The sequence below is a fragment of the Malaclemys terrapin genome, chromosome 1 (assembly GCF_027887155.1).
Source record: "Malaclemys terrapin pileata isolate rMalTer1 chromosome 1, rMalTer1.hap1, whole genome shotgun sequence".
Lineage (NCBI taxonomy): Eukaryota > Metazoa > Chordata > Testudines > Emydidae > Malaclemys > Malaclemys terrapin.
Genome location: NC_071505.1, coordinates 332,903,459 through 332,966,770, shown reverse-complemented (window position 1 = coordinate 332,966,770; position 63,312 = coordinate 332,903,459). Strand labels below are relative to the sequence as shown.

The 63,312-nt window shown below is 44.8% G+C and overlaps 2 protein-coding genes across 5 annotated transcripts; one reads left to right on the top strand and one right to left on the bottom strand.

Annotated features, from left to right (window-relative positions):
• The first annotated feature begins 7,736 nt into the window (after positions 1-7,736).
• On the top strand, positions 7,737-39,757 carry ANKRD42 (ankyrin repeat domain 42). 2 transcript variants are annotated; one of them, XM_054017267.1, is made up of 12 exons: positions 7,737-7,801; positions 10,485-10,648; positions 12,440-12,547; positions 13,544-13,663; positions 14,385-14,520; positions 18,570-18,770; positions 19,828-19,953; positions 25,606-25,711; positions 28,296-28,465; positions 28,904-29,030; positions 34,655-34,799; positions 39,213-39,757. In XM_054017267.1, exons 1-12 carry the CDS (start codon positions 7,762-7,764, stop codon positions 39,306-39,308), a joined length of 1,539 nt encoding a protein of 512 aa, XP_053873242.1. In that variant the 5' UTR covers positions 7,737-7,761; the 3' UTR covers positions 39,309-39,757. The 2 variants fall into 2 exon arrangements, with proteins under 2 accessions (XP_053873242.1, XP_053873232.1); XM_054017257.1 differs by having other exon boundaries at positions 34,655-34,817.
• A 1,144-nt stretch (positions 39,758-40,901) lies between these two features.
• Positions 40,902-62,263, bottom strand: CCDC90B (coiled-coil domain containing 90B). 3 transcript variants are annotated; one of them, XM_054015754.1, is made up of 9 exons: positions 62,049-62,263; positions 57,298-57,417; positions 55,467-55,570; positions 47,790-47,891; positions 46,998-47,039; positions 46,835-46,906; positions 46,693-46,746; positions 44,862-44,976; positions 40,902-42,927 (listed from the first exon to the last, which is right to left on the bottom strand). In XM_054015754.1, the coding sequence occupies exons 1-9, from the start codon at positions 62,176-62,178 to the stop codon at positions 42,872-42,874; spliced, it is 795 nt and encodes a 264-aa protein (XP_053871729.1). In that variant the 5' UTR covers positions 62,179-62,263; the 3' UTR covers positions 40,902-42,871. The 3 variants fall into 3 exon arrangements, with proteins under 3 accessions (XP_053871729.1, XP_053871730.1, XP_053871731.1); XM_054015755.1 differs by having other exon boundaries at positions 62,082-62,262; XM_054015756.1 differs by lacking the exon at positions 62,049-62,263 and adding an exon at positions 61,724-61,825.
• Positions 62,264-63,312: the final 1,049 nt, after the last annotated feature.

Sequence of the window (63,312 nt, the reverse complement as noted above, 5' to 3'; positions counted from 1 at the left end):
GTACGAAAATCTGTGTGTAGACCAGGCCTCTAAACATTAGGAAACACCAGAATTAAGGCAGCTTGTACAACCTTAGTGCAGTTCCATTGTGCATATTATTATGATACAGACTCACAAGTGTGGCCATGGGGTCAATTCCCTTCCCCTCACTGTATCAATTTCCTCCAACCTATGAAAGGAAGTAATGGCTTCGCCATCTCCTGATGTCTTCCAATGAAGACTAGATGCCTTTCTGGAGTGTGCTTTGGTCAAAAACTAGCTCCTGTGCTATATAGGAGGCCTGAGATATGCAGAGAGTCAGATTAGATCATCTTACGGTCTCCTTTGGCCTTAAAGTCTACAAATCTCTGAAAAACTGTGTGTCACATTGAGCAGCCTCTGATGTTTTCATGTGTAGCCTGCTTGATCCCCAGAAGTAACAATGAATGAGTGGAGTGATACAGGGGGAGCAGCTCAAACATACAAAGGAGCTGGGCAGGGGCAGGACATTAGCCCTCCAGGGCGGGGTGGGTGTGGCAGTGACATCACAAGGGCCTTTTGTAGGATCTCAGCTTATTGGTCAAAGGAGGTTGAGAGGTGGCGACCTCACAGAGAGAGCCTGACAACGGCTAGGCAGGACAGGCTACAGTGTAGGGGCAATCTTAGAGACCCTCATGGCTTTGCTGCGGTACATCTCCTTCTCGAGGTCTCTCTTTGAGGACTGAGAGAATTCAGGTTCACGTACATGGGTGCAAGGAAGAGCATCTTCGGAGTTTTCTCCTTTCACAGTGCATATTTTGCTAGAAAACAGATGTCTCTGTTGAGAAGGTAAGAGCCTCAGGGAAGTTTGGTATCTATTCAGCCTGATCCATCTGGTGCCCCCCAAATTCTAGACATAGAAAACACTAAGTTAAAGTGGGAGAATTTTTTTCCCACCTAGACTTTTGCCCCTTAGAATCAGTTGGGACACTGGAGTTTGTCTTTTTTTGGTTTCCCTTTTCTCTGCTTCCCTCCCTCCACTGGTGAGGAGGGGGTTGTTCTCCAGTCCTTATTGTGGGAGGCCCTCACAAAGAGCCAGGATTGGAAGAGTGCTCTGACTGTGATCCCCACTGGTGACCTTGGCCATCCTTTGGGCCAGCTGGTGAGAACCCTCTGCTTCCTGCCCCTCAGAGTCTCAAGGCTGATTGGCTGAGCTGGGGGCTAAAGCTGTGCCCTTTCTATGCATCATTTTACCTGACAGCTTAGAGAGTTTAACAGGCTGTAGGTCTCCTTCTCCTGCAGCTACAGAGAACTCATGTCCCCAAGAGCACCTCCTTGCAACTGAGTCCTGATGGCCTCTGGTCAGGGCCTGGTGCTTGATAGACAATCAACTGCCTACATAGGCTCTTTTTCCTTTTTAAATTAGCTTCCCACACGTAGCCTGGGCCTTGACTCCCCTTAAAGAGACCAGCAACCCCATGACATCTCTGCACTGACATTCATTATTCTACATGGAGCAATTTATCTAGGTTTTTCAGTTGGTCCCCATCACCATAGTGTCTGAAGGCCAAGTATCTGAGTGTCATTTTTTCCTGGGGGAGGCAATGTCTCCTCTCTCAAGAGCTTGACCTTTATTTGTTTTAATTCAACATAAAAGTGCATGAGTGTTGGTGAGCAGGGCTTGTTCCCATTAAAAGTTGTGCTGCTTGAGCTCTACTAGTATAGTTAAAGCGGCACAATCCCCCTAGTATGGACACAGTCATGTCAGCGTAAAGGTACTTTATACCAGTATAGCTATTTTAGTACAGGGAGGGGAATAAGCTATATATTGGTGTATGGCATTTTTTATAAAGATATATCTCTGTCCACACTAGAGGTTGTGCTGGGACAACTATTTAGGTTAAAAATAAATAAATTAATGCATCCCTACCCAAAATAACTATATATGTACAAAGAACAATGTGTAGACCAGGCCTTTAAATGTTAGGAAACACCAGTATTAAGATTGCTTGTACAACCTTAGTGCAGTTCTATTGTGCATATATGTATTAAGACTCACAAGTGTGGCCTTGAGGTCAATTCTCTTCCCCTCAATGCATCAGTTTCTTAAAAATGACCAAGGGAAGTGGTGGTTTTACATCTCTTGATGTCTTCCTGAGAAGACTAAATGCCTTTCTAGAGTGTGCTTTGGTCAAAAACTAGCTCCTGTGCTATAACAGAGGCCTGTGATATGCAGGGGGTCAGATTAGATGATCTGATAGTCTCTTCTGGTCTTAAAGTGAACAAATATCTGAAAAACTGAGTGGTATATTGAGCAACTTCTGATGTTTTCTTGTATAGCCTGCTTGATCCCCAGAACTAACAGCGAGTGAGTGGGTTGATGCAGGGGGAGCAGTCAAACATCCAAAGGGGCTGGCTAGGGGCAAGATGTGAGCCCTCCAGGGTGGGTGTGGCCAGTGACATCACAAGTGCTTTTTGTAGGACTTCAGCTTATTGGTCAAAATAGTACAGGAGGTCGTTACCTCACAGAGAGACCCTGACAATGGTCAGGCAGGACAGGCTGCAGGGAAGGGGCAATCTCCGAGAGTCCCGTGGCTTTGCTGCAGCATGTCTCCTTCTCAAGGTCTCTCCTTGAGGACTGAGAGAGAATTCAGGTGCACGTACATGAGCACGAGGAGGAGCCCCTTCGGAGTTTTCCCTTTCCCACTACTAATTTTGCTAGAAAGCAGACTTCCCTGTTGAGAAGGTAAGAGCCTCAGAGAAGTCTGGTAGCTATTCAGCCTGAGCCATCTGGTGCTGGCTAGCATGGAAAACACGAGGTGAAGGTGGGAGAATTTCCGCCCCCACCATATGCCATTGTCCTTTAGAAGCACTGGGAACACTGGGGTTTGTCTTTTTTGGTTTCCCTTTTCCTTTCTTCCTTCCCGCCACTGGCAAGAAGGGGGTTGCTCTCCCTCCCTCATTATGGGAGGCCCTCAGAAAGAGCCAGGGCTGGAAGAGTGCTCTGACAGTGATCCCCACTGGTGGCTGTGGCCATCCTTTGGGCCAGCTGGTGAGAACCCTCAGCCTCCTGCCCCTCAGAATCTCAACAGTGATTGGCTGAACTAGGGGTCTAGTGACAGGAGGAGACGCAGGACTTTGTTGTTGTTCTTTTAAGATCAAGCAAATAAGTCATAATCAATCAGATGCTTGATGAATTTTGCTGCTTCTCTCCATTAATTGTCTCTGAGCAGTTCATGATTCTCTTTAATATTCTAGTTCCTCTAAAATACTTGCTGAATAATAACTGTGAACAGTTGTTGATCTGAATCTCATTTGAGATCACTTTATTCTGGTCATTCAGTATATGAAATTCAAGATTGATGGTTAGTTTCAAAGTCAGGACTATTCCCAACTCTGCCACTGGCAGTGTGACATAAGATAAGTCCCTTCACTTTTCTCCACCTTAGTTTCTCCCTCTGTCAATTAGGGATAACAATCCTCTTATACCTACCTCATGGTGAGTGGAGGTTGGGAAGCTGTGAAGATCTATTTGAGAGTGTCACTAGTAGCAGTAATATGATGATGATGATAATATGAGATGTCTTATCATATTGAGTCATGGCAGATTATGACGTAATGCAGTAGAACCCCGTTTATCCAACCCGCCATTATCTGGCTTTCCATATTAACGGAATAACCAGAGCACTCAGGTCCAGGCGATTTCTCCTGTGGCCACAAGATGGTGCTGAAGTCTCACACCTTCCTATTCTCCAGATAAGCTGAATTTTTGATTATCTGATCTGGCTCCAGTTCCAATTAGATTCAATAAACGGGGTTCTGCTGTATAATAGCTGAAATATTCTATTTTATTTGTATTTTATTATTTTTAAATCATTAAGAGGAGCAACTACTTAGCCCAGACTGAATCATCTCATCTAGTTTTTTTAGATCCAAGTGTCTGTTCTTTTTGTGCGATGAGACAATGTAACAGTATGTGACAAATAGGAGATGCTTTTGTTTTGCAAAAAAATATTTTTGCAAAGAATTTTCATCCAAATCGATTTGATTTCAAAAAACATATTTATTTTAATCTTGATGGGATTTTCCAACAGAAAATTGTTTCAATGAAAAATTTCCCACCATCTCAATTCCTCAGCTCTATCCCTGCCTCTGCAGGGTTTGTTGTCTGTTGGTTAGAGCAAGAGTGAGAACTGTTGGCTTTTCTCTCTGGCTCTGCCATCACCTTGCTGTGTGACGTGGGGTAGGTCATCCCCCTTCTCTGTACCTCGGGGTCCCGATCTATCCGATGGGAAGAGGGACACTTCTCTAACTCCTGGCCATAGTGAGTCTGGGTGAGATAATGGGCATAAAGCACTTTGTGGAGGAGAAAGGATTGTTTCACGGTGTTGAGCACCAAGGCATTCTAAAATTTGCTAAAATGTCTTGTCTAGAGAAACAAGAAATGGTTGGGGACAAATTTTAACCATTGGTTCCTGGCTTAGCATTTGTTGCTTTAACAAACCAGGTGCTATACAGCAGTTCTCTTCTGAGATCCTAGAAGAAGAATATCTTCACATCCATTAACAAGATTGATTCTCTTTAAAAAGGGGAACAAAGAGTACCCGGCGACATACAGACTAGTCAGCCTCACTTTGGTACCTGGAAAGATACTGGAACAAATTATTAAACAATCAGTTTGTAAGGACCTAGGGTTATAAGGACTAGTAAGCATGGATTTGTCAAGACACAATCATTCCAAACCAACCCCATTTCCTTCTTTGTCAGGGTAACTGGCCTAGTGGATTCGGGGAAGCAATAGACATGATAAATCTTGGTGTTATTAAGGCTTTTGACACTGTCCTATGTGACAGTCTTATAAGCAAACTGGGGAAATGTGGCCTAGATGAAATGACTATAATATGGGTGCTTTTGAAAGACCATACTCTAAGAGTAATTACTGATGTTTGGCCGTCAAAATGAAAGAGCATATCTAGTGGGATTCTGCAGGGGTCAATCTGGGTCCAGCATTATTTGATATTTTCATAAATGAAGTGGAGAGTATGCTTATAAAATTTGTAGATGACACCAAACACTTTGGAGCACAGGATCTAGAAATATGCTAATTTCTGAAAGCTGATTCGCTGATCCTGAGAGAGCAATCCGTATATAAGGCCAACAGCCAGCAGGCTGAACTTGTAGGGTTTTGGGGTTTTGTAGGGAACAGAAGCCGCAAGATACCTGCAAGAAGAAGCAGCAGTGGCAGAATTATAAGGTTGCCGTAGCAATGAGCAACTGCCTGCCAGGAAGCTACCTTAGCAGCAGCAATGAACAAGCAGCTAACCACCTCAGATCTGGCAGATAATGGCTGCAGAAGCCACAACCCCCTGAGACAACATTGACACCAGCTTTCCTGTGACAGAGCAGAAGTATCCCTTTCTATAGAGCAATCAGAGGGATTGTGAAGAGAGTGTAAGTCTAATTTTCCATCTCTTATTATGAAATACTTGGGTGTGTCTGTCAATAAAGCTGGATGCCTGTGTCTTGAGTGAAATCTCTCCTACCCATCCTGCGACTGGCCGATCATTCACAGGATGTTAAATATTAGTGTTAAGTAAATGTTTTATTTGGTGAACAGGGTGATGATTTCTTATATATAATGGAGATATCCCATCTCCTAGAACTGGAAGGGACCTTGAAAGGTCATCGAGTCCAGCCCCCTGCCTTCACTAGCAGGACCAAGTACTGATTTTGCCCCAGATTCCCAAGTGGCCCCCTCAAGGATTGAACTCACAACCCTGGGTTTAGCAGGCCAATGCTCAAACCACTGAGCTATCCCTCCCCCCAATATGGGGGAGGGATAGCTCCCTCCCAATATGTGGTCTATGGAGGCCACATATTGTACATTGGTCAAACCGGACAGTCTCTACGTAAAAGAATAAATGGACACAAATGAGACATCAGGAATGATAACATACAAAAGCCATTAGGAGAACACCATAATCTCCCCGGATATTCCATAACATTTAAAAGTAGCCATCTTTCAACAAAAAAACTTCAAAAACAGACTTCAAAGAGAAATTGCAGAACTAAAATTCATTTGCAACTTTAACACCATTAAGTGGGGCTTGAATAGGGACTGGATGTGGCTGGCTTGATATTCCATAACAGATTTAAAAGTTTTATAGTTGTTGGAGTGAAATAAACTCTGATCTCATTTACACACCCGTCTCTGAGGAACTCTCCACAGGAACCAATCTGACACTGTCATGCTCCTGTACAAGACGGGGGAGGGTCACAGAGCTTCTTTCTAAGCAAAATACTCACCAGGGCTGCGTTCAGCTGAAATAAGGTTTGTTACACACACCACCACCTAGTGGTTCAACAGTATAATATAGTTTAGCATTCTATTACACAACCCACTCTACTCACAATGGGACACACACACACACTAGCTCTCCGTCTAGGGACTTCCCCACAGAGACCATCAGACAGCCAGGTCACCTTTAAAGAAACCTCCAACCATCTTCTTCCTCACAGACACATCTCATATGTCTCTTTAGAGCAGGGGTGGGTAAACTTTTTGGCCTGAGGGCTGCATTGTGTTTCGTAAACTGTATGAGGGCTGGTTAGGGGAAGGGGTTATGGGCCGGCACCCACCTCCTATCTACCCATCTGGGACTCCTGCCCCATCCAACCCCCCCTGTTCCCTAATGGCCCCTCTGGGACACCTGCCCCCATTCAACCCCCTGTTCCTCCTGACCACCATCCACCCCGAACTCCCCAGCCCTCTATCCAATCCCCCCTGCTCCATGCCCCCTTACTGCACTGCCTGGAGCACCGGTGACTGGCAGCGCTACAGCCGCGCTGCTTGGCTGGAGCCGGGCCACGCTGCTGCCTCCACCACGCAGCGCAGAGACCAGATCAGGCCAGGCTCTACAGTTGTGCTGCCCCAGGAGCTCACAGCCCCTCTGCCCAGAGCATTGCGCTGGCGATGAAGAGAGTGAACTGAGGCTGCAAGGGATGGGGAACAGCGGGGGAGGGGCCGGGGGTGAGCCTCCTGGGCCAGGCAGGGCCGGCTCCAGGCAGCCCACCAAGCTTGTGCTTGGGGCGGCACCTGGAGGGGGGCGGCGCGGTGCTCCGGCTCTGGCCGCTGGGGAAAGCGGGGCCACGGCCGGGGCTCGCCGCCCTCCCCCCGTGCTCTGGCCGCCGGGGACAGCGGAGCCCCGGGTGGGCTTGCCGCCCTCCCCCCGGGGCTCCAGCCGCCCCCCCCGCCGCGCTGGGGGGGCGGCCGGAGGCTTTTTTGCCTGGGGCGGCAAAAAAGCCAGAGCCGGCCCTAGGGCCAGGAGCCGTGCAGGACGGTCCTGCGGGCAGGATGTGGCCCACGGGCCGTAGTTTGCCCACCCCTGCTTTAGAGAGACCCACATCCATCCCCAGCTACCTCCCTACCCCACTCAAAGACACCGTGTTACACACCCAACACACTGCCCTCCTCCCCCACTGCCGGCCAGTTGCAAAACGGGAGGGTTTCTATACGTGTCGTCACACCTGACCTCTAAGACCTACACCTTTCACAGACACCCTGACACTGCCCTACTCTCTCCCTCACAGACTCCAAATACCCCCCCAGAAGACAGTCTTCCTCCCCCACTGACAGACACCCAGCCCCCGTGGTCGCGAGGGGAGGAAGTGATCAGCACAGGAAGTGTACACTGTTTCTATAGCAACCCTTCTGCTGCAGGCACCAAGGCAGGCACAGAGAGGAGGAGGAGGAGGAGGAGGGGGTTGAGTGAGGAAAGGCTCCCTCCTGGCTGAGTAACCAACATGCCTACCAACGCTGCTGCTGCTTCTGCCACTCCAGCTGGTGAGCCTGGCTCAGCTCCTGCCCCTTCCCAGCACATAGGATGCAGCTTCATCAAGGGCTGGAGCCAAAGGGTTAATGACTTTGGGGGAGGCATGGGGGGTGGAGGGGGAGGTTATTTTGAATGATCCTTCCTCCCCACCCTGATCTGTGTAGACTGGAAGCCGTACTCCAGCATCGGGTAATGTCATGTCATAGCACAGGGATGTCACTGCATCGGGTTTATCCTGCCAGGCAAACTTAAAAATGTGGTTCTGGCCTGGCCCCGGGGTGTCAGGACACCTGGGTTCTAGTCCTGGCTGTGCCATTTTTGACTCACTGATAAATGGGGCTCACTGAGGTTCCTGATTAAAGTCTGCAAGGGGCTCAGACAAAGAGGTTATGATTGCTGTTATCATAAGCTCTTTCCTTCTGTGCACTCTGAAACACCCCCTTAGAGGTTCAGTGTGGCTGGTTTTTTTGTTTAACTAATTAACAAAAAAATTGAAGTATCAGCATTGTTTCTCCTTCACAGGGTTCAGAATGAAACTATTGTTCAGTTTTTGATTTTTTTTTCTGATTTTTTTTTTACCTCAAGAATGGTATTGAAATTTTCACCAAATTAGTTATTGATTTTTTTTGTTTCCTGAAAACTTGATTATCTGTTAATGAATAATTTCTATAACCACTTTGATAATGGTTTCAATAAAAAATTCAATGAAATGTGACAAATTGGGAGGGTAGCTGGGAAGTAGTACAGAGTTATTGGGCATCTGGAATACCTTTACCCTTTCAGGTTGCAGATCTCAGTATATCTGCAGTTTTAGAGGGTCACTGTCCATTCCATAGAAAATGGGGAGTGCAAACCTCTCCCTCTTCACCAGTTAGGTATTTCCAAGAAACACCACAAGTCAAAATTCACTATGTTTGACAGCCCTTCTGTGTGTTTGTGTTATGGAAAAGATTATTTAACCCAAACTCATTGCATTGACATTGTCAAAGTGCCTACATGTTCTTCTCATTGAATACAGTAGGTCAGATTCTCAGCTGATGTAAATCAGTATAGTTCCATTGAGGTCTGTTGGATTACTGTCCTAATGATACTGCTGACACTGTTTCTGAAAATAAACAAACAAAAATAAATAAAACAAAACAAAACAAAAAATCCCCTAAACCCACAAGCCAAAAATAACCCCCCAAGATCTTTGAGACCTGGACCATCTTTTTGTTCTGTGCTCGTACAGTACCTAACACAGTGGAGCTCTGGGTCCACAATTGAGACTTCTCAGTGCCACTGCAATACAAATAACTAAATAGCAATAATATGGGGAGCTCGCGAGAGGAGAACACTTGTTAGGGACATTCATGCACTTTTTACATAAATTGCTTGGTGCTTTTCCTAATAATACTTAGCTTGTATACTCTTTAGCATCTCAAATTGCTTTTCAGTGTTGAGTAAGCATTATTATTCCTACTTTGCACAGGGAGAAATTGAGGTACAAATAGGTTAAGGCCCATATTCTGAAACTTGTGTGATCTGTAGTATTGGACCCTGTATCTGTGAAGATCCTCATCACCTTGGCAAACCTAATGAAATAACACAATACTGCACTCCGATACCAGTGCTGTGGAAGATGATTTTTTGTTGACAACTTATTAGCCATTTTGGGTTAATTTTAAACTTAGCTGTCTGAAGTTAACTATCTAAAACCATACATGGTCTCAGACCAGGCCATTATTTAGGTTTGCAAATTTTGCCCCTAAGTGACTTGCCCAAGGTCACACAACTAGTTTGTGGAAAAGCCCAGAAGAGAACTGATGTCACCTGATTCCCACTCCAGTGCCAGATTCTCTGGATGATGCTGTCTGTAAATTTACAGCCTGATCCTACATCACCAAAGTCATTGAGACTGTTTGCCAGAAGCTGGGAATGGGTGACAGAGGATGGATCACTTGATGATTACCTGTTTGGTTAATTTCCTCTGAAGCACCTGGCACTGGCCACTGTCAGAAGACAGGATACTGAGCTAGTGGGACCTTTGATCTGATCCACTATGGCCGTTCTTATGTTCTTAGAGTGTTGTCACAGACGTCAATGGGAGCAGGATGTCAGGTCATAATAACAAGCTGATGGCTACCTAAGAAATGCCATAGCTATTAGTAATAGCGAGCCACACAGGATGATTAATAGAGTAAGTGTAGCCTAATGGATTCTGCACTGGACTGGGTTCTATTCCTGGCTCCCCTGCTGGGTGACCTTGGGCTTGTCTCTGTGTCTCAGCTTCTCCATCTGTAAAATGGGGATAATGATGCTTACCTCCTTTGCAAAATGCTTGGAGAGCTGCTAATGACAAACACTATGTAAGAGCTAAGCATTATTACTGGACAAAGAATCACTCTCTATAGTAGTTGTCATTCTGGTATCAAAATGTAGTAAAGGATAACTTGATGTTTCAGTAGGTTTGACGGTGTGATAAAGATTCTCACAGACATAATGTCCAGTCCTACAGCCCTTATTCTGAAAAAGTTCATATTGGCTACTAGGGATGGGGAGTTTCGTCAGAGTAAAGATCAGGTTCATCATATTGCTGTTAAGCATCTTCAAAACTAATATACCTTTCCATATCAGCATCTTCTGATTCATTCTGTGTTTCATGTCCCCACAATGTATCCGAGTGGTTAATGACCCTTTGTTATTCTTCAACAGCTGTCAAGAAGAAGCCAAATTATGCTAACATACATGAGGCAGTGAAAGCCGGTGATGTAGAACAACTTGCATCAATGGTAAAAAGCGGAGCCAGTATTAATGAGGTGGATTTAGTCCATAAATTTACACCTTTGCACTGTGCAGCACACTCTGGAAGCCTGGAGGTAAAACTTTTTTTAGATCTAGGACACAACAAGGTTCCTATGAATCAATGCTTTCCTTCTCAGGGGACTGAACACAAGCTTGCAAACTCATGCTGATCTGACTGAATCAATAATCTCTTTGTCTATTTATTACTTAGTAAATCCATTCAGCACTAGTAAAGCAGGAACTTATCATGATGAATATACAATTTAAATATGATGCAGAAATTAATCTTATTTTTCAGTTTTCTAGACTTATTGTGCCTTTTCCATGCCTTAGGCATGTTACGTGTATTCAGCGTCGCAGGATTTCATAGTACATTACAGAACAACCCAGAGGAGACTTTCCCAGTCCTAACATAGGCTCCATTTATAGTCTTCCTTACAGACTCATGCCTTCCTCCATCCCTCAAGCAACCCTATTCAGTCTGCCTCCCCGTCACTTCAGGGAAAGCCCAGGGAAATATGTAACATTTACCGCAGGTCCTAAAGGTAATCAAATCTGAGCGCTGGCCAACTAGATGAAAAGTGAATTTAAGAGCCATTGATTCCATCTGCGAACTGTGCCACCAACCCAGTTCCCTTTGATACCAATGGAATCTTAGTCTGAGTACATCAGGTGACTGAAGAAGGACTTGACAAGACTGTAACCATTTAGGGGTTTACAGGTCAAAATCAACACCTTAACTATTTACCCATAAATTAGTCGACAACCCCTGCACCAGTGTTATGAGCTTCCAGAGATTAAAAACTGGGCTGCCACATTCTGAACAAGCTGTTGTATCATCTTGTAACCTCATGTGAAATGCACTGTAGCAATCTAACCTTGAAGCGACAAACGCATGGGTAACTATGGTAAAAGCCATATGCCAAAGGAAGCTTCTTGCTAAATGCAAGTAATAAGAAATACATTGCTGCTTTCCACGTGTCCAGAAACCAGCAGGGAGCTAACAAGACCCCCAGGTTTTGGTCTTTAGAAACAAACTGTGCTAATATCTCATCAGTCTGGGCTGTTCCTATAACTTCTGCCATTTTTCCAATGATCCCCCCACCCTGTAAGTCAGGTTGTGGTCTTGTTTGGGTTGAGTCTCATCTAGCCAACCTTCACCAATGCCCCAGTTATAGAGACAACAGAGGAACCAGTGATGGAGCCTGGCTTAAACTGCTGCTGGAGAAAATGTTGTACATCTAACAAAGAAAGTTTTATTTGATGCTCTGGAGAGCATCTAGAGCTGCTGGAAGTGACCACTAGAGCACAAAATACCTCTGAAAGTGAGGATGGGAGTAGAGAAAGGGTACCACAAGTCCAGGGAGTCTAAACAGAAAAATGTAGGAAGACAAAGAGTTGATTTTTTTTCTTTGTTTGCAATAAACATAATTAGAATTGTACAGAAGGATGTTTGTGCCCATTTCTCCAATTTTTAAATTTATCCTTCCACTTTCATAGTGGAAAGATACATTACACAAATAGCCCTATAGGTTACATCTTAAATCTTTTAAAATTGAAATGTAAAATTACATAAGCCATACTGTAAGATCAGTAAGGTATGCTTGGGTCCACTTTAGTAGGCTAATGGTACATTTCTTGGATGGATGAAGGAATGAAGCTGTAGCTTTCTAATGCAGCTACAACTTACTAATGCATTCCCTGTTGTGGCTTATTGTAATAATGAAGAATTCCGATAATGCTTTGAAACGTAATATCAACTGATATTTGCAGTGAATTCCCTATTAGAACTGTATACTGGATCCATGATAATTACCTATATTTAAAACAAATGTGAATGTCTTTGTCTTTGATTTGATTGGTAGTGTCTTCACTGGCTGCTTTGGCATGGGGCTGATATAACAGCTTTAGCTATAAGAGACTGGACAGCAGCTCACCTTGCTGCTATCAGAGGTCATGATGCTTGTATGCAGGTAAGTGTAAATATTTACATCAAAAGTAAATAGGGCAGATCCTCACCCATTGTGGAACTGTGACAGTTCACACCAGCTGAGGATTTACTCCAGTGTCCTGAAAAGAAGTGGTAACAAAGATTCATACTGTACACTATGGTGGGGTTTTCAAAGCTGTATAGGATATTTAGATGCCAACTGGACATCTGTATCCCTTAGATCAGTGGTTCTCAACCAGGGGTCCAGGGCCTGGGGGACCGCGAGCAGGTTTCAGGGGGTCCGCCAAGCAGGGCCAGCATTAGACTTGCCGGGGCTCAGCTCAGAAAGCCGAAGCCCCGCCGCATAGGGCTGAAGCCTGAGGCCTTGAGCCCCACCACCCAGGGCTGAAGCCAAAGCATGAGCAGCTTAGCTTCATGGGGGCCACTGTGGCAGGGGGCCCCAGGCAACTGCCCTGCTTGCTGCCCCCTAATGCCGGCCCTGGCTTTTATATGCAGAAAACCAGTTGTTGTGCCACAGTTGGGCCCTGGAGTTTTTATCACATGTTGGGGGGGCGGCTCAGAAAGAAAAAGGTTAAGAACTCCTGCCTTAGATGTGTTTGGAAACCTCAGCTAGATATTTTCAGAATTAGAAACATGTCTGATTGTAAATAACACACAAGATAGATCTACTATACATTATTATTATGTTCTTTATTGTTTGTATAGTGACAGTGCCTAGAATCCCAGTCAGGGACCAAGACCCCATTATACTAGCTGCTATACAAACCTAGAATGCAAAGATGGTCTCTACCTCAAAGAGTTTATGATCTAAATGTAAGGCAAGACACAACAGGCAGATAGAAGACAGAGAGATGGGGCACACAATATACTCCACTCATCACTATGAGAGAAGACAACATCCATGAACTCCTTCCTACTTCACTCAGAAGTTACCCTGGGTGACAGTATAAAGTAATCCTCCCAGGCGACATTTGCTCTTTAATTTTGTAAACTGAATTTCTGCTTTGTATTTATTTAGGCCCTTGTAATGAATGGAGTAAACTTAACAGCTCAAGATGACCGAGGATGCAATCCGTCACATCTAGCTGCAGGCCATGGACAATCATACACTTTACAAACCATACTCCGGAGTGGAACGGTGAGGAAATTTTATCTTCTGAGGGGATTTTTCTTTTTTTGGGGGACACGGCACACTTGCATTATATCATTACAACTCCTACAGTAGGGCCAAATCATGGTATACTTTTGCAAACAAAAACTTCCATTGATTTGATGGGACTTAGGACTGTAGGATTTGACATGTAGTTTAGTTATTATCTGTGCGCTATTGGTGAGAGCATATTTAGTTTAAATTAATGTTGTTTATTATGAGGCATATAAGGAAAATGATCCAAGAATTTAAAAAGAATGAATATTTTGGAAAAGTAGAACATTTCATTAGCTGATAGTGACAGTTAAATAGAGATCAGAAGCTTTTATTATGATCTTTTTCAATCTTGATATTTTTTAGCTTAAAAAAATACAAATTTATATCTAACATATTGTGAGCAGCAACATGGCGAGAGTATGTCAAAAATGTTATATATATATATATATATATACATGTGTGTGTGTTTTAATTTTTTAAATAAAACAAAAAAACATAGGGGAAGTATTATCTATATGCCTATAAATGGGAATCATTTGTTCATAGCATCTTTCTTTAAAGTAACTTAAAAGTTTATATAGGTTTTCATAACTGTTTTGGTCACCTACTATAAATACCTGATTTCTATTTACAAATGTGATCTCTGATGTACATGTTGTTTCTACTGAAACATAAAGGAACGAAATAAATGAACCTGCTTCTTTCATTCTAGGATGCAAATGTTTCAGATAGGAATGACTGGAAGCCAGTTCATTATGCTGCTTTTCATGGCCGCTTGGGTTGTTTGCAGCTTCTTATTAGATGGGGAGCTACTATAAATGACGTGGATAACAATGGAAATCTTCCAGGTACCTTGGGGTGGGGAGGGGGGGAAGTCTACAGCTCTAACTTTTGGCTTTTAGTTGCTCTGTTATGTGAATATTTAGCATATGAGAAATCATCTACACTAGCAATATTTGCTAACAGATTTCACACAGTTGCCACAGTTATCTTCTAAGAATTGGGGGAATTTATGTTATCTGTAACACTGATGCCTGGTAATTGTTAGCTAATGCTGACTTCTTGTAATGGCAACCAGTGATGAGTTTCATCAAACATATTCTATGGCACTTTCCCATTCCTATAGCCCAAGTTGCAACTATTGGGCCATATTCTGAACTCGGTGACACTGGAATAAGTTTGGAGTACCCCAGTGACTTCAAAGGAGTTATTTCCGATTTACATTTGACTGAGATCAGATTCTGGCCCATCTACTTTTGTCCCAATTCTGTCTCTTCATCCAAGTCCCATTCTCATCAAGTACGAAGTTTCAGTCTCCATTTCTCAGGTGTCTCATCCTAGTGCCAGTTTCCTTGCCCAGCAGGTCCTAGGACTTGTCCAGATGAACATTTAATGCACAGTATGCTGGGGTGTAAATTTGCGTCGCACTAGCATGTTGCATACTCACTGCCCATATGGACTCTGCTGCTGCGCACTAAAAATTCCCTAGTGCACTATGATCTGCTCTGCTTTGAAACAGAAGTAGATCAAAGCGCATTAGGAACTTTTTAGAGCATGGTGGCAGGGCTTACACGGACAGTTAGGGCATGGCAGGCAAGTGGGAGGTAGATTTACGCTGCATCTTGTCACTCACTGTTCGTCTAAAAAAGCTCCAAGTCTCACCCCTTCATTGTAAAGAAATGATTTTTCTTTACAATAATGGACTTTACAGTGAAATATTCCATTTTTCTGTCAGTAGCATACCTGTCCCAGTTTCCCCACAATGTCCAGTTCCCTTGTCCAGCTAGTCCCAGTCTTCCATCACCTGGTCTTCCTCTGATCTGTCTCTCTCCCCACGCAAACCTCCACTCACCCACCCCACACACATTCCCACTGGCTCCCTGCTCTTAGTCCCAGTCTTCCATCACCTGGTCTTCCTCTGATCTGTCTCTCTCCCCACGCAAACCTCCACTCACCCACCCCACACACATTCCCACTGGCTCCCTGCTCTTAGCCCCAGTCTCCCTCCCCAGGCGCCTCATCAAATATCAGTGTCATCCCCTGCCAGCTCCTTTTCCCAGTCTCTTGGCCCAGCCAATCTTCGTCTCCCCTCCCAGGCTCCTTGTCCCAGTCTACTCCTCCTGCCCTTCTCCAGATCTCGTTCTTGTCCCCTCTGCATTTGAATCAGGCAGTTTCCTCTTGTACCTTGCCTTGGCCCAATGATGGGGAGTCACTGAGAGCACAGGAGAAACAGTCTCCCAGTTCTCAGTTCAGGTATCTGGAGCCAGAATCCTCATGGCCTGCAGCAGCCCAGAGCTGCAATTGCAGGGAAAGTTCTGCTCAGTCCTGGATGGGAGCATGCCCAGTATGAATCTTCAGGGAACTTAGCTGCTAAAATCTAAGAAGTCTCTACTGAGCATGTGCAAACTGCGATTTTTCAGAGGCTTATAACTTGGCCAAATTCGGGGGGAGGAGGGAAGCGGAGTGGTTAGAACAAGGCAGGGATGGCAAAAGGCATATCCTGACACAAAGGCCACCCACCTGCCTAATTTCAAATTCCTGCTCCAAAGTGTGGGAGTGCTAGGCCTTTTCAAAGAAATCCTTAACCGAATTTTTTAAATGGGCAAAACAACTTAATTTGGCTGAAATTAAATTACAACAACAAAAAATCAGCCTTAGGCAGATTCCTGGCATGGAAAATTTCAGCCTAAATGGTTAAAGTTCGGCAAAGTTATAAGCAACTGAAAACAGGATCTTATAATAAGAAGTGTCAGGCCACCTTGATGATAGGGAATAGGCAGTGCTATCAGCCCCACCTACAATATCATAATCTGTACCTAACATTAAGCAAATATATGTTAAACGCACCTCTCCCTGGGAAATTCTGCAACTGCTTGGGTGAAATCCTGACTCCGCTGAAGCCAATGGCAAAACTCTCATTGACTTCAATGGAGCCATGATGTCCCCCCCTGAATTCTGGCCTTATGCAGCAGGCATTTTGCTGCAGAGCCTCATAGAATTTGCATGGAGTGGAAGGCTGTGCTTAGTTTGTTAGTTTGTTCCTTTAGTTTACACATGGCAAGAATTTACTTATATGAAATACATTAGTGGTGCTTGAACTGGTATAATATTTTAGCTATTATGGGGTAATAGGATTCTTAATTGAAGAGAAATGATTTTTCTTTACAATAATGGACTTTACAGTGAAATATTCCATCTTTCTGTCAGTAGCATATCAGCCATATTATACAGAATATTTTCATGCAGTGACATTAGGTAACTAATAAGTGTTTATTTGACATTCAGTTCCTCCTTCCCCTTTCCCACTGATGGGAATGGAAAATACTACAGTTTATAATGCAATGAGCATAGGTTTTGCACTTCCATAGCTCATTTCATTATGCCTGTCAACACTCTTTACAAATATTATATAATTAAGCCTTACAGTACCTTGTAATATCAGTAAGGTGACATGTAACCCACCAATACAAAGGAGCCACCTTTGGAGTAGAACACAGCAGCTGTTGTACACAGCAATACTATACAACAATTCAGGACAGAAAAGGAATAGGAATTCTGTATAGAGATGAAATTATAGGGGAAATTTATAGAAACAGTGTAATTACTTGCTACTTTATAGGACCTTTCATCAACAGACCTCAAAGTACTTTACAAAGGAACATAAGTATTATTATTCCCAGCTTATATATGGGGAAACTGAGGAACGGGGCAGTGACGTGACTTGCTCAAGGTGTCCCATCCGTTGGAAGCTTGCTGCCTCCACCTGAACTAGAATTTGGCTAGGACCGGGGTGGCCCATACAAGGAGCTGCATATTAACTTCTGAAGAGCCGCATGTGGCTCCGGAGCCACAGGTTGGCCACCCCTGAGCTAGGACAACAAGATTAAACTTCTATTCTTACAAAAAGTGCTAGGGGATCTTGAACAGCCATAGGTGATCGGGATTCAGGCTGGTGTTCATCCAAAAGATGGCATCCCCGATAACACATTGTCCCAGTGGCTGAAGTAACCTGTCTGATCGCTCACATGCCCCAGCCCTGTGGGGAGGGAAGGATGGCTGGATCATCTCAGCAGTGGATCTTCCATTTCTCTCTGTCACTAGCCAGCCTCCTTCTGCCTCCTTTGCATTGCGGTGCTGAGCTCTGCACTGGGCAAGGTGTGAGCATCTCTAGTCCAGCCTCTTGGAGTTCTGCCCCCACTTTTCATGCAGTGGTACATGCCTGGAGAGCCTCCCCAGCTGTGTGTGTGGTGGGAAGGGGGCTGGATTTGGGTCTCGGTGGTATTAGCAAATATATCTGAACCAGAATAATTATGAACTGTGTTCCTAGGATGCTGTGTATCTCATGCTAAGCTTTATTGTGGAAATCTACTACTAGTAAAAACCCATGTTCCTTTACATGTGGGAACTGTCAGAAACAAGATGCATGTTCTGTTAAGGAATGTTACATGTAAATTGCTGCTAGGTACATTAGGACAAACTGTTTGTGGCATTATGGTCTGACACTATTTGTACTCTTTGATTGAATAATAGTGTTATTTTTTATGGTTGGTCTTCGATGTTTTTAGAAAAATAGATATGAAATTAGATTAATCTTCTGCTTGTTGTAAATAACTACACTATGCATGTAAAATATAAATAAGGTGAATTAAGCTCACACTTTGGAGCAGGTTTGAAGCTGCTCTCTGGACTGGTGAGATATTAATCCTCACATTTATGTACTGTGCTGTTTTGTCTTTGACTAATAAAACCTGAATAACCCTCAGTTAGCTGACATCAAATCAAATCCGACTCTAACAGTAGGCTTTGAACAGTAACCACAACTTAGCCAAGTAGCTCTTCGTTTGGCAGGTGGCTGTGCTTCGGTTTAATATTGCCATGTTCTTCCTTTGTGCATTAGCTCATCTGGCAGCAATGGAGGGCCACCTGCATTGTTTTAAGTTCTTGGTTAGTAAAATGACCAGTGTGTCTCACACCTTGAAAGCCAGGAATGACCATGGGGAGACCCCAAAGGACTTGGCACAGAGGTTCTATAAGGATAATATTGTGCAGTACGTCGACAGCGTGGAACATGAGAGAGATCATCCAGAAGAACAGGAAAGTGAGTAGGAGCCTGAAAAGCTTCCGAGATGCTAGCTTGTAAAACAGAAAATGCCACAATGCAAAAATAACTCTGTAGAAATGATTGATACAAATGACCTGAGCAGCAGGTGATTCTAATGAACAGAAGGTGATTCTAACTTTCAAGTGGAACTGTGTGTATAATCAGTGTGAGAAACAGCTGAACCTTCCAATAGTTGTTACCTTTATTGATATTTAAAGGCCTAGATTTCCGATTGTGATGCTACATATGTGTCATGTCTCCGATTTTCTCATAATGAAAACAAACAGCAAAACCATGCTATGCAGTCCTTTTGCTTTAGTTATACAAAGCTGTTCATGTTTCTCTTAGAATCTGACACATATTCCAATGTCCACAAATTTCCAGGCAGTTACATATTTAGGACCAGATTTTGATTCACTTATTCATGTTGAGTTATACCTTACTCTGGCAATAGTCCCACTGAAATCAATAGGACTACTTGATAAGTAAGGCATTATTCAAGAGAGAGGATAGCAGAAGCTGGTCCATTATGATTATTCTGAAGGGAAGACTTGCTTGATTTTTCAAGCCCTCATTCCATATCTATTAGTCTTTTCTTAGTATTAATCATATCAACTAACAAGAAAAATCAAAGTGCCTCAATGGATAATTTTTCCACCAAGAAAAATTAAAACATTGTATATCCTACCTAGGACCGTTGACTTGAAAATAAGGAGACAGCTTCAGTTTCCAGCATTATTAGTCCATTAAATTTCAACCAAAGGTCTATTTATTACTACAGAAATGTGAAGTGAATCTCTCTGTAGAGCTATAAGATGCCTGTAGCCAGTAGCCAAGACATGCTTAGCGAAGCCTGTGATGATAATGCTATGTTCTGCAGCCGTGTTTCAACCAATTAAGGGTGCATTAACCTCACTAACAAGTATGATATTTCCATGTTTAAATTATTATTTGGAGAGAGAAACTATGAAAAGTGAGGTGAAAAAATAGCTTGTTTGCCTGCTTATTGGAATTATCGGCATTTGCTTGGAATCATGTCTGTTCTATTTTTCAGATTTAGCATTTCCAGCCCATGTGGCTGCCTTCAAAGGGGACTTGGTGACGCTTAGAAGATTAGTGGAAAGTGGAATCATCAATATTAATGAACGGGATGAAAAGGGATCCACTCCCATGCACAAAGGTCAGTAATTAGGAACTGTGTTGCAGCTCATTACTGTTTGTTATTGACTTGTTCACTTACTTATTTAAGTGGCTGCTCATCAGGTAAGCTTCATGAACTACAGCATCTCATTTTCCCAAGGGCTCCAAAGGGCAGCCAGCAGAGATTATGCAGCCAAAAAATGAATATTTGGTGGTCGTCAACTTTTGTATACATCACAAGTGAATGTCTAGGTTGCTACTGCTGCATCACCAAGGATAGCAAGATGGTGCAGTGCACCCTCCAATCCCCTAATCATGCATTTCCTCACCATGTTTGATCGTCTTCATCGTTGCCCTGCAGTCAGTTGTGAAGATTGAAGTAAGCCAAATTTCTGCATTGTGGCAGCCACTCTGGTCATTCCATCAGCAGCCTATTACGTCTAGTCCAGGATCTGCATCCCAGGTTGCAAACAGCTGGATGTAAGTGTGATATATCTGGGTACAATCTAGACTATATGAGCAACTGTGCCACCCTTGCCCTACAACCTGGGGTGCCTTAAAATGCCTTGATGAAGGAGTTCCCACATCAGCTGCTCACAAAGCCTTCCAGAATGCAAGCCACACCTGAGTGTTTGCGTGTAACTGCAGCCTGCCAGCCACATTTGGCTCTCACCAGCCTTGGTTATACCGCAGGGTGACCCCAACACACTCCCAGTCTTAGATTTTCACCCAGGAAATTTCAGCCCTCTCCTGGGCAATACAAGTTTATATAAAGTTTGTTATTTTTTTAATAGAAATAATATGTATACAACTTACCACCCGAAACAGAGTTTCCTAAACATACTGGATTAGATGAAACAACAGAACAAATTTATTAACTACAAAGAGAGAAATTTTAAGTGAGTACAAGTAATGAGGCATAAAAGTCAGAAATGGTTACAAGAAACAAAGATAAAATGCCGAGGTCTAACTTAACCAACTATGTTAAATTCAAAGCACAGTTTTCTCACCACATGCTTTCAGCAGTCCAAACTTCTTAGGTCAGGACCCCTTCTCCCTGTATCCAATGAATGTTTCCTTTGTCGCTTCAGGTGCCGTCAATGAGACATGCAGGGAGGGAGAGAGGGGGGTCCTTGAGATATTTGTTCCTCCTTTTTATAGTTTCTGTCCCCCTCTTGAAAAACCTTTCCAGCTGGGTACCAGAGACAAAAAGCCTATGGGAAAGGATGTTCCCAGCTGCTTTTTCCTCACCTGTTTGAGCTTCCTTTGTTTCCCTTCCTGCTTTGGGACTCTGTTTACTGCTTAAATGCAAATTAAACAGAGCACACATTCCTTTGTTTGAGACAGACCTATGTGCCAACCTCAGTATGGAACATGGGTTAACACCATATAGTGGAATCTTATAACTTCACATACAATGTGGCCATCCACATTTTATCAGGACAATAATGACCAGCAAATTAGGAGTTTCAAATGATACCTCATAAGGCATACTTTGTACAAAGATTATTACAATAGTGTGTAGGGTGTGAATACAGGGGTGCATTCTCCCACAGTAAGTTACATCCATTTTGGTGGTCCATGCAGGCATAGGTGGGAATTGCTTAAAAATGAGAATAATCAAATTGAAGTCTAATCTAATCCGTTTAGATGCAACCTGTAGAAATATTGTGTACATAGCTATGGAACTGTACAGTACTGTGAACTGTTGTTACTCTCTAAGCCAGGGGTAGGCAACCTATGGCACGCGGGCCGAAGGCGGCACACGAGCTGATTGTCAGTGGCACTCACGCTGCCCGGGTCCTGGCCACCGGTCGGGGGGCTCTGCATTTTAATTTCATTTTAAATTAAGCATCTTAAACATTTTAAAAACCTTATTTACTTTACATACAATAGTTCAGTTATATATTATAGACTTCTAGAAAGAGACCTTCTAAAAACGTTAACATGTATTACCGGCACGCGAAACCTTAAATTAGAGTGAATAAATGAAGACTCGGCACACCACTGCTGAAAGGTTGCCGACTCCTGCTCTAAGCACTTGGACACTATGGTGATGTGCGTTATACAAAACCACATGATAGACATACGGTAGTACACTCTAGAGGACTATGATGCCATATATTCAGGACTATCTAACACATTGCTTTGCAGCAGAGTGATGCAGGAGGTGTGAGCTATTTTTTGCAGTTTGCCGTTAGAGCTCGTCAAAATTTTTCTAATTTTGAAATCTGAAGACAAAGAGGGATTTTTTTTTGTAAGACTTCCATAATTTCCCTCCCTTTTTTGACCTTTATAAGGCTGGTAGAAAAGTAATTACAGTTTTTTTAAAAATTGGGGAAAAATATAAAACAAGTTGTCAACATTCCCCCTCCAGTTTTTGAATACTGGCAGACTGCATCATTTCCTCACCAAGCATTACATCTGATACTGAAGTTATGGGAAATATTTTGGCCTACCATGTTGCATTTGTCATAAGAACATAAGAATGGCCCTACTGGGTCAGACCAAAGGTCCATCTAGCCCAGTATCCTGTCTACCGACAGTGGCCAGTGCCAGGTGCCCCAGTGGGAATGAACAGAACAGGTAATCATCAAGTGATCCATCCCCTGTCGCTCATTCACAGCTTCTGGCAAACAGAGGCTAGGGACACCATTCCTGCCCATCCTGGCTAATAGCCATTGATGGACCTATCCTCCATGAATTTATCTAGTTCTTTTTTGAACCCTGTTATGGCCTTGGCCTTCACAACATCCTCTGGCAAGGAGTTCCACAGGTTGACAGTATGTTGTGTGAAGAAATACTTCCTTTTATTTGTTTTAAACCTGCTGCCTATTAATTTCATTTGGTGATCCCTAGCTCTTGTGTTATAGCTAACACACTTAGGGATGCGACAAATCCACACCTGAGTGCTCCAACTGCACAGACATAATCTCCAGTGTAGATGCAGCTAGGCTGACAGAAGTATTCTCTCGACCCTAGCTACCTTTGCGTAGGGAGGTGGAGTTCCTACAGCAATGGATAATCCCCTTCTGTCGCTGTAGTCTGCTTCTACACCCTGGGCGCTAGAGCAGCATAACTACAGCACTGCAGCTATGCTCCTGCAGCACCCACAGTGTAGACATGGCCTTTGTTTGCATCGGCGCAGACTGCATTCACCTCTTCCTCAACTGCCAAACTGAAGGCAGAAAATAGGCACTCAAGATGGAGACGTGTCCTGCTCTCCCTTGCTACATTCCCACCCTTCCCCAATCAATTGTTCAGTTGAGGGGGAGGGAGGAGTGGTGCATGTGTGGGGTGGGGGGAATTTATGGTCACACAGATATAGGGGCGAGCTGACCAAAAGGACCAAAGGGGGTGACTGCAAATGAGGGTGAAGAGGGAGACAGGAATGACTCTGCCCGCAGCGGTGCTTATGAGCTGGCAGAGACGCAAGCGAAGGTGTTAAGCCCTCTGATGTCACTGAAGATGCATAAGGCGCATCAGTTGTTGTCAGCAGGCAAGCAGATATACCATAGAACCAGGTGTAGCTAATGATAACTAGGTTTATTCAGTGTTAGGGACACCCAGCTTAGGTAGGGTGACCATATTTCCCAAAGGGAAAATGGGACGCCACATGGGGCTCACCTGAGCACCCTCCCTCCCCCATGTGGGGTTGGCCCAAGCTGTTTGCCGGAGCCCTGCCCTCCACGCCCATGCGGGGCTGGCTTCGCTGCTCACCTGAGCCCTACCTGCCCTCCACTCGAGCCCTGCCTCCCCCAGTGTGTGGGGCTGGCATCACCACTGTTCCCCCCTCCCGCTCGAGATGTTCCTCCACACACCACTTTTTTGACAAAAGTGGGCATTTATCCCATTTGCTGCAAGTTGGCAGGAGCAAACGGGACCAATTCCCACTTTTGCCAAAAAAGTCAGGGTGGCTGGGACAGGGCTTAAGAAAGGGACTGTCCCGGCCAAAACAGGACGTAGGTCATCCTAAGCTTAGGTCACAGCTGTCCAGGAGGAGCTGCCTATATACTCATGGAGCTAGAGGGAGGCACAGAGTGGGCTCAGGCTCTAAAACAGACAGACACCCCAGCCAGTATAGTGTACGCAAGCAAACTTCCATTACACATTTTCCCTTGCAGATCCCGATTCAACAAAGCACTTGGTCTGTTGACTTCCAATGAGACTATTCATGTGTTTAAGGATAAACAAGTGTTTAAGTGGTTTGCTGAATTAGGGCCCTACTCCCTTTCTGTGTCCTCTAGGATTGGAACAATAGTAGATTATATTATTATAAATTGTTCTGTATCAATCATAAAATCTGTCACTTTCTTTTAAAAATATGTTTAATGTTTTCCAGGAATTATTCTCCAGTCGTACAATGTTTAAGTTAGCATCAATCTGAGGAGTTACAATCACTAAAGCAAATGCTTTTCTTCTGTTATACACTAAAAAATTACCACTTGCTTGATTCAGATCCATCCTCTTTGCAGCACTGTTAATTATGAGTCAGATGCCCTACTTCTGACATCATATGCTATGTGGGAAGCCAAAAGAGATGGATTTTCCCCTTTGATAACTGTCAATGCTGTAATTCTCAAAGGGAACCAACAAAGCTCTCCTCCCCCAACCCTGATGCCAACATGTTACTTCATAAACAGGAGCAAGAGAAAGTTGTAAATGGTGTTAACGTTTCAGGTCAAGTGTTTGTACCAGCTCTAGATGGGTGAAGGAAAGCCAATATAAGGAGTAAACAGATGGTATCCCATGACACTGATGGCTAGAAAACCTGTGAAAAGAGAGAAATATTGTAGGGATACAAAGCTATGGTTGGGGAGGACCAAAAAGAACAGAACTGCTTGGCACTTCACACTCTCTCTCCAAAAGCCTGCTACCCAGATAAAATAAACATGCACGGGGCAGCTGTTGTTTGGTGCTTTCTCAGGGGTTGTATTGGCATTTGTGAAAAGCATTTGCCCAGATCCCGAAAACAATTTAGGTGCCTAACTTATTGAAATTAATGGGAGTTAGGCACCTCCAATGCCTTTGAGGATCTGGGCCTAATCATAACCAGGAGGCATAGCAGATAAATAAGGTACCCGTAAGTAACATAAAATACCACGCCATAGTTTTAGAACATATGGTAGATCTGCAGCTTCATGTTATGCTGCACTGCAAGAGCCATGAGCCAGTTACAGAATTCTCTCCCAGGCAATCAAAGCTCTTGTCCATTCAGCACTCATCCTTAGGATACTGTATGGCACCTTTAATGGATGCCCAGTGTTACAGAAGCCATAATACTTCACGCAGCTGAGAACATACCTGGGGACTCCAGATAATAAGGACCAAACAGACCAGCCTGTAGTGGATGAGCTTAGGTAGTGTACCTTCAGGAGGCACCATGAGATCAGACTCCAGGCTGATAGCTACAGGGCCAGAACTTTCTCCTGACTTCAGTACACCTGCACCACTTACAGAACTGAGGCTCGGCCCATAACATTTATTTTACATAAAAGGGGAAATGGAAATAAAAACAGGCTTACACTCTGGGGTAGAATTTGGCCCATTATAAACTGCCATTTCCATCACAGGTTCCTAGTGACACGTATAAACTATTCATACTTTAAGGAGTGTCATGTCATGTTAGGGAAAAGGCATTTTTAAATAAAAGTGTGTATAATTGACTTTAGTACATATTCTTTTTCCTTAGCTGCTGGACAAGGACACATAAGCTGCTTGCAATGGTTGATTGAAATGGGAGCCGATTGTGACATTACAAATGAAGCTGGAGAGACTCCAAAGGATGTAGCCAAGAGGTAGCAGTTCAGATCTCTGAGCTGTAATTTATTTGTATAGGGACTGATTCTGCACTCACTGCTTTTATACCACTGTAACTCTGTTGACTTCAGGTAGTGTTACTCCTGATTTACATTGGTGTAGATGAGAGCAGAATCAAGCCCATGAATTTCAACTTTGGGTTATAACAGCCTTTTGGCTCTATTGCTGTTGCAAAGGGTTTTACTGAGGGTATTTATATACCTATTGTAACTAGAGATGTGTCAAATTCTGTATAAGGCAATGTGGCGGGGCGATGACTCACCGGCCCGGCACCTCCTGCTGGTCGTCCTGGGAATTAGCTCTTCCAGCCCAGAGTGCCCTCTGCCAGCGTCTCGCCTGCCGCTGGTCCCTGTGTCCCTCCCGGACCCTGGTGCCCTTTGCTCAGGAGTTCTGCCCACCACAGTACCTCCTTGCTCTGGGTCTCCCCACCCAGGGGAACCCCCAACCCTCTATCCCCACCTTGCCTCAGTGGCTACTGCCAGTCACCATCTAGCCCCTGCTCACTGGGGCAGACTGCAGTCTATAAACCACTCATCATTGGCAGGGGGGGTTGGACCAGCTGCCTCTGCCTATCTCAGAGCTGCCCCAGTACCTTTTGTAGGCCTTTAGCAAGGCCTGCAGCCTGGGGTTTTATTAGGCTGGAGCTCCCCAGCTCCCTCTGCCCTTCTTCAGCACTGCTCCACCCTAGGTACCCTGCTCAGCTCCCAGGCAGCCAGTTCTTCTCTCTCAGGAGCTAGAGAAAGAGTGACTCCTTCTGGCCCACAGCCCTCTTATAAGGGCCGGCTGGGCCCTGATTAAGCTGGCCACAGCTGGGGCTGCTTTCCCAATCAGCCTACCTTTCAGAGCCACAGCCCTCTCCAGGGCTGCTTTTAACCCCTCTTTACTGGAGTGGGGCAGCCACCCCACTACAGGCAAGATGAGACCTGTTAAGTTTAGAAAAGAGAAGATTGAGAGGAGACATGATCATAGAATCATAGAATATCAGAGTTGGAAGGGACCTCAAGAGGTCATCTAGTCCAACCCCCTGCTCAAAGCAGGACCAATTCCCAGCTAAATCATCCCAGCCAGGGCTTTGTCAAGACGGGGCCTTAAAAACCTCCAAGGAAGGAGACTCCACCACCTCCCTAGGTAACGCATTCCAGTGTTTCACCACCCTCCTAGTGAAATAGATTTTCCTGATATCCAACCTGGACCTCCCCCACTGCAACTTGAGACCATTGCTCCTTGTTCTGTCATCTGCCACCACTGAGAACAGCCGAGCTCCATCCTCTTTGGAACCCCCCTTCAGGTAGTTGAAGGCTGCTATCAAATCCCCCCTCATTCTTCTCTTCTGGAGACTAAACAATCCCAGTTCCCTCAGCCTCTCCTCATAAGTCATGTGCTCCAGACCCCTAATCATTTTTGTTGCCCTCCGCTGGACTCTTTCCAATTTTTCCACATCCTTCTTGTAGTGTGGGGCCCAAAACTGGACACAGTATTCCAGATGAGGCCTCACCAATGTCGAATAAAGGGGAACGATCACGTCCCTCGATCTGCTGGCAATGCCCCTACTTATACAGCCCAAAATGCCGTTAGCCTTCTTGGCAACAAGAGCACACTGTTGACTCATATCCAGCTTCTCGTCCACTGTGACCCCTAGGTCCTTTTCTGCAGAACTGCTACCTAGCCATTCGGTCCCTAGTCTGTAGCAGTGCATGGGATTCTTCCGTCCTAAGTGCAGGACTCTGCACTTGTCCTTGTTGAACCTCATCAGGTTTTTTTCGACCCAATCCTCTAATTTGTCTAGGTCCCTCTGTATCCGATCCCTACCCTCTAGTGTATCTACCACGCCTCCTAGTTTAGTGTCCTCTGCAAACTTGCTGAGAGTGCAGTCCACACCATCCTCCAGATCATTAATAAAGATATTAAACAAAACCGGCCCCAGGACCTACCCTTGGGGCACTCCACTTGAAACCGGCTGCCAACTAGACATGGAGCCATTGATCACTACCCGTTGAGCCTGACGATCTAGCCAGCTTTCTATCCACCTTACAGTCCATTCATCCAGCCCATACTTCTTTAACTTGGCGGCAAGAATACTGTGGGAGACCGTATCAAAAGCTTTGCTAAAGTCAAGGAATAACACATCCACTGCTTTCCCCTCATCCACAGAGCCAGTTATCTCATCATAGAAGGCAATTAGGTTAGTCAGGCACGACTTCCCCTTCGTGAAGTATGATAGAGGTATACAAAAAAATGACACTGCAGGCGGCCAGCTGGGCACTCCTGTTTACCCTTAAATATACCACAGGTGCTTATCTGATTCAATTAAAAGGCAAAATAAATTTAAAATACAATTTTGCACAATGTATTAAACGGTGCGACTAACTGCCACAGGATATTACTGAGGCAAAAGTGTAGCCTCATCAGAATGGTGCAAAAACCATTTTAGAACGTGTGGCGGCTGCTGCTCTTTGACATATATTCAAGTGTGTGTGTTCTAATCAGCAGTGGAACTCGGGCTGCTTTTTCAGACGGGCGTGTGTATTTCACTGGGTCTGAACTACTGACTGTGTTGTGCAGATTCGCCCGGCTGGCAGCTGTGGAGCTTTTGAGACGGGCAATGGGAGACGATTCTGACGAAGAATTAGATGACAACGATGTAAGGTTTTTCGACAGACACGGCGTGGAAGGGAGCACAGACACCACGGAAGATTTAATTCTGGATGAAGCAAAAAAAAGAGACGCCCGCAGTAAGTTCTTTCTCTCTTTACTGTTTCTTCTCTTGAACAGGTCGGAAGGAATGAGAATCCTAGGACAAAATATTTGTAGTTGCAGAGTTTCTCCCTACTGCTGCAGAATCTTTTGTCAGTACCAATGAGCTTTAAAATATATTGTGGCAATGAAGAAAAATATTTTAATCATGGAAGTTAGAACAGAGGATAATTTAGGCAAATCTAGTCCATCTCTGGAAAGCCAGCACAGGATTGTTCCTTACAGTATTTTTTTGAGTGATGTGTCAGATGTAGTTTTAAATGTATTCAGTAATGACGATTCTGCTACCTTCTGTGAGAGGCTGTTCCACAGGCTAATAGATCCTACTGCCAAAAAACATCTCCCAACATTCAGAAAACCCAGCAACTTCACGCACATCCTCATGTTAGTTACCCAGAGAACTGTCTGTCTTGCAGTAAGAGCCTACCAAAAGATTGAAGAACTTCGACAACTTCTAGAAATTGCCTACAGCAACTACAAACAGCTGGGAGGAATAACTGTAGAGGAGAGGAAGAAGAAGAAAGAAGAAAGGGAGGCTGAAAAGTAAGATTCAATTAACTCTGTAAAATCTGTAAAATTGTAAAATCTGTAGAGATCCATGGATGGAAGGAGCTAGAAGAGTGCAACGTATTAGTGTTACTTATTATTGTATTTATTTATTATGTTTCAAATGCAGAACCTATGGTTAAGAACTTATCAGATGGCTACTAGGTCTAAAAAACCTCAGCAAAGGCATACATGGGCTTATAGCCACTTCCATAATGTTTACCTAATTCCCCAGTGTCTTATTACTGTACAGAAATGTTCTTTTAAATGTCCTGAGTTTAAAGGAAGTGCAATACTGTCTTGCTATGATTTTGGAATATTAAATGGTGGTGTCACTTTTTGTAGGTTACTTCAACTTCCTCCTGGACACCTGGTTACTTACCCAGAGTTTTAAAGGTAGTTACGCATTGCTCCACTCAGTGTCACTGTCAAAAGTGACTTAGGATCCTAAGAGCCTATGTCCCAGGTGCGATGCAGTGCCTAATTATCTTTAAAATCCGGGCCTGAGTCCCTGCGGAGCCACTGTCTCTCTCTCTCTCTCTCTCTTTCTGTTACAGTCTGTTGGCATCCCCGATGTCTCTTGTTAGTCACTGATAAAAGGTGCGTGTTTGGGAAAGAACTAACTTACAGCAGGATTGCAGATGGACAGCAGGGCTGGCAGAGACTCTGTTGCTTTGGGGGGAGCAAAAGATGTCACCAGTGGGATTAGAAGTATTAACTTAAAACTTTAAAGGATATGACTCGAGACTGCTAACAGGGTCCCTTTCAGCTCCAAATCAGTGTTCAAATCCATCCACCCAAGGTTGGTAGTGACCGAAAAGTCATGACTATCTTGTTTGGCTTGTGAAAAATGGATTTGTAGTTTTCAGTCCAGTTGCATCCACATCACAAAAGTGCATCTGCAGAGTAACCAAGGACTGAGTGGGCATACGGAGACTATACTGTCTCCATACAAAGGATTCCTCCATGGATGTTTCAAGACACACTGGCCAAGCAGCGTGGGGAAAACTTGTTATTGCCTCCATGGCCAGTGACCTTTATTCTCCAGGGCTGTTGATCCCTGCCTGACTTTTCATGAGCATTAAATTCACTCCAATGGGTTTTCAGTGCCCACTTGCACATTTTAAAATGTTTTGTTTTATAAATCGTTGGGGTGAAATAGGCAAGCAAAGGAGCCACTCAGGCCTTAGTTCATCCTAAAGCTCATAGTTTTCCCTTGTCAGCATATAGACTTAGCAACAATCTGGCTCTTTCTGTTCAACACTTGTCAGCAAGGCATTTGGCACAGGATACCAGCCCCAAATATCACAGTGGCAGAGCAAGTCACTTATGGCCTGATTTTCAGACGTGCTGAGTATCTGCACTTCACTTGATTTCAGTGGGAGCTCTGGATGCGCCGCCTACCTGACAGGCAGGCAAACTCTCAGTACTTCCTTCTGTAAAATGGGGATAATACTTACTGTATTTCTTCCGTTTAAATTTGCAGAGCCTGTGTGTTTCTAACTTACCCCAGTGTGATGGTGTTGATTCATGGTGGCGTGAGGGAGAACAGACTCAGACACCGGTTTCAGTTTGACATTAGACAGCTGGTCACAATAAGAACGACAGGATATGAAATGTGAATGTCTAAACTGAAAAAGGGATTGCTTAGTAGCTCTTGCTGCAGCTTCACCAATAGTAAACCACATACACATTGTGGTTCATCTTCAAATCTCTTCCTTATTTGGGGTTTAGCTTTACTCTTGGAAACAGTTTAAGGGAACCATCTAATGCTATGCAAGATCTGCCACCTGAGCGCCCATTGTTTAAGGAACCAGTTTGGAAGAACCTTCACCATTTTGTACTAACCCTTAGGTTCTGCAGTTATTTTTCTTGTCCTGTTAGTTGTGGCTGGGAGCTGAGCGTGCAGCCTGGCACGTACTTGTAAGGGTCCTAAACTTTTTACTAAGACAACCCATCAATGGCATTTTGTCTCTTTTGGGGATCCATCATTACCCCTGTTTCCTACTCCAGCCTAGCCTCCAAGGCCTCTGCTCGGCTTCCCCCAGCCCCACCTGTTCCTCTGGTCCCCCTCCCCCTGCAGCTGGGTCATGATTGCTACCAGGCTGCTGACTAGCCACTCGCTGGCTCCGGCTGCTTCCTCCCTGCTGTTGCTGCCCAGGGGAAGTGAGAGCAGCAGGATGCGGGCAGCAGCTGCGCAGAGGAAGGGGCCAGAGCCAGTGCTAGGACAGTCAGCAGCCTATCTCTGCCCTGTGCATGCCTTGGAGGCACTTCCTCCGCACTCCTGCTGCCCAGTCCCACTCCCAACGCGAAGTAAGAGCACACAGGGAAAGCAACACCTAGACCAGGGGTGGCCAAACTGTGGCTTGTGAGCCACAGGCGGCTCGTTTACTGTTGGCTCGCAGAGTGCCCCCCCCCACTTCTCCACCTACCAGATGGGAGGGTGCGGGGGCTCGGGACCTCTGCCTTGCAGTGGGGTGGTGGGGTAGGGGCTTCTCCTGAGCCGAGATGGGGGGCTCAGGGCTTCTGCCCCATGGGGTGCATGTGCCGGGGCTTGATACTTCAGCAGGTGTGGGGTTGAAGCCCCAAATCCCGGCAGGCTCTTGAACTTCTGAAGATTGTTGTATGCAGCTCAGAGGGTCAGTAAGTTTGGCCACTCCTGACCTAGACCCTTCCTGCAATCTACTGTTTGGGTAACACTGCTCTACAGGCTGTCGGGTCTGCTCCAGTGTATGGGATGATGTTGCCCTCTAGTGGTTGGTCTATGTTGAGTATTGTCCTTCAGCTCGGGCCTGTGATGACAGCCATAGGTTCTGAGTGACTTATCACCCATGAACGTGATTTAGTCTTTACCTATGTAACCCTTCTGTCAGGTGGCGTTGGTAGCAACAAGGGCCAGGTTCAATGTCTAGGCATTTCTCCTAACCACAGAAAATAGAACCGGCTTGAGCCCCCACCCAGCAATCTGGAAAACCAACCACAACCCCCAACTGCCTTTAAGCGTCAGTACTTCCCCTCTCATAGGCACTGAGGCTGTGTATAGCAAAGAAAACTTTTAATAAAAAGGGAAAAGGAACCCAGCAATAATTTGAGAAAACCCCACAATCACAATTCAAAACCCCATGACTATGGGCAAACACCCACCCCAGACTACATTGAGTGGTGTCCTTTGCCTCAGTCTCTCACCTTGTGGTGGGAAAGTCTGACATCCAAATGTTCCTCTAACATGCCACTCCTGTCTCCCTGCACCCCACCCACAGTTGCAGTCCTTGGTCAGCAAAGACCCAGAGTTCAGTGGTGTGTTCATGTGAGTTCACCTCCCATCCTGGGGTGGGGTGAGAGGAAGGTATGGAGCAATGCCTGACACCGCCACGGTTCACTCTGCTGTCACTGCCTGCTGCTGTTAACTAGTCTCTGTCACGACTGTCAGTCTCTGCCTCTGCTGGCCGACCTCCTGCTGCCACCACTCTCCGCTGCCTTGTCATGTTCTGAGGTTCCACCACTCAATACAGCTCTCCGTGATGTCAGCAGGTAGTGGGGAATCTCACTGCTAGAGCAGGCTGTCCAGTCTTTCACCCCACCCATTGTCCCACAGCCGGTCTAAGGCTATGTCTATACTATCACTTATGTTGGCAAAACTTATGTCGCTCAAGGGTGTGGGAAAAAACATCCCCGAGCAACATAAATTTTGCCGGCATAAGTGGTACTATGCACAGCGCTGTGTTGGTGGGAGAGCTTCTCCTGCCAACGTAGCTACAGCCACTCGTTGGGGGTGGTTTTGTTATATCGACAGGAGAGCTCTTTCCCGTCGACATAGAGCGACTACACGAGAGATCTGACAGCAGTGCACCTGCATCGGTACAGCTGTGATGCTGTAAGGTCTCTAGTTTAGACATAGCCTAAGTGATTTCAGCTCCAGTGATCACAGAACATCTCAGCTGAGTCTAATCAGTTCTGTCTTTAAACAGTGCATGGATGAGAGGAGGGTCAACTGGTGTCTAAAACTCCTGAGGGCGAGCCAACATTACCAGGTAGAAACACCTGTCCCAACTCTCTCTCCGCTTCACTGGGTTTATCATCCCTACCCCCTGCTTAGCGAGTGAGGTTCAATTTAGGGTAACCCCCTCAATCAAGGGCAGGTTAAGTACAGTTCTGCTGCCCTTTACTCGTACAATAAGAATAACAACATTTCATTACTCCTGCTTTCAATACTTCAGTGCTTTCACTATAAATATATGCTTTCTATACAAATCCATGGTACGCTCACATCTTGAATACTGTGTGCAGATCTGGTCACCCCATCTCAAAAAAGATATATTGGAATTGGAACAGGTTCAGGAAAGGGCAACAAAATTGATTAGGTGTACAGAACGGCTGCTATATGAGGAGAGATTAATAAGACTGGGACTTCTTAGCTCGCAAAAGAGACGACTAAGGGGCGATATGATAGAGGTCTATAAAATCATGACTGGTGTGGAGAAAGTAAATAAGGAAGTGTATTTACCTCTTCACATAACACAAGACCCAGGGGTCATCAAATGAAATGAAGAGGCAGCAGGTTTAAAACAAACAAAAGGAAGTATTTTTTCACACAATGCACATTCAATCTGTGGAACTCTTTGTCAGAGGATGTTGTGAAGGCCAAGACTATAACACGGTTTAAAAAAACAACAACTCCAACCTAGATAAGTTCCTGGAGGATACGTCCATCAATGGCTATTAGCCAGGATGGACAGAGATGCAAAACCATGATCTGAAGTGTCCCTAGCCTCTGTTTGCCAGAAGCTGCGAATGGGCAACAGGGGATGGATCATTTGATGATTATCTGTTCTGTTCATTCCCTCTGGGGCAGCTGGCATTGGCCATTGTCAGAAGACAGGATGCTGGGCTAGATGGACCTTTGGTCTGACCCAGTATGGCTGTCCTTATGTAAAGTGATTTGTAACTCCCCACTAGTTAAAACTGATCACTTTGCAAAGCAGCTCCATCGGCTGCATACCTAGCTGGAGTAGGTGTGTCTATGCAAATACGGTCTGTTCCTGAAGTCTTCGCCCCCCAGCTCATCACTAGATGTCAGGGGAGAGTTCATTCAGACCCAGCTTACATCTATGTAGACCTGGCTTCTTACAGCAGCAAAGAGCTTCTCTCTCTTCTCCCCACCTAGTGCGGTAGCTGAGTAGGATTCCAATTTAGAGTTCCCCATGGTGCGAGGTCAGGCACTGGCTAATGTATGTAGTGTTTCTCCAGAGTCCCAAAGAGATTTCACACTCATCAGAGCAGGGAGCATGTCTCCCTTGAACTCTTTTACAACAGAGAGCAGGCTATTGGTGCTTAAATAATCACCTTAGCTGATAAAAGGCCACCAAGGTTTGGAATGTGGCCTTCCTGTATTTATGCTGGTGCTGGCAGCAGGTGCTGGGGACCCAGTACTCCTTCCTGGAGCAGCAGGAAAGGCAGTTTCAGGTGTATCACCCCCAGGCCCCCATAAGCTATCTTGCCCTGTAGTAGCAGGATAGTGCCTGCACCCTCCTTTTGGGCCACCACAGAGTAACAGAGGCAGGAGCTGACATAATTAACAGCATTTCATGAGACTTGGCTTGCCTGATTTTTGCGTTTGGCAGGATGATTAGAGAGCTGGAGACCCAGCTGGAATACGAGCGAGTCCGTCGAGAGAAGCTGGAGCGTCAGCTGGATGAATACCGAGCAGAGACAAGCCACCTCAAAGAGTGTCTGGAGAAACTGCAGCTCACACCCACCATCTCTGGGGTGAGTGTCTGCCCTCAGGTGACTGCTTTGGGGAATGTGTGAAAAACAACATGAAAAGGAACAAGGTTCATTAGCAACATATAGCACAGTTGCCGCAAAGACACCAGCAGCATCTGTTGTGTCCACCTGGGTCAGCACCGCCGAAGAGCAAAGAGGATGCTCAGACAGAAAGGATTGCTCTTCTTTACAGCCACCATTTGTAGCTGGACAGGTGCACAGCTATCTTCCTTGATGTTAGTATTGGCCATAGGCCTGGACCCAACCCCCTAGATATGAACAACATGGAACTCTGGTACATGATAATTGCCCCAAAGGCTGCTTCAGAAAGTGTGGGGAAAAAAGCCAATTCCCCTCCTCCCCAACAACAACAGACAATTATGTGGGAGCCCTGGTATATACCACAGAATCCACCCCTTGCTACAGAACTCTGGTCCACAATCCCCATAGTTTCTAGTCCTGCAGGTAAAGAAAACCTTTCCCACAAAAACAGAGTATAAGTCAGGGGTGGGCAAACTTTTTGGCCCGAGGGCCACATCAGGGTTTTGAAACTATATGGAGAGCTGGGTAGGGAAGGCTGTGCCTCCCTAAACAGCATGGCCCCCACCCCCCATCCACCCCCCTCTCACTTCCCACCCCCTGACTGCCCCCCTCAAAACCCCCGACCTATCCAATCCCCATGTTCCTTGTCCCGTGACCGCCCTGTCCTGGGACCGCCTGCCCCTAATCGCTCAATGGTTTGAGCATTGGCCTGCTAAACCCAGGGTTGAGAGTTCAATCCTTGAGGGGGCCATTTAGGGATCGGGGGAGGGGGGGGAGAAAAAAAAACACCTGTCAGGGACAGTACTTGGTCCTGCTAGTGAAGGCAGGGGACTGGACTTGATGACCTTTCAAGGTCCCTTCCAGCTCTGAGATAGATAGGCCCCCCCAGCACCCCACCCCCTATCCAACCCCCCCTGCTCCTTGTCCACTGACTGCCCTGACCCCTATCCACACCCCTACCCCGACAGGCCCCCCAGGACTCCCACACCTATCCAACTCCCCCATTCCCCATCCCCTGACTGCCCCCCGGAACCTCCTGCCCCTTATCCAACCGCCCCGCTCCCCAGCAGAGTGCTGGTGGCACAGTGAGCTGAGGCTGCGGGGGAGGGGCTGGGAGCTCCGGGGCCGGGCAGGGTGGTCCTGTGGGCTGTAGTTTGCCCACCTCTGGTATAAATCAATGCAGTGTTGTATTCTGGAGCATGTAGACAGCCTGCTACACTAGCTAAGTCAGGTGTGAACTGTTCCCTTGTCTTAACTCTGAAGCCAATGATGGCAATTTAAATTTCACATTAACATTCACATTTCACTAGTGTAGCAGAAAAACCAAGATAATGTGTTTACTGCACAATCCCAAATCTGCTTTCTCAGGTAGCCAAAGCCCCACCACTCCCCATTCAGGCAGCTTAAATCTCCAGCTGCCTCCCACCAACTATAGAGGAGTTATGCATTTTCAATGCAACATTCGGCAAAGCACTGAGAACGGAAGGGTCAGGAATAGGGTAAACTAAATAGACCACAGGCACATTCCCAGCTCCCACCTCTCCTGTTTGGCTAAGGCGGAATAAAGGACTCTCATCCCCAGGGACTGAAGGGCTAAGTACTACCTATTTCTAGCTTCACTATTGTTTTGTGTGCACATAGCCTTGCCTGAAACTTGCCAGAAGAGTTCCACATATAACAATGAACCCCTGGTTTAATTCTTCCACTGCCATCTTCTGGCCAGAGGCTAATATTACATCACAATTGCAGTTAGAAATGTTCAGTTATTGTCGGTCACATTTAATTCATTATGGCTTCTATAATATTATTTGTATATTGTAGCACCTAGGCTTGTGAGCATGGATCAGGACCCAGTGGTGCTAGGCACTGCACAGACACAGAACAAAGACAGTCCCTGCCCGAAAGAGCTTATAATCGATCTATAAGAGAGAGACAACAAGTGGATCCAGACAGATGGGGAATCACAAGGAAACAATGAGAAGTTTTTGTCCACATGGTAGTTAGTGGTCTCAACTCACCAGCACCCTAATCTTATGCATCAATATGCAATTTCATGCTGGTGCCTGATTAACAGCATCAGAGACCAAGTTCTTCATTTACCCGCACGGCAGATATTGCACAGACTGCAGCAGCAGCAGCTTTCCCACACTGCTCTGTCCCGGGCCTCAGCCCTAACTTAGAGCTGCCCACTGTTTCTCATGGTGAGACGTTAGCTGAGTCGCCATGGGCCTCTGTTGAGACTGGCAGCAAGACTAGGCAATTAAGAAGGAGTGGGTTTTATGTGGATACCCTCTCACCTGGAAATCCCACTCATGTCATAGCCACCGATGGCTATAAAATTGCTCCATGTCTGTGCCCAACCCTAATCTGTGTTCCCTTCCATCTCACTATGCCACAGGCCCCACTGATAACTGCATTCACCCCATTGCATAACCTGCATTCATAACTGTCCCATTTCTCACTAATCCCCCTGCTTTCTAGCTCATAGTGAATCCCATGTCTCTTCAACTAGCTTCTCTCAACCCTACTCCTTTCCTCTCATGCCCTCCCCCTGCCTTCTCCTTCATGGCTGCTTCCCCACTTCTCTCCCTCACCCACAGCTGCCCCCACACACTGCCCCGGCCTTTGCATCCCATCTAAACTCCTCTTCTTGCCTGCTGCCCCCTCCCCCCAGTGCTGCTGAAAAGCCACCACTTTCTGCTTCCATGACCTAACCCCAGAGCATGGGCTAGGACACCAGCTCACCAGGGAGTTGGGGAAAACCTGGGGCTACCCTAGCAGCTGTATTCGTCCATTTAACTCAACGCAGCTACACGAGGGGTGTATTTTACTCCCTTATATCAGTGCTCTGAAAGGGCACAACTGAGCGGCCGTTTAACAGGGGTAGCCACTTCAATAGCTTCTCAGACAGGGGAGCGGGAACTTCTTCCACTGAGGCAGATTCATTTTCAAATCCACCTCTGTACCAGAGCGAGGGGTCCTTTCTGGTTTCACACTGCTATGCTCCACTAGAGAACTCTGCCGCCTCTAACCCACGTCAGAGGTGAGCGATTGAGCTTTCATCTTTGGAATTTCCTATCTCCTCCTGCTTGGCTCCAGAATTAAACCAATGTAGATAGCAACCGAGACAATCCCAAGTACAGCAGTAAACCAGGGCAGCATTGCTAGCACCTTGTCTGACCCTGTAAATGTTGGCATGCTGTACCTTGACTAAAGTACAGCATTTGTATTCTTTGTCTTATCCATAGCCTCATGAATCAAAATGTCAAAACGCTACCCGTGAAATTGATATTTCTTGCTAATATTTCATTGTGATATAGACCTGACTCAACTTTCAGGGGTATTTCAGGCTCCACTAACATTGAGGGGCTGGCTGAATGCGCTGGTTTAATAAAGACTGCTTAAGGCCCCAGGTCTATTTCAGTCTCTGGGATACGGGGAGATAATGCAATCTCTGAGTGCCCCACAAATGTCCCTGTTGCCCCCACTCAGCAATGGACCTTCTCGCTTAAAGATGAAAAAACAAAAAAACAGGTAATTTTTGAGAAAGTTCCCAAATGCCTATAGTATTTTAAGTGCCTCTAATGAAAAGAACAAGCTTGGGTTTGAAACTGAGACTTCGTTGTTAAGGACAAACACCAAAGTATTAATGACTGCTCAGAATGAAGTGTTATATCTGTGGCAAAAAGAAGAACAGGAGTACTTGTGGCACCTTAGAGACTAACAAATTTATTAGAGCATAAGCTTTCGTGGACTACAGCCCACTTCTTCGGATGCATATAGATGCTACTCTGAAACATATCTGTGGCACTTACAGTAAACTCTGCAGCCTTCTTGGTGCCCTGCGGACAGCACTGAACCATACCAGAGCTGAAATGAAAGTTCTGTTCAGTTTGCATCACTACACTTTTTCAAGTCTTCAGCTCTCTCTTAAAACACATGACAGGAGCAGGAAGCTGAACATCTCTGAGCTGTAGATGTATCTATCCCAGAAAGGGAGTGTGGTCTAATAGGGAGATGGCACCTCTATCTGCTTTATTCCTCACCTTAGGCTAATAGCAGGGGGCAGGCAGATCAGAGCAGCTAGTTAGCGGTGAAGACATTGCTGGCAGGGTGGCTGGCGGGAAAGGAGGAAAGAAAAGTGAGATATAAGAAACAGGTCATTCCAGTGGCTTGTTTTCCAAACGACAGGCTCAATAACTGGGTGTTATAGTAATAGCCAGGATCAGGGCTTATTCTATCTCTTATCTTGTAAGACAGCATTTTGTGACTGTTCAAAGGAGGTTGTGGTTTAAAATCCCCCCTTGCTAGGGAAGCAGGTGTAGGTGAGTGACTGCAATTTAATGGCTTTTATATTTATTTTTTTTTTTTTAGGAAGGGGAGGCTGCCTCTGATTTAGGCAAAGAGAAAAAGAAAATGAAGAAAAAGCCACCAGGCAGCCCCGGCGGAGTGTTTGTGAGACGATACTGAGGCGCGAATGGAGTGTTGCTGTTTTGCATCCATTTTGTCAGACTGACAGAGTTAGAGAAGGGTGTTCACACAGGAAATGCAATGCTCTCTAATAGTGACAGGACAGGGCCATATCAGACAATACTGCCATGAGCTAAACTCATGCCAAACAAGGGTTACCTTTTATTCCTGTCCGAAAGTTCTCTATATAAGTCAAATTCTGATATTTCACTAGAGGGAGTGGAAATGTTATGTAACGGCACTGGTAGAAGGCAAGCCTCAAGATACTACAGAAGTGTGCATATAGTACATTTGCAGCTTAATGCTGTATACCACGTATGGTTTCTGATCCTTGTAGTTTTAACTAGCTATGTACCTGTTTCTTTGCTTAAAGATAAATCTTAGTGGGGAGACACACACCGTTTTCTGAAATGGTGAAATTTTTTTTCCTTTCTGTACTGGCACATGGTAGTGACTGGTTAGCAAATAATATAGGGTAAAGTTTTCAAAAGCATTTAAGTTCAGTTTTCAGAAGTGAGCTAGGCTCCTAAGTCCCCTTGACTTTCAATGAAAATTAGGAGCCTAAGTGCCTAAATCGCTTTTGAAAATTTTACCCATAATGAATAAATGGTTTTCATCATATACTCAGAAGATAGAGCAACTCTCTGTAAAAGTACTTAAAGTTTCTAACTCAGGGGTCTCAAACTCAAATGACCACGAGGGCCACATGAGGACTAGTGCATTGGCCCAAGGGCCGCATCACTGACAGCCCCCCTCGCTGTCCCCGGCCCTGCCCCCACTCCACCCCTTCCCTGAGGCCCTGCCCCTGCCCTCTCTCTTCTCCACCTCCACCCCTGAGCGTGCAGCTCCCTGATCCTCCCCCCTCCCTCCTGGAAAGTGCTAAGCACCACCAACAGTAATGCACCTCACTCAAAGGACAAAACACCACTCCACCCCTGCTCTGCTTCTTCCGAGGGTGGCAGGTTTGTAGAAATTTTGGTGGTGCCCAGAATCTGCCCCCGCCCCAAACTCCACCCCTACCTGCCTAAGGCTCTGGGAGGGAGTTTGGGTGGGTGAGGGGGTCGGGGTGCAGGCTCTGGGATGGCGTTTGGGTGCAGGCTCCGGGCTGGAGTAAGGGGTGAAGGCCCTGGAATAGAGTTTGGGGATAGGAAGGGGTACATCAAAGGGCAGGTATTTTCCAAAGTATTTTCTGCAGCCCTCTGACAACTCTACAACCTATAGCTCCCTCACCCAAACTTAGTACAAGAAGCCAAAACCTGGACACTATTACCAATATACGTAGAATAGTTTTCAGGAATATATAAAACACACAAGTCCAGCAAATGCATTTAATACATCAGTGCTGCCTCCTCCCATAGTTATAGTTAGGAGAAATCAGCTTTGTTTGAATGGGAAAACAAACGTATAGGCTCCAGTCCCTAATGTCTGAGGATATACTTGCCCTGGATGCAAGGTTAATCACAGGCTAAGGGGCAGTTTTGTGGAGAGGCCCTTGTAGCACGTAGCAGCAGCAGCACGTCAGGAAAATACACCATAAAACGTAGGCCCCAAGCATACAACTTGCTGCCCAATGACTCACATTGACTTCAACACTTTGCTGGAATGGCCATTTATTTTGCAAAAGTAGGATGAGCAGTGGAGAAAGACCTTTTAAATTTAACTCAAGCACTCCATATACAAAGATTCTGCAGAATCAAGAAAGAAACAAGCCAAGAAAACACAACTCTGAAAGCTGAGGGAAGCTGGTGAATAAAATAGAAGTTCTATGACAGAATATTTATAATATTTGCTGGAGTAAGGGTAGCAGTACCATAAGCCCCCTACAACAGGCTTGCAACCCCCTTTTGGGTTGCGGCCCCCAGCTTGAGAAACACTGCGGAGAAATCTGCTGTAGGTTGGTCATGGCATAAACACCTGCGAAATTTGCTATTTATGCCATGACCAACCTGCGAAAAATGTGTGATTGTTCTGTGATTTAAGTAGACCCCTAACTATAAATATGGTGTTTAGAATAGGCTCAAGTGATTCTCTAAAACCTTGTAACACATCTAAACCCATCATACAAAGGGATGAAAAAGTAATTAATTCTCTAGGTACAAAGCGCATACAAGGAAAATACATAAATAAAGTAGCCTCAGCTCTTAGGAGAATAACTATTCTTACTGTCAGATGTTATCTCCGTTTTACAAATTGGTAAATTGTACTCAAAGTTCTTGGACAGCAATGTAACAATTTTATTATGCTACAAGGGACTGTTTAAATACAGAATTTCATACAGAGAACATAAAATTCACAGGACACTAGCAAATTCAATTTGTAAACAGTAAGATAGAGTCACCTGAAAATGCCTCTATCCAGTACTATATACAAAACCTCTCTCCCCTGTACAGAGACTACTCAGAGTTAAAATTTGCTCAACACAGTTACCTGTAATGAACGGAACTAAGCATCAGCACGGTTACTTAATTACACTTGTGACGAAAAATAATCTCGTGACAAGGACTTAAATAAAATACGATTGGTTGCTTAAACGCTGCAAAAATATCATCCCATCCTGTCATGTCTTTATGTTGAAATTTATCAGCCATTGGCAGAAGGTAAAGAGATCATGATCTAAGTTTGGTTTAGGACAGTCAATGGGACCAATTTATTTCCCAAGAATTGTGGTGCTCGCCTGCTTTCCAGAGGGATCTGGGGGCAGGAACATTAGCACTTTCATGGAAGAAATGTAACATTTCCACATTTCAAGGCAGATTCTGCTTTCAGGTAAAGGATATGGACCATATAGGGGAGTTCTGTATCTCCAGCAACGGAAAGGAGTCAAAAAAACACCACCACCTTTGTCTTGCTCAGGGAGTTAGTTTTACACACACGTTGCCAATGTGACATTTCCCCTTAGACAAGGGAATTATAAAATTGTTTGGTTGTATGGGTGGAGGAAACTGTCAAAGAAGGGGTGGGCATTTTAGTCTTACAGCCACTGGTCATTTTTAATCCATACGATTCAGCTTTATGCTGGGAAAGGGATCCTTTTGAAAAGGCTTTATTTTAACAATTATAAAGATGGACATACCTCACCCAGCGGAGAGAGGAGAATCGGGATGGAACACAAACATGCAGCTCCCGTAGTTTAAGATGCACAGAAGTTTCAGAGTAGGATAGCTCCTTGCATTTGGTCACATCAGATGGTAAACACTTTTCTTTGGCAGGGACGTGGGAACAGAACCTTTCCAAAATGAATCATGGGACATGTTCTTTGGTTCCTATGCCAAAAAACTTTCTGATTTTATATAAACACAGATTCAGTGTTTCTTCTGTATGAGGTTTTTGAAAAAAGGCCACTGAAGAATCCATTAGGAGTTAAGGAAAGGTTCCTATTATTGCCCCTAACTATTTTGACCTTTATTATTAAAGAGAATATTTTTTAGTACGCATTAAGAATCAATATAAGAACAAAGGCACTAAGAATATCCGCAGTAGCGAACACAGTATGACCTAACAGATGTTCCATGATGTGGGCAGCCTTTTCTTCCTCTATTTGTAGCGCAGTAGTTCCTCTGGGTCTATTTCCAAAACCTATAAAATCCCAGTGCTATTGCTAGGCAAGTGAAAACAGAAGCTGTAAAAAGAAAGGAAATAATTAATGTAACACTCAATATCGCCTTGTGTTACATACAAGGAATTCATTTTTGCCACAAATAGAAGGATGTATAGAACTCTACATGATACGAGACATTTTAAAAGTGCTTCTCTCTAAGTTTCAACCTTTTCTGTACAAAAACTATTTTAGGGGTTGGGGCAGTTATGACAAATTTTCATTACACAATAAATTTTTTTTTCAAACCAAGAGAGAGAACTCAGTTAAAAATACACATAACTGGTACAATGTCGGGGTAACTAAGAGCAGAATGTGTGAAATCTCAACAACTCTTTCTATATTAGTTGAACCAGCAGTTTAGCAAAGGTTCAGAGAAGGGCAACTAAAATGATTAGGGGTTTGGAACGGGTCCCATATGAGGAGAGATTAAAGAGGCTAGGACTTTTCAGCTTAGAAAAGAGGAGACTAAGGGGGGATATGATAGAGGTATATAAAATCATGAGTGATCTGGAGAAAGTGAATAAGGAAAAGTTATTTACATGTTCCCATAATATAAGAACTAGGGGCCACCAAATGAAATTAATAGGCAGCAGGTTTAAAACAAATAAAAGGAAATTCTTCACACAGTGCACAGTCAACCTGTGGAAGTCCTTGCCTGAGGAGGTTGTGAAGGCTAGGGCTATAACAGGGTTTAAAAGAGAACTAGATAAATTCATGGAAGTTAAATCCATTAATGGCTATTAGCCAGGCTGGGTAAGGAATGGTGTCCCTAGCCTCTGTTTGTCAGAGGGTGGAGATGGATGGAAGGAGAGAGATCACTTGATCATTACCTGTTAGGTTCACTCCCTCTGGGGCACGTGGCATTGGCCACTGTCAGTAGACAGGATACTGGGCTGGATGGACCTTTGGTCTGATCCAGTATGGCCATTCTTATGTTAAGAGGGGGTTAACCATGTTCAGTTCTTATTGTTGGTCTTGCTTTCTCACTACCACAATTGTTTGGTTATTTCCCTTTCACCCACCTTCAATTCTGTGCAATTTTCCCTGTCTACAGGCAGATTCATTTCACAATCTCATCGGAGTTCAATTTGTTTTCTTTAAAGCTTACATAAATTACCAAATTGAAAGTATGTTTCTTTGAAAACTTGACTGGGAAGTTTACTGCTGCTGTGGTTAAGGTACATTGATCGAGGTCGAGATCTCCCTATGTATCAGTATGTCCCTGCAGTAGAAGTCATAAGCTTTTAAGACTTTTTAGAGCAAGCCAACTCAAACTACTACCACATCAGACCATATGGATACGTGAATGTGCCACTTCATTCCCTATAGATGAGCTTTAAACCCCAGAACAATTCTTTGGTAGCTGAGGGGGGCTCAGGATGGTTTTCACTGGGGCACTTCTGCAGCAGGGGCTCGCTAACTGCGGCAAGGATGAATGTCCTGGGAAGCAGTTTTTATATCCTGTACTCATGTCACTTCTATCCCAATTTTGGGCCTAATCGTGATCTCACTGAAGTTGGTGACAAACCCCCTCAACTTTTCTGCTGACTCATGATCTTATGTCAAATAATCCTTTTGTAAATTTTGATTAAAGCTAAACAAGAGATGTTCACTAGCAGAACAAATGATCTCTTGACCTCCTTTTGCTTCAATCTTTCCCATCATTTACTTGATCCCTTACCACACCCGACTTGAGACTAAACTCTTCGGCCTAGAGACCATATCTTTAATTTGTCCTCTTGCGAGCTACATCTATGGTTTTATCTTCATAATTATGTATATACACATACTCACTTTGTTTGCTGCACATATTTTAATGTGAACGAACTTAGGAATTATGACCAGGCTACCAAAGGAGCTTTCCAAGAACTGACCTTCCTAAAACCCGCACTTTGAATCAAATTTTACGTTTCTGAAAAACGCTACAGTATTTATGCCCCTCCCCGCCAACATACCTGCCAAATAACGTATCGTCTCCAATTTATTCGATTCCATGAGAGTTTTTAAGGAGGCTATTTGTGAATCAATTTTATTACTGATTTCTGCAATAGCACTGTTGGTACTCGAATCCTGAAATACATTACAAGACATGGCATATGTATGGGTCATCTCCTGCTCCCTCAACTTAAAAACAAAACAAAAAACAGACGGCAATGGTGTCAGCCTTACTACATAAAGAGAAAAATCCATTTAAATGAGAAATCTCAAAACCCTTGTTGAATTAAGATGTGTAGCCTATAAGTGAGCTAACAAGATGAGCAGAGCAGAGCAGTATGTAATGCAATTGAAGAGTGCTTCTGAAAGGGGAATAGCAAAGAAAAAGCTAAAACTGAGTTCAACGTGATGTGCGTGTCAAATGCCCCAACTAATCTGTCTATGGGGCATATTCAACATGGATGTATATTTTGATTAACTTTCAAAAAAATATTCCCCTCCCCTTCCATGAACTGCCTTATGAATTCAGACCCATGCTCCATTTTGTCTGTGTCCTGCCCTGACAATGGCCAGTAAGATTCTTCAGAGAAAGGTATAAGAACCCTACAGCTGACAGTTAAGAAATAATCTGTCCAAAAGGGGAAATTTCTTCCTAACCCCAGTCAGTTTGCAATTGGCTATGTCCAGAAGCTTAAGGGTTTATATCTTATGTTATACTGTCTACCTAGCAGTGACCTTGATTTAGCACATTACACTTCTTCTAACCTTCATTAAGCAGAGAGACCTGTTTCATCGCTCAAACAGCATATTTAGACCTTCTACAGAGCAGTTACTGGCTACAAAACATAAGCAACACATGGCAGGAAGGGAAATAAGAGCCATTTATTTTGTCCAGAGAGTTTAATTAATTAATTCCCGTATATTTTACTGTGGAAACATGGTACAGTAAGTCCTGTATCAGTTTAACTGCAATGCTGACCACGTTTAAGCACCTAAATAAAAGTGGCCTGATTTTCTCTGAAGTGCCAAGTACCCACAAATTCCATTAGAAATATTATGGAAGAAGTGGGAAGTTAGATAGTGCTAATGTGCAAGGCAAAAGAGTGAGGAGTCAAAGACCTGAGTGACGTGGAGCATGCTAGTGTTGTTAGCAGTTCCAGAGAACTTAGAGAATGGAGAAGGTTTGAGAGGAAAGGTCAGGAGCAGTTTTGGCTGTGTGGAGTTTGATGATCAGACACCTGGGAAGAAACTAAAAAAACAGGCTAAAGATGAAGGATTGAATGAAGGGAGACAAGTCAGGAGTGGAGAGGCAGACCTGTGAACCAACGGTGTACCGATGGGAGGTGCAACCACGTGAGTGACTGAAGCATGAAGAGTGAGAAGGAGGACAGAACACTGTAGAGAGCAGGTTTGAAAATTCTGACCAAGCGTAAAGGACCTAGGTTCCTGATGTTCTTTGAGAGTACAGGTCTTCATTAAAATATAAACTGTATAGAGTTATTTGTGCTAGAAATGTTAATACAGAATACAGCTAAAATACAAAAGCACAATAACCAGCATTAAAAAGTCATGAATAATGTTTTAAGATTTTATGCCAAGAGTTTATTTCAAAGGAAGCAGATTGGATGCATTAGAACATGATCCAGTTTATGATATTCATACTTGTACATGTATATATGAGTATTTTAATGTGTGCTTAAGAAACACAGGTTTAAGTCACGTGGTATCTTCCATTTCTTGTACACACAAAATCCTGCTAACTCCAGTCAGAATTTTGGGTACATGAGGAAGGCAGGACTGGGTCCATAATATAAAACTGTCAATTATTATTACAGAACAGCTCTCACTCACTTTTTTATGAAACTCTGTAGTTGCTTCCATGAGATTCTTTTCCTGATCTGTGAACTACAGATTAAGAAGAAGGGAGAAATTACAATCTCAGTAATGGAATACGGCAAACAATTGTCAGAGACATCTTTTAAAAACAGCTTACCATATCTGTCACTCTGCTCCTTTCCAGATTTATGTCCAGCTTATTATCAGCTCTGATTTTACTGGTTTCATTCTTCAAAACAAGCAAAGATAAAATACACTAATTACATACTTCCCTGAATATTAGACTCTATAATAGAATAAAGTACTTGCTGTTTACTTACCATTAGCTGCTGTTTAACTTGATCCAACTCAATTTTCATTTTCTAGGTACAAAGAAAAAAAAAAAAGACCGTTTTACAGAATTAGTAAATGACTAACCATTTTAGTTGGATAGTCAGATCATTGCGATCACATATTATTTGTTAAACTGACTGAACTGGATCACTGAAAATGATGGTATTTCAGGAATAAATCTTTTTATGGATGGACCTGTCTGTCTCAGATTAGACATGCCAATATTAGTCAAACTTCTCATATCGATGATGTCTGATATCTAGATCTATTTGAAATTTGATAAAACCAAGTGGATCAACGTCTATGGATAGTGCATCTAAGCACCTTGTCATTCTGAATGTTGGCTCATATGTCCTAAGATAGTGGACACACATCCATGAATATACAAAATGCTCTCAGGAAAGGGAAAATGAAGTATAAATATCGAAGTCACAAAGTTTTGTTGAATTCTGCGTCTCAAAGAGCTACACACTTTCCCAGCATTAAATAATGGTAATAGGCCTTAAATGAAAGTACATCAGACCATTCAGGGATTTAAATATGGGTTTGTTTTCTTCTGCGGGAATTATGTGACTCTGTATCCCAAACTTACGTTTATATGAACACAAAACATGCCACTTACAAGGCAGAGTCACAGACAGATTGTTAATTTTTAAAGGACAAGAAAACTAAGCTTTCGGCACTGGTGAAAGTATTTATATCTAAATAGTTCGTTCCAAAAGAATACTACTCAACATATTTTGCAATGTATCGGTTCAGTTACAAAGATTCAGTAGTACCTCATTTTCTGCTCTCAGGTTTGCAAATTCACTTTTCTCTAGGATTACCATATCTTTCCGAATAGAGTCCAAATGCGCCATTATCTGCTGCAGAGTTATTTCCTAGGAAATAATACAGTCATCACTCAGGACTGCTAAGGAATGCTAAGACCCTTAACAAGCATTGCATTTCAACAGCAAGAAAGAGAGATGCTTAGGTCACAGAAAGCAAAGTCTTGTTGTGCATGAAATCATTAACTGGTGACTGTCAAGCATAAAATAAAACAAAAAAATAAAATAAAAGTCATACAGTAACCGACAACGAAAAACTGGAGTTTGTTCGAGGGATTCAGAACCATTACTCTTGCTGTTTTATAGAACAATTCTAAAACTAAGGTAGAAAAGCCACAGGTATTTGGTCCACACAGTTGGTCAATAAAATAGACCAGAATTCCCTGGTTGAACCTTCAGTCACCACTTACTTTTGATGCCCATATGAAATGTGCTGATGGTCTCAGTCCAGTTCCTAGTGGACATCATCATATTTAGCACTAATGAGTCCTCCTTGCTATAAGGGTTGGCTGAGAGGCCAAGGACTGAATGGTTATGGATACCAAATTACCCTCTCACCGCAATGTGATGAGGCACATTGGAAAGGCATTGTGGGAAATCTCACTGACTTACCTATTGTGTGGACAGAGTTCAGCTTCCAACACTGTTAAGCTGCCACTTTCACAAGCACTACATTCACTTCAACTTAGAATTTTAAAAAATAATAGGAATCCTTAGATTTGAAGTGAACAAAAAACCTAATTGACCGCAGGATCTTATAATACTTAAAGGTCCTAGACAGTTTTATCGTACTGTTCCTTTAAATGTTAGTGACATGGAATTATGCGGGAGCCTGCTTTTGAGGCTATTGGGTTTAGTGAGAAGGAAAATGCCCAGCCCCAATTCAGGATTCAAGGGAGTTAGTACTCCTCAGTTCCAATTCAAAATTACAGTAGAACCTCAGAGTTACGAACTGAGCAGTCAACCATACATCTCATTTGGAACTGGAAGTACACAATCAGGCAGCAGCAGACACACACACACACACACACACACACACACACACACACACACACACACAAAATAAATTAAAAACAAGAGCAAATACAGTACTGTGTTAAATGTAAACTACTAAAAAAATAAAGGGAAAGCAGCATTTTTCTTCTGCATAGTAAATTTCAAAGCTGTATTAAGTCAATGTTCAGTTGTAAACTTGTGAAAGAACAACCATAATGTTTTGTTCAGAGTCTCAAACATTTCAGAGGTATGAACACCCTCCATTCCCGAGCTGTTCGTAACTCTGAGGTTCTATTGTACCTACAATTTAGCCTGAGCCCACTCCCATTGAAGCCAATGGAAAATCAGGTCTGATCCCTACTGTGTTGAATACACACACACTGTTAGTTTCCTACAATTCCTTACAGTGCTTTGGCTGTGCTTATGTTTGGATCTATTATCTCCACAGCCCAAGTTAAACATTTTTAAAATTCTGAGGCTGAATATAACATTCACTAAGGCCTGGTCTACACTAGGCGTTTATGTCGAAGTTAGCGCCGTTACATCGAATTAACCCTGCACCCGTCCACACCGCGAAGGTATTTAGTTCGACATAGAGGTCTCTTTAATTCGACTTCTGTACTCCTCCCCGACGAGGGGAGTAGCGCTAAATTCGACATGGCCATGTCGAATTAGGCTAGGTGTGGATGGAAATCGACGCTAATAGCTCCGGGAGCTATCCCACAGTGCACCACTCTGTTGACGCTCTGGACAGCAGTACGAGCTCGGATGCTCTGAACTGCCACACAGGAAAAGCCCCGGGAAAAATTGAATTTGAATTCCTTTTCCTGTCTGGCCAGTTTGAATCTCATTTCCTGTCTGGACATCGTGGCGAGCTCAGCAGCACTGGCAACGATGCAGAGCTCTCCAGCAGTGATGGCCGTGCAATCTCAGAATAGAAAGAGGGCCCCAGCATGGACTGATCGGGAAGTCTTGGATCTCATCGCTGTGTGGGGCGATGAGTCCGTGCTTTCCGAGCTGCGATCCAAAAGACGGAATGCAAATATCTACGAGAAGATCTCTAAAGACATGGCAGAGAGAGGATACAGCCGGGATGTAACGCAGTGCCGCGTGAAAATCAAGGAGCTGAGACAAGGCTACCAGAAGACCAAAGAGGCAAACGGACGCTCCGGATCCCATCCCCAGACATCCCGTTTCTACGAGGCACTGCATTCCATCCTCGGTGCGGCCGCCACACTACCCCACCAGTGACCGTGGACTCTGAGGATGGGATAGTGTCCACGGCTGGATCCTCGGACATGTTAGCGGACGGGGAAGATGAGGAAGGAGATGAGGAGGACGAGGCAGTCGACAGCGCTCACAACGCTGATTTCCCCGACAGCCAGGATCTCTTCATCACCCTTACAGAGATGCCCTACCAACCCTCCCCAGCCGTTACCCCGGACACAGAATCTGGGGAAGGATCAGCCAGTAAGTGTTGTAAAAATCTAAACATTTATTTGTAACAGAACAGGAATATTAACAATTTAAAAAATGGGTTTCTCATGATTAGTTTGATTAGCTTAACGGTTCAGTCATGGGCAGTGCAACTACTGAAAAAAAATCTAGCAATGTCCGGTTTTGCATGATTGTCCTGCCCAAGCCGCTCTACTGGTTAGTCACTGCTACAGCAGCTACAGTAAAATGCGGTCTATATGTCCGGGGATGGAGCAGAAATCCTCCTGTGACATCTCGAGGAAGCTCTCCTGGAGGTAATTGGAAATCCGCTGCATTAGGTTCTTGGGGAGAGCGGCCTTATTGGGTCCTCCGTAGTAGGACACGTTGCCACGCCACGAGACAAGCAAGTACTCTGGAATCATTGCTCTGCACAGCATGGCGGCATACGGCCCTGGTCTTTGGAGGCTTTCCCGGAGCATTCGCTCTTTCTCGCTGTCAGAGATCCTCATGAGGGTGATGTCGCTCATGATGACCTGCTTTGAATGAGGTAGGGGAATGTTAGTGTTGGGACTGCTTTGCCGTTCCTTTACAGAACTGTAACCGCTGGTTTGCAGCCACGCGGTGGAGGCGGGAGAGGGGCAGCCGAAAGGGATCGTTCCCGGGGACAGCCGCGAGGGTGTGGGACAGGAGCAGACTTCCTGCTTGCCGAATTGCTGGCAGCAGGGACCGACATTGATTTCAATGTGAAATGAGGCCATTGCTAATATTAAAGTTTTAAGCTGCCACAAGTCTACGGCTTACCATGTCTGCCTGCAACAGAAATTCCGTTCTCCTGAGAGGCTTCTCAAATGTGCTGTAGAAGACCCCAGGCACTGAATGCGAAGGCCGAGAATTCGACCTTGTGCTGAGTGCGCATGTGATAGGTGCTGTGCATGGTCTTGTTCACAGAGAAAGACTATGTTCTTTGTTCACAACTACATTTATCTTTCTGAGGAATTCACTCCCTTTTTCCCATTCCCACAGCCCCATCTGCGACTGTCTCACAACCTAGCCTGTCATCACACTCCCAGAGGCTAGCGCGGATTAGGCATAAGAAGAAGAGGACACGGGAGGACATGTTCTCGGAGCTTATAGCCTGCTCCAGAGCCCAGGCAGCACAGCAGACCCAGTGGCGGGAGAACTTGACCCGAATGCACCAAGCCAACATGGATCGGAAGGAGAGGTGGCGTCAGGAAGACCAGCAGGCGACTCAAACCCTGCTTGGACTAATGAGGGAGCAAACGGACACGCTCCGGCGCCTTGTGGATGTTCTGCAGGAACGGAGGCAGGAGGACAGAGCCCCGCTGCAGTCCATCTCTAACCGCCCTCCCCCGCCACCAAGTCCCATACTCCCCTCACCCAAAGTGCACAGAAGGAGAGGCGGCAGAGTCCCTGCTAACTCTCACTCCACCCCTGCAGAGAGCTCGAGCAGCAGAAGGCTCTCATTCCCCAAAATTTGACAAGTTCTTTCCTTCCCGCCTGACACAAGCCCCCGTCCAAGTTTCACTTTCCCAGTTCCATGTTTGGTTGATAATAAAAAATACGTTTCTGTTAACTACTGTTTCCATCATGTTCTTTTGGAGGAGGGGGGGATAGGGGGTTGGTAATTCGACAGGACAGTCACCTTTGGCAGGGTATATAGTCGGGGGCAGGCACAGCAGCAGGGCACATACATAGTGCAGTGATGCAGTGACTAGTTACCCTGGTTAGTCTGGGAGGTTGTTTTCATGTTATGTGGTGGGGGGTGGGTTGCTCTGTGACTTTGTGGCAGGGGAGGGCAGTTACAGATCTTAAGCGGCGGTCCTTAGGCAGGATCACAGAGCCACACAGCAGGGGATCTGTAACCGTCCTCCCCCTGCCACAAAGTCACATAGACCCCCCCATACACACAGTCCCTATCAGGAGGGGTGACAGGCTCCGTTGAAACAACCATCCCACCGCAGCAGAGCCTGTCAATCCTTGAGTTTAGAAGCTGCATTCGCGCCACTACAGTACACCCGCTCCGCACCACAGTCTGCGTCCCAGTTTTAAAAAATTCCCGCGAATACAGTATTAAAGAAAACGGTGTGCTTTAACAAAGTAGAACTATTTTTATTTTGAAACGTGTGTTGGAAGTGGGGTGAAGGGGGTATGTAACTGGATAGGATAGTCAACATTAACTGGGTAAAGAAACGGGGGCAGGTTTAGCTTCTCAATACACAAACTTTAAAGTCACAGGTTACCCTGCTCACTCAGGAACTTTGCTTTCAAAGCCTTCCGGATGCACAGCGCTTCCCGCTGGTCTCTTCTAATCGCCCGGCTGTCTGGCTGTGAGTAATCAGCAGCCAGGCTATTTTCCTCAACCTCCCACCCCGCCATAAAGGTCTCCCCCTTGCTCTCACAGAGATTGTGGAGCACACAGCAAGCTGCAATAACAATGGGGATATTGGTTTCGCTGAGATCACAGCGAGTCAGTAAGCTTCTCCATCTCCCCTTGAGACGTCCAAAAGCACACTCCACCACCATTCTGCACTTGCTCAGCCGGTAGTTGAAGAGTTCTTTTTCAGTGTCCAGGGCGCCAGTATAGGGCTTCATGAGCCAGGGCATTAGCGGGTAGGCTGGGTCCCCGAGGATGACTTTAGGCATCTCCACATCCCCAAGAGTTATTTTGTGGTCCGGGAAGTAAATACCTTGCTGCAGCCGTCTAAACAGACCAGAGTTCCTGAAAACACGAGCGTCATGAACCTTGCCCGGCCATCCCACGTAGATGTTGGTAAAACGTCCCCTGTGGTCCACCAGTGCTTGCAGCACCATGGAAAAGTATCCCTTTCTGTTAATGTACTGGCTGGCCTGGTGTTCCGGTGCCAGGATAGGGATGCGAGTTCCATCTATGGCCCCACCGCAGTTTGGGAATCCCATCGCTGCGAAGCCATCTATGATGGCCTCCACGTTTCCCAGGGTCACTACCTTTGGCAGCAGTACATCAACGATTGCCTTGGCTACTTGCATCTCAACAACCCCCACGGTAGATTTGCCCACCCCAAACTGGTTCGCGACTGACCGGTAGCTGTCTGGCGTTGCAAGCTTCCACAGGGCTATGGCCACTCGCTTCTGGACAGTCAGGGCTGCTCGCATCCGGGTGTCATTGCGCTTCAGGGCAGGGGACAGCAACTCACAAAGTTCCAGGAAAGTTCCCTTCCGCATGCGAAAGTTTCGCAGCCACTGGGATTCATCCCAGACCTGCAGCACTATGCGGTCCCACCACTCAGTGCTTGTTTCCCGTGCCCAGAATCGCCGTTCCACGGCATCAACATGACCCATTGCCACCGTGATGTTCTCGGCGCTGGGTCCCCTGCTTTCTGAGAGGTCTGTGCTACTCTCAGACTTCAGGCCATCACCGCGTTGACGTAGCCTCCTCGCCTGACTTTTCTGCATCTGCCTCAGGGAAAGGTGTATGATAAGTTGCGAGGCGTTGAGAGCGGCCACAACTGCAGTGATGGTTGCAGCAGGCTCCATGCTCGCAGTGCTGTGGCGTCCGCGCTGTCACTGACTAGAAAAGTGCGCGAACTGATTTCCCGCCGGCGCTTTCAGGGAGGGAGGGCGGGAGTGATGGACGGATGACGACAGTTACCCAAAAGCACCCTGGACACATTTTTTTTACCCAGAAGGCATTTGCGGCTCCACCCAGAATTCCAATGGGCAGCGGGGACTCCGGGAACTGTGGGATAGCTGACCACAGTGCACCACTTCCAATGTCGACGCTTTCCCCGTTAGTGTGGACTCACAAAGTCGAATTACTGTCCTTAGTGTGGACACACACGTTCGACTTTGCAATATCGATTCCAAAAATTCGATTTAAGTAAAATCGAACTACTCTCGTAGTGTAGACAAGGCCTAAGCTACATCACATTATTACAAGGAAGCTACATTTGTGATCTAGGCGTTAGGCAATGGACATTTATACTTCTTTAGACACAGCAGGGTCTCAAAGCCAGTAGGGTTTCCATAATAAATGAAAAGATTAAAAAAAGAAGAACAGGAAAAACACAAGGTTCTCCTCTACTGCCATAATTTAGTTATCATGGTAAAAGTTCTCAAAAATTAAAAAAATAACTAAGGGGAAAAAACGGTTGGAATAAGACTCCATGGCTTAATAATGGAGAAGTAATTTGTGCTTAATTACATATTCTCACTGAACATAAGTGGTACATAATTCTCAGCCTAGTGTTTTCTTGATTAAACTATTATTTTGTATCAGAGTCTAGTTACACTGGCCCAATTGTCTACTGCGCAAAGAAAGTAAAATTCTTAGATCCTTTCAATTTCACACATTTGTTATGATGAAATTAATTATCCTCCCCCGTACACCCAGACACACCAAATTATTTTACTGGCTAACTACAATCACATAATCTTACAAGAACTAGCTTGAACCTACCAGTGGAAGAAGACAATCAATATGATTCTTTGCATGAAGCATCAGTGCATATTTGAACTGTATAACAGACCAGTTCCATGAACCAAATATGCAGAAAGAGTCAAGATCATCATGAACCAGGTTTGGTGGTTTTTAATTTAGCAACAAGAAACCAACCAAGACCAATACTGTAAATCTATGCTGCTGTTAAATAAAAGACACAGGCTACTTTCCCCTACCTAAAGCATCCATATCATGATTAACAATCAGGAGAATCTTCCTTGTAATTCACTTCCTGTCCTAAACTGTGGTGCAGCATTGCTGTGTGTTGTTAAACAGTTGCTGTCTCACCCCACAGGCTGCCTTTCAGTAGCAGATGAAGCAATCCCTGCATAGCATTTGTAGATCATTCTTACTTTTGGAAAGAACTTTTGGTTCCTATGGGATGAAAGGTGCTATAGTAAATGCAAGATATCACTTATCCCTCTCTAATTTAAGCTCAGCTAGGATTTTAGGACAATCTACTTGCATCTGAAGAAGTGAGGTTCTTACCCACGAAAGCATATGCTCCAATACTTCTATTAGTCTCAAAGGTGCCACAGGACCCTCTGTTGCTTCTTACCTCAGTAAAGCATCCACTATACTAGTAGTATCACTAAAACGTATAAACTACTATATTTTATAAAGCACCATTTGTGTTTATGATGCTTCACGGACAGATAAAATGACAAGGATACAACAAATCATTGATTTGTTACCTGCTGAGCTTGGGTCACCATATCCTTATAGACTGTGTCTAGGCTGACATTTGACAAAGTTGTTAACGCTGATACAATGGTCTCTGCTTGTTCTTTACCAAAACCTGGAAGACAGTTGAAGGATGACAGGTTAAGATGAAATGAAAAATTGTGTGGAGCGGCAAGCAAAAGCTACACAATAAGCATAAAGCTCAGTAGGCAAATGCAAAGGTAAGTTACAGGTCACACTGCCAGTGACATGGAGTCAACCACCAAGCTACCAAAACTTTTAAGATCACTAACTTTTCAAAATTCTGAACTTTTGCAGCTTTGAATCTGAAGTGCATCCGTTCTATTTTGAACATACAAAAACCAATGACCTTTCTGCAGGTGCCGCGTGCAATAGGAGCATAATGTGCAACCTGTTCAACTGCCACGGGCTATTTAGTTTTTTCTAATGTATAGTATTTTCTCACAAATACTATTTCATAAACCAAGTTTATCCTTTGCTACAGAGCGTGCATCCTAGGGGGGAAAAGAATGAAATTAATAAGGGAATGCTCCATAAATTGAAATTGCTCCACATCCTTTGGGGCAAATTCAGACTGGGCACATGCATTAGAAACACTGTTGACTTCAAGAACATTGCACCTGTTTACACCAGATCAAAATCGGGCCGTTAGGACTTCTACTTACCAGTACTAACACTTTGTGTGTAGTCTGGTATGGTTCTAAAGCTTTAGCTTCCCCGGAGTCTCAATTATTTTTTAAAAAACTAGCTAATTTTCCTAATTACCAGCCCAATCCACACCCAAGCTGCATGGAAGTTCTGAGAAGGTCATGAAATCTATTTGTACTGTAAATACTTTACACTGGAAGGAGGTTGGACTCAATAAATCTCTTCCCTCCTCTAATGCCTATGACCTCTGTGTTTACAGCTTGATCACTGTAATACCTGGTTTTTTATGTAAGACAAGACCATATCAAAGATGAGACAAATGAACATGAGAAAGAAAATGTAAAGTTAAGTGTTCAGGTAAATCTTAGAAGACTGCACCCAAGCAATGCAGCACAGGTGATATGCAAGATGAATCACTTTTGAGCCCAGAGGAGGGCTATGTGAGATATGATACCAACGTATAACAGGGCAGGTGTTACCTTTGTCATTTTAAATCAAACCTTTTAATTGTTTTTACATAACCTAAATTTGGGGCCTTAAATGACACAAGCAAAATTTAACAAAACCTAAAATCAAAGTGTTTCTATGACATTTTCTTTTTAAAAAATTCCAATACAACTGTTTTATCACTTGGATTTAAACTTTCCTCTGAAGTGTTTGAATCCCCAACACTGCACTATCATACTAGCGTATGAGAACTGGATAGGGCTTTTTTTTTTTTTTTTTTTTTTTTTAAATACAGTGTTTCTACATTGTTCAAGCTGAGTGAAATGAATAAATATAAACCAAAAGCAAGTGGGGGGAAAGTCAATTCGATTTTTTAAAAATTTCAATTTCAATAAATTAATGGTTTATTAGAAACTGGTAGAAGGAATCTATATTTTAACATGGCCATCACAGTTATTCTTTATATTTTAGTGATACTTTACAGTTACAGAGTGCATTAAGTTTCTCTGATGGAAGGCACTATATATAAGCTTCCACAAACCTACAAGGTAAGTAAATCTACCTTACTGAGTTTATTTTTATGGCCGTATAGACAATCTACATGGGACGCTTCCATTTACACTGTAGCAGCTACAAACAGAGATGCATGACAAATAGGAACCCTTTAATACTTTTGGGAAAGTAGCAGTATGATTTCACTTGAGTTACTTAATAGGTATTGCTCACCATGAACTTCCAGCTCTCGTACCAATGCATGGGTATCAAAGGTTAGCTTTCTCTGTTCCAGTGGGGTTATTTCAACTCTTCTCATGTCATACGACTTCACAGGGGCTGTGGCAGCAAAACCTGAAAATGGCAAGAAGCCATTAGGAAGCTGTTTACTCGTTTGTTTCCTTGTTAATTTTATCCTGGAATGCAATAACGTTAAAGAGTTTTTGCTGCATAATCTTTCATTGTGGAAAGGAGGACCCCAGTGCACTAATATGTGTATAACAAAGAGTGTTGGTCCTCCTTCAATAGCTTGATTATAAAGCAGAGGGAAGTAGTCAGTCTAACCAGCATTTTCTCCTGCCCCTAAATGTTCTAAATCTCATCAGTGTTCTCATTGTCTTTACAAATATTTGCTCCACTACTAGGACCCCAAACAACAATCCCAAATTCAGGTATCCAAGGTGCTACAGCCAAGACTTTGGGTATACCGAAAGTCAAAATACTGTCATTGAATAACTTGATGATTATCAGTAATGTATTAACTATTAAAGAAAGGTATTTAAATTATGTTTCTACTTTTAAAAGTGTAACTGTTCTAATGTAGCCAACAAGAAATGGGTTGTACAACCAGCATCGTTCTGAGGGCCCTCTATCAGAAAACTACACAACCACCAGCTACATTCTTCACACCAACTTCTTCCCCAGTACCCTATCAGCAAAGGGATTGCATCTTCTAGTGACACACAAAACGGGGGTGCCATGTCAATAAATCACCAATAATTATGTAGTGCCAGTGCTTGGGAAGAATTTACTGGTTTACCAACTAACCAATTAGGCAACAGACTTTGACACATGATTTTAACACCTAATATATCACAGCTTTGTTGAGTTAGAGACTATTGATTTTACTGTGTGAAAGATGACATCCCAGAGGATATAAAGAACTGGGATTTGAAGTTTTAACAGTTTTTGTGATTTACCCATGCTTGCATCTCTAATTTCCTACAAGTTCTTTCACTCCTCTGTGCATCTCGTTCTCCAACCTGTTTCAAATAGTCTCCTAATTGCTATCCAGCAAAACCTGTCTTTCACATCTAAATCCCTGCAGAAAACCTATTTCTTGTACAAATCCTTCCTTCCTACCACTAACTCTCTCCCTTCACCAAACTGTTGTCCCAGTCTTGTCATGGCTTTGATTAGGAAAAGAAATAGAGGTCAGATCAGCATTTGACATAGGGTCAACCTCCTCCAGCTAAATCAAAGTCAATGTTAATCTGCATCTACATTAGGGAACTAGTTGTGGTTAATTAAGCCTGACCTCACTTCCTAATCTATACAAAACCTATATTAAATTTAAGATGATTGAGATAGAGAAAAGGTATTATTCTATTTAAGAAATGCATGTAAATTGCATATGTGGCTGTATACAATATTTAAGTTTCATAATTCCCAATTTTCCAATGCTATAAAGCATTCATTTCTAACTAGGGCTGTCAAGTGATTAAAAAAATTTATCTCGATTAATCACTCTGTTAAACAATAATAGAATACCATTTATCTAAATATTTGTTGATGTTTTCTATATTTTCAAATATATTGATTTCAATTACAACAGAATACAAAGTGTACAGTGTTCACTTTATTTTTATTACAAACATTTGCACTGTAAAAAACATTTCAATTCACCTCATTGAAGTACTGTAGTGCAATCTCTTTATCATGAAAGTTGAACTTACAAATGTTGAAGTATGTAAAAAAGAATAACTGCACTTAACAATAAAACAATGTAAAACTTTAGAGCCTACAAGTCCACTCAGTCCGCCTCCTTGTTCAGCCAGTCATTCAGACAAACAAGCATTCAGTGTTGGGGGAGGATAGGGGAGGTGGGAAGTAAGATATGACTTGTGCAGGAGGAGAGCCTGGGAGGACAGGGGGTGACAATCGGGAGGAGCAAGCAATAACTTGTGCAGGAGGAAGGGGTCTTGCTGCTGCTTCTGGAAGGGTGGCTTCTGGTACTGGGCTCGCCAGGCTCCCATCCTTTTACTGAGCTAGGTGGGCTCCCTTCAGCTAAGTGAGCCCTTGTTTGCAAGAGAGGGTGGATTTTACCTCAGGCACTCCTCATACTGCAGGGGAGGAGAGGCTCGTGCAGGGAGGCTGAGCTCGCCAGGCCCATGTTCTCTATGGGGTAGCCCCACAGTGAGCAGCCGGCTAGGGGCAATGGGGCACAACGCAGGGGGGTTGGTCCTGGGAGTGAGGGGCTGACTAGGAACAATAGGGCCTGGGCTGGCTAGGGTGTCCATTTTGGCCAGGACAGTCCCCTTTTTCAGCTCTGTCTCGGCTGGCCCTACTTCTTTGCCAAAACTGGGCATTTGTACCAGCTGCAAGGCAGAGCAGAGAGTGGAGGCTGCTGCCTGGGGGTCAGTTGAAGGCAGCACTGCCCGCCAGCAGGAAACTGGAGAAATTTGCTGCTGGTGGGCAGTGCCGGCTTCAGAGCTGACCCCTGGGCAGCGCAGAGCTGGGGTGAGGTGGGGAGATCAGCCTCGGGGAGCTCGGGGAAAGGAAGATCAGCATCAGCTGTGGGCAGCAGCCCCAGCAGTGGGTGGCACGGGGATCAGGGGTCAGCCCCAGCCCCAGGCAGCACAGGGGTCGGGGGTCAGCCTATTAATTATACAGGCCTATCTCACTCAGTCCCCTCTGATCTTACTGCTTTTTTTCCTTGACCAGGACTGAACATATTATATGCAAAAAAAATATCCCAAACTATTAAGAGAATGCTAAGGTTGCAAAGTCAAGTACTCAAAAGTTAGGAAAGGTCAGAATTAAGGTTGCCTGTGTGCATTATGATAAATAAAGATTATGCGATTGCATATGATTTTTGCCACAGGACCCCTGCACAAGCCCCCACTCTCTCTGTCCTCGCATCCCAGCTCCAGCTAAATCTCGCTAATTCTTTCTGCACAACAGCTCCAAGCTTTAGCCTTTCCTATCCACCCACATAGCTAAAAACCTCATCCAGGCTCTCAATTCACATCACACTGCAACATCCTCTTTGCTGGCCTTAACACTCTTGCCCTGCTTATAGCCATTCAAATGTTCCTATAAAGATCATTTCCCTAGCTCATCACGCTGAGTACTTCACCCCTTTCTTTGCCTCCCTCCACTAGCTCCCCCTTCTCTATCATTTCAAATGTAAGCTATTTACTTTCACTTTAAAGGCCTTTCATGGGAATTCGATAACCTCCCTTAGAAGCCTATTCCAGAGCTTAATTATCCTTATAGTTGAAAAGTTTTTTTCCTAACATCAAACCTGAATCTCTCTTGCTGCAGATCAAGCTCATTACTTCTTGTGGACATAGAGAATAATGATCATCATCTTCTTTATAACAGTCTCTAACATATTTGAAATCTGTTATCGTTTGTCTTCCTTTGTCAAGACTAAACATGCTCATTTTAATCGTTCCTCAAAGGTCTGGTTTCTAACTCTTATCATTTTTGTAGCTCTCTTCTGGACTCTCTATTTTGTCCACATTTTTCTTAAAGTGTGGCATACAAAACTGGACAGAGTACTCCAGCTGAGACCTTACATACAACATTCCTGTTAATATGGCCCAGAATACTGACCTTTTTTGCAGCTGCATCACATTGTTGGTGCACATTCAATTTGTGATTTTTCATTACAACTTGCAGATCCTTTTTAGCGGTACTACCAATTAGCCACTTATAATCCCTTCTGTAGCTGATTTGTCCTTCTTAAATGTAGTATTTTGCACTTATCTTTATGGAATTTCATCTTGTTGAATTCCCGAGTTTGTCAAAGTAATTTTGAATTCTAACCCTGTCCTTTAATGTGCTTGCACATCACCCCACATGCTACTTATCAATTCTCATACACCAGTGACCCCTCAACTCCCACCTCTGCTCTGCCAGTAAGCCCAGTCTTCTCGGTCAACCACTTACATTTTCAAATGAGCACTTTCCTGCTTTCTCACTCACTACCTCTCATGCCTACAAGGAAATTCCCATTACAATCTGCAAATCCACCTCACTGTCCTCTTTCAAATCCCTTCTTTGCTGTGATGCCACCAAAAAACCAAAACACCTAGACTGCAGTTTGACACAGGGCAAGCAGTGACTGCTGTCCATCATGCTGACCAGTATTATCTCAGAGCACGTCTTCACTACCAACATTAAAGCTCTTCAACGTGGCTGTGTAGTCACGGCACCAGAGAGCTCTCCCAGCGTTGTAAAACACCCACCCCTACAAGGGGAGTAGCTACCCGGTGCACTGTCTACACGGCCACTTTACAGCGCTGACACTGGCATCGCTCAGGGCGGTGTTTTTTCACACCCCGGAGCGAGAACGTTTCAGCGCTGTAAAGCGGCCGTGTAGACAAGGCCTCACTGTGCACCCTCCCCCCCATAATCTCCTATTGTCTCCTACCTTAGACTTGGACCCCAAACTCTCTGGGGGAGGGGCTGTGTTTTTTTCTTCTTTAGTACAGCGCCTAGCACCCTGGCCTGTGATGGGGGAGCCCCTTGGCACGGGATAAACAGTGACGCCAGGTCCCCCTCACCTGCCGACTGGGTCGCCCACTCTCAGGTCAGCAGCGAGGGGGGCCGAGGGGGGGCTATGAGCTCACCCAGCTGGGTGTTGACCCCGCCCAGAGTGGGGCCGGGAGGGGGGAAGCTCCACCCCCCTGAGAAGAAAAAGGCCCCTCAGTGGGGGCCGATCACGGGGGGACTCACCCCCCTGCGGTGTCCCTCACCTCGGGGGGGGGCGGGGCCGAGGCGCCTCTCACCTCTCCTTGGGGCTGGCAGCGCAGCGCCCCAGGGCGCGCCCGGCCGCGAGCCGCCCCCCGAGGCCAGGAGCCTCCGGCCCAGCCCGCTGCCCCTCATCCGCCTCCTCCGCCGCGCGGGGCTCGCGGGCAGCAGAGCCAGGGACAGTCTCGCGCCGGCGGCGGCCCAGCTCTTCCGGCGGGCGCCCCGGTGCGCTCTGGGAATTGTAGTCTCGCGGTGCCGCCCCGCTCGCTGGGAGCTGCACCCGCGGCCCTGGCGCGGCGCCCTCGTGTGGCCACACGCGCACACACTTGCATTCGTAATCACCCCCCCCCCCGGCGTGCACACACTCACACGCGCACACACTTGCCTTCGTAATCACCCCCCCCTTTGCGTGCACACACTCACACGAGCACACACTCTCCCACTCATTCACTCGCATGCACACACAACCCAGACCCCTGCATGCACACCTCCCCACACACCTCCACTGGTATGCAACCCCCCCTTGCGTGCACACACCCACACGTTTTCACACTCATTCACTCGCATGCACACACAACACACATTCCTGCGTGCACACCTCCCCACACACCTCCACTGGTATGCAACCCCCCCTTGCGTGCACACACCCACACATTTTCACACTCATTCACTCGCATGCACACACAACACACATCCCTGCGTGCACACCTCCCCACACACCTCCACTGGTATGCATTGCACACCCCCTTGTGTGCACACACCAGCACACACTTTCCCACTCATTCACTCGTATGCACACACCCACACACTTGGGCAAAGGGGCAATACCCCACACTGATGCGCTCATGCCCTGGTAGGTGCACAGCCACCTGCACGCATGTAATTGTTTAGTTATGATGCTACCTCCCTTGTGAATCTTTACATGGTTTCCCAGACACTGACTTCTGGAGCAGGTAAGAATTTTAAATGGAGTCAAACAGAGCTCAGTACTTGGCACCTACCTAGATACTTATGGGGATGGCTTTGCAGAGAGGGAATCAAATTTCCTTTGGTCTCCTAGAGGTCTTCCTACAGATCACTTGAGAAGCTCATCTCTTATTTACGAACTGCTGTGGTGTATGGAATCACAGATCATCTTAAACAAGATAATTTTACACTACAGACATTTAAGGAACAGGCGTCCACACTGCTCCAGTTCCAGCGTGATCTGGCTTTGTTTACCATCAGGGGCCACATTGTGCCTGGAACGCTGTACAGCAGATAGAGACA

Excerpts from the sequence above, each read along its gene's own strand:
- ANKRD42 (XM_054017257.1), top strand. The coding sequence starts at position 7,762 with ATGCCTACCAACGCTGCTGCTGCTTCTGCCACTCCAGCTG. Across the intron at positions 13,664-14,384 it reads CCATACTCCGGAGTGGAACG|GATGCAAATGTTTCAGATAG; the intron begins GTGAGGAAATTT and ends CTTTCATTCTAG. Across the intron at positions 14,521-18,569 it reads TAACAATGGAAATCTTCCAG|CTCATCTGGCAGCAATGGAG; the intron begins GTACCTTGGGGT and ends TTTGTGCATTAG.
- CCDC90B (XM_054015754.1), bottom strand. The coding sequence starts at position 62,178 with ATGAGGGGCAGCGGGCTGGGCCGGAGGCTCCTGGCCTCGGGGGGCGGC. Across the intron at positions 47,892-55,466 it reads TGGTGACCCAAGCTCAGCAG|GAAATAACTCTGCAGCAGAT; the intron begins GTAACAAATCAA and ends ATTATTTCCTAG. Across the intron at positions 44,977-46,692 it reads CTACAGAGTTTCATAAAAAA|GATTCGAGTACCAACAGTGC; the intron begins GTGAGTGAGAGC and ends AATGTATTTCAG.